Below are 72089 nucleotides of genomic sequence, written 5' to 3' on the forward strand. Positions count from 1 at the left end.
CAGTTTCTTCTGAGAGTAAGAACCAAGTACTTAATATCTGGAAGTACAAAGGAAGAGTTTCTGTGGGTAGCCTGCTCTAACATCTCCTCATAAACATCTGGTGCTTGCCACCAAGGCAGAAAGAATTACAGATCAGATGGAATATAGGGTCTGATCTATGTCTGCTCATGAATGACATGCCCTGAGCCATCAACAGAAAAGAGGTCAGACCCACATAAGTGAACACCATATTAAGAGAAGCATGTTTACATCCACTGCTTTTGAATCTATCTACATTCAACATTTTCCAACAGGATGTGTTTACCTGTGTATGACATTATGCTGATCCTTCACTTCTACTTTTTATAAAGCTATATTTCGTTACAAAAGGGGTGGCTAAATCAAGCACTGTGAATATAGATAGTGACAATCTTAATGAAGAAGCAGAGATATCTAAATTTTTTCTTCCCCCAAAAGCACATGACATGTAAAGTCATAAGACTATCAGGCTTAAGGGACATTGCCTGTCAATAGAATAGTCATACCGGAGACAGCTGGTTGGAGATCTGGGAACCTTCAGTATCAAATACTGATAAAATTAATAAAAAATATAGCACCCTATAATAATGGGTTCTGACATCAATCTCAGGACTGCCACTACAAATTTGAAAGAAATTCTTACAGTGTACACAAATTAAAGCTGTAAAGAAAAGCAAGGTTCCAAATCAAGGCCTTAGTGTTTCGTCACTGAGACCTCACAGCCAAAAGTTCAATGTCTTACTTATCAAAAACTAGAATCTGTACCGTGGCAATAAAACTTTCACATTTTTGGTGTTATCAAGAAGGTATGTACTAAAAAGGAGCTATTTTTTCTTCAGGTGACTGTAGTGGAATCTCACCTTTTTTCCTTCTCGTTTCTTTCTGAAAATCTCATTGTTTACTTTCAGAGCAATTGCCTTCCAGATACAGTACTTGCTCTGCAAATATAACAATACAGTATTACATCAATGCTTGCATGCAGCTCCCAGAGGGTACAGTCACATTTAAAGAAAAATTAACCAAAATATATTTATGTCCGATGTTGCCGCTGCAATTTTTTTCATTGATAAAAATGCACTTGCGGTATAGCATCACAATTTGCAATCAATGTGATGGCAATAGGGTCAGATAAGGAGCCAAAATATTCAAGTGGATAAATGGAATACAAACCTAAGCTTTTCATCTAAAAACTGCTAGGATTTTATCAAACACTCTGCTCTAACTGACTTGTTTAGACTGTTCTGAACACCTCTGACAAAACGTTTTCAGGTATTTCTGTATCTAGACAGAATTATATTATCAGAAGTGATTTATACAGCTAGATACAGATTTATAAAAGTATCTTCAGGCATAAAAGAAATAATGTAAACTAGAACTCAAAAAAACACTTAAAATGTCTGAAAGTTTATAAAAATGGAGATATACATCTGGACTGACAAAAACAATCTAAAGAAATTAAGTGAGGTATATACATTTCATATACAATTACTGGGGAAAATTAATGTTCCTAAGACAACTTTAAGGATCCACACTTGATATTGAATAAACTTGCATTTCTGATGAATTCTCCTGCAGCAAAACCTTAAGGATCCTTATGGTGCCTAAATTCAATTTAAAAGCTTTTTTCTGCCACCCAGATTATGTTTCTAGAAATCATACTTAACTATCATGGATTTGGATGATTAGTAGATAGGTAAAGCATTTAGGTAGTATTATTTATTTTTCATACAATTTCATGTTCTCTTTAAGGTTTATTTCTTCCTGTTGTTGTTGTTGTTTGGCCTTTTTTTTGTTAACTTTTTTGTATTATTGCATTTTATTATTCCTCCTTATTTTATTGTTTGTTTGTTTGTATCCCTATGTACAAGAGTCAGCAGGCAGAACCTGATACACAGGAAGTTCCACCTGAATTTGAGGAAGAACATCTTTATTGTGTAGGTGACTGAGCAGTGGAACAGATTGCCCAGAGAGGTTATGGAGGCTCCCTCACTGGAGATATTCAAGAACTGTCTGGATGCACTACTGAGCAATGTGCTCTAGGATGACACTTCTTGAGCAGGGAAGTTGGACCAGGTGAACCCAGTGATGGTCCCTTCCAACCCTAACCATTCTGTGATTCTGTACCTAAATTACTGAAAATCCTTCTCTATTCATGTCTTATTGTTTGCTAATGATCTAAAATCCACATATAGCACTGTGCTTAAGCATCTGATGTTACACTGGCATTATTATCCACGTACCTCTCCCCATTGTTCTAAACTCATGCATGTATACTCTACCTGTAATTCCTAGACCTGTCAGGAAGTGCAGGAGGGCAAGGAGGGAGGATTTATCTTGATCTCTGTATCAGACTATATAGATCTTATAGATATGACTAAACAGGCTTGACTCAAAACTTATTGTTGGCTTTGCACCTTTTTGTTCCTGCTTCCATTTGCAAACTCTATCCTGTACAAAGACATTTCAGGCTGACTTACTCTTGATTTCTTTTCACAAAAATATTCACGTAGTGGTCTATAAAGCAGATGCTCTCAAAAAAAAGTAACTTTTTGGAATGCATGTCTGAGGCAGAAGACTGGGACCAGATTAAAAAAATGGAATCTTACATGTGAGTACTAGTGAAGATCAAGCCAGTGGTGGATAAAGTGGCTGAGGAGCCAGAGGGGATGGGATCCTGTGTCTCTAAATGTGAGGTTATGGGGGAACTAACTAGAGATCAGGGAAGTCCTGGCCAGCTTTAGGGGTTGTGCATGTGAGTATGATCATGAGTGAGAAGTCTGTAACAGTAATTGGAGTGGGATTATGGCCTTGAGTCTTCTATGTTCATTTTGAGAGCAAAAGGGGAGTCTGGTATCCATGGCCACTGCTGGGCAGATCAGGTATCTGAGCATGGCTGCTGGAAGGATCCATGTTGTCCATGCGTGTATTTATAGCCTTACTATGCATCTCCACCTTGCTCAGCTAGATGGCGGAGCAGGATGAGGCCATTGGTTCTGCCTGTGTTCATGTGAGTACTCTGTGTGTCTTGTCTGCCTCTATCAATTTGTATGGATGGTCATGTATATTTTTGTGTATGTGTTCCTGTATGCATGTGCCTACTGGGAATTCTTGCTCAGCCTCACTGCTGACACGGAGCTCCTGGGACATGGAGCTCCATCAGTTTCACTTCACTCAGCTTGTCAGTGCTGACAGAGCATATTTTCCCCTAACAAGTACTAGGCTAGAGAATACATAAGAAAATCCATGGATGATTCACAGATGAGACCAGTGTTTTAGAGGTCTCAGATTCTGCAGACTGTAAGTACAAGGAATAAATTATACACTGCTGATTTAGTTTATTTGCCCTCACAGAAACATTTGAAACTGAGTCCCCCATCCACCAGCTTTTCTGTTTGCCATCAATATACAGAACACGGAACTTCAGCTGCAAGGCAGAACATTTATACTTGTTCTTTAAATCTTATGCTGATTTTTGAATCATGATTATGGAGAGAGAGAACATGCTGAAAAGCAGTTGCATTTGGCTGAACTTCACTGAAATACCCTGGAAAAGGATGGACTGCCAGCAAATGCTGAGTGAATTCTTTGATCATAAAACCTATCTGGTGCCAGACAATCCTTTTGATGATATATGAGCCATGAAGAAACAAAGCATTAAGAACAACACAGCACCCAACCAGGTTGCAGGGGAGGATTCTAGATTAACTTTTGTTTTCTCCTCAGGTAACACATCTCATAATGTCATCCATGGAAGCTCAGTGTAGCATGAATAGAACTCTCCTGACACTGTTTTCTGACTGTTTTAGCCTGTACGGTTTTCTTATTACTTTGAGTCTTCTTCCAGGGAGCTCTTACTGACCATGGACTGTCCCTATCTTGAATTTGAGATTCTTAAACTGAATCATCAGAGCAGAAAGCTCACACACTTTACATTGCCAAAAGTATTCACAGTCACGTTCAGTACCTGTGGGAAGAGAAAGAAAAACTTTGTGAATTTCAAAGGATGGAGTGTTTTAAGCACAGGTAAGAGGAACACTAACCTTCTTAGTGACGATTTGTCTATCAGACTGCCTTTCTTTTATGGTAGCTCAGTGCTAACAGCTGGGTTGGGCTGTCTGGAAATGGTTTAGTGTGCCCTGTCTTGTTTTTTTTTTAAAAAAGAACCTGAAACAAATTTGAATGATTCAGAGCTTGCAACTGTCTCCAAGGGTTGTTCTCATTCTTCAAAATAGTACAGAAAATGTTGGAGGCAAAAATATTCTCAATATTCTTAGAAGAACAAACAGAAGAGTCCTAATGCAAAAAGTAACAATGTTCTCTTGCCAGACAAGGACTGCTCTGTAATACCACTACGTCAAATGGGCTGAAGACAGATTGTTAAGCACAGAGAATGACAATCACTTAATTCAATAAGTTGGCTTGCTGGCAGAACTTGATCCTGACAATTTCAGGAGACAAGTTCTATCAAAAGATATCATAGAAACCTCTGTCTCAAAATTGCAGACATAATGCTGAAAAAAAATAAACCTCTTTTCAGAAGTTATGGTCAAGTGGACAAAAAACTTCAGAAATAACAGCAACTGTATTTAATGTCTGTGTTAAGTGGATGATGATGCAGAACTTGGTGTAAAGAGTTTCACCCCCCAAAAAAACCAATTTTCAAGCTTATCCACAATTTACCTCAATGTACGAGAGAGAAGGTTTCAGACAGGTACAACTCAGCATGGAGGAATTATATCAAAATTTATTACAAACACAATAAATACTATAGAAATTAAAAAGCAAATAAATACCATCTCTACTAACCCCTGGGGGCCCTCTCACATCAGTTCAGAAGAAAAACCCTCCAGGACGATAGTTAAAGACTCTCTCTCTTTGGGGTATCAGGGAAGGGGTTTTTTGCACCCCCACCAGCTCCTTGACTTCTGCTGAGGTCTCCTCCTGGGCTACAAGGGAACACTTGTTTTACCAGGTCTTCATCACAAGGTCCAGGGAGTCAGCTTTGAGTTCTTTCTCCCAGGTTCGTGAAGGTTCCTTCCAGAGAGTAAGATGTTCACTCTTTCCTCTCCAGGTTGCAGGGTTTCTGGGTCTTGCTCAGTTTTTATACCTCAAATAGTTTTCACCAAAACTCCTTACCCAGAAAAAGCCTGCTCGGTTTGGTTTCTCTCTGTTACAGCTGCTGCAGCTTCTCAGCTTCAGCATGTCACGGGGAGGCATTCCTCCCCCCTCGCATTCCTCCTTCGGTTTTCGGCCGCCCCTGCCCAAACCTCACATAGAGCCTCCTCTGAGCCCTTCGGCCCGTCTCTCCGTTGCTCAGTCTCAGCTCAAGGTTGCTACCTCTCCCCTGCCATTATAGAGGGGGAGAGGGTAGCAGCGAGACTGCTTCGGTCTCTCTCCTCTGCCTGGAGTTCTTCCAGCTCTGCATGACTGCAGCTGCTTCTCCAGCTCCAGACCACCCCTCGGCCCATCTCTGGCTCAGCTCCAAATGCTGTGCCTACCTGCAGGGAGCTAGCAACCCCCTGGCTGGCCTTTTAAATCCACACCACTGCCTCTCCTGGGCGGGAGGGGGGGAAGCCCCTTAGCCTTAGCCACACCACCCGGTTCAGTTTTAATACTGTCCTGGGTTCCTTGCAGCCCAGCTGGGGGAGGGGGGAAGAGGGTCTGGCCCCCCGCAAGGGGACCACAGGCCTGTCTCCTCTCACCTCATGGCTCCGAATCTTTCTTTCACACTGCCAACAACTTCCTTCCTAATTTCACAGCGGCGAAAAACAGCTCCAATTGGCCCCTCACCGGAAACTCACCTGGGACCAACCACTTCCAGGCCCCCCTCCCGGGAGGGCGGCTCAAACCACCACAGTATGTTATAAGCCAGAAGTATGAGACCTAGAGATTAAAAGACTAAGGTACAGATATAGCAAAATAAATGCAATAAGCTATATTACAGTTTAATATACACATTATTATATAACTAATTTAGAGATAATACTTTTTCTAAAGGGCTCTAAATCATAAAATGAAAAATTTTATTATATCCCAAGATACAAAGAGTGTAAGTAGGAAGTCAATAAGCACCAGCACGTTGTCTCTGAGAAGCTGAATTTTTTTGTTGAAGAAAACTTGTTTTATCTTCAGAAAATTATCTTGCAAAGAGGACGATAAACATTTGTTGCAACAGTGAAAGATTGAAATGGTCCCTTTAACTGATGTCATGGCACTTCAAATGGAAGAATTTAACTTTTTGAATGATTTTATATAGCAATTTTTCAAGGACAAGTTTTGTCAACAGAAGTCAAATCTTTCATGAAAATACTGCTTCATTCAATTTATCAATCAGATGAAAGCTTGCAGCTAGACTGAAAAAAATTCAGGATGCTGAAAGTTTAAGACAAAAAAAAAGTATTAGAGCTTAAAAAAAGTTAATAATGCAGATAGGGACAGGTGATAACACCAATTCAAGCCATTCAAGTTCAATAAAGGCATCTATTTTATATATCTTTTTTAAAATTATTGTTTTGCAATGCCCAATATTCAATTCAGATCTTGCAAGAAAAACTGCTGTTTGATTGAAAATATAGGGAAACATTTGTAGGCCCACCGAACATAAACAAAATACATGTCCATGACATGTTTTGGGCTATAGTTCCAATTTCAGCTACGATCAACTGATTACTTAGCTTCATCTTCTTCAAGCTAACTGTCATATTACAGAAAGATCACTGAATTCCATTCAGAAATATCTGTTTATTCACCAAAACTGAATGTTAGCTCTTTTTTTAAATCCGTGAACTTGATAGAAATTTTTTTAAAGGTACTGGCAGCCTATGCTGTAAGAGAGAGTATTTTAGTGCTCTCTGTTGTATTAAAACATAGCTTTGATCCACAGTGAAAGAATCCTGACTTCCATGGTATGTAATTTTATTTTTACAAAGTATTGTACTAGCCTGGTCAATACAGATGTTGTAGAAGGGCTCACTTTTCAGTAAAAAGAGGTGAAAATTACTGTTTGGAATTTTACTGGAGTTGTAAAAAATTTTTTGTACTTATTTTAAGAATCACAGTCTCACTACATTTTATTGTTTTGGTTTCATTTTGTTTTGTAATGTGACCACCTTTTGAAGTGAAATAAACTACTTTTCATCCCAGAATTTAGGTTTTTAATTTATTAGTGTAGCTGCTACTCTGGTGTGGGGGAACTGAAAATAATGGAAGACTGCAGGAGAAAAGTCAATGAAAAGTCTTTTTGAGATTGCAGTCATCGCTATTTGAAAATTACACTTTGTGTCTCAAAATACACTGGTCCCTGGTGGAATCTACATATTTTAATTAGCAATCTCTTTTCATCAATCCAACCTAAATCTACACTGACCTGAATTTAAGGGGTACATCTCACACAATACCTCTGGGAGAGTGGATGACAAATATCATTGCAAACTCTATTTTTCTAAGTATTTGCAATAACTGTATTAAAGACCGACTAACCAAACAAACAAATAAAAACAAACAATAAAGCTACACTAGAGAGAAAAAAATTTTGTTACTTATTTACATATTATCAAGTCTCTTAAGACCAAACAGGGTAACCTGAAAAAAATCAATATACAAGCGGTAGAAAAAAGTCATAGGGCAATCTTACCTTCAGGTAAATAGAACATGTAAATAAAAAAGAGAAGGAGAAAAAAAGATAAGGTGAAAGTAATTCCATTGCTGAGAGGGTTTCTCTACTGTTCTTTCCCCTCTCTCTCCCAAATCTTGATATTTAACATTCTGGTGCCAAAAATACCCAATTACAAATAGGGACCTGCCCAATAAACAACCCACAGTTACAGGGAATTCTATTACCAATGTCATAGTTATATAGAAGCTTTGTGATTGCAGTAAAGACTATGATGTGCTAGCTTGCTCACCTGAGGTCTGGGGAAAAGTCACCAGTTACAGTCTGTGTGGGGCAATTGAAGATCATCAGAATTGCAGACTCGCTTCTGAGAAAGACGGGACTTAAACTGTTTTGTACTCTTCAGTTTTGCAAATATAAAATAATAAATAAATAATAATAACAATAAAATAAAGAGTGAATATGATAGATGACTCTGGAATCATAAAAAGTCATGGATACAATGAATAGGAATGAATATTCCCTATTTTCCATACTGTAAAAACAATGAAATGCCAAACTTAATACTTTATCATTGAAACATAGGGTTATAGTGCTGAAAGGGGAATATAGTGGGGACAGAATTAGTTTTACATATATACGAAAAAGGGAAAAAATGTGAACAATTTTTTCTAGAGCAATATTTGGATTGTTTCTCATTTTGTATTAAGAAGATTTCAAAATGTTCTGTCATCTTCTAGATATTAAATTAAATAGAACATTACATATATAAAGTAGTTTTTCTGTAGCTATGACACATTTCTCTGTAGATGTTGACTCTGTCATGGAAGTCTTAGACAACTATGAAGAGCACACACAAAGAGAAAAATATTTATGTAATTCAGTCAATTCACCTTGATTATGGAGCATGCTGAAGGTATAGTATTTAGATTGAAATCCACAGTGTTCAACCCCCCACAATATGAGAGTATTTGGTGTTGTTTGTATCTGTTTATGTAGGTGAAAATCTGTTTATACAACAGAATTATGAACAGTGTGAGACTGTTTACATGTAAGGTTGTGTTTTGGAATGATTTCTACTCAAGAGCTGAATAAAGTAGAAGAGCAATATATTATGAATCTTTGGTAAGCAGTTAATGCAGCTGCTTATTCTATAATGAGAAAAAAAATGCCAGATAAGCTCTATTTAAAGTTTTTTACTTGAGGAGGTCAATATATTATTCCGTACTTTCATAGAGTGATGATCTGACAAAATTTCAGCAATCTTGGCATAAATTATATTATACAAAATTCACATAAATTACTATTAATATATTTGCTGAGTTACTTGCAATTTGTCAAAAGCTATTTCCACTTAGAGTTTAAATACTGTGCAAAAGAGATATGATGAAAGCAGTCATTTAGTCTCTATATGAGAGTGAGTAAATGTCAATTACCTTTTCTTTCTACAGCTGCATAATCAGAGATTTTCTGTTAAAAGAATGTTTCCTTTTCAACCTCTCCTTGTTACTCACATGAATGAAACAATTATTTTTTTATTTTTCATTGAAGCATACTTCTATACATTATTTTTATGAATTTTATTATGTTAAAAATCATACAGTAAATTCCTCTGAAAATCCTTGAATTGAATACTAAATTATGCAATAATTTTGCAAGCAGGAAAGAAAATCTACTTGTGTTATGGAGTCATGATAAGTACATGAGAGACAGAGCAAGAGCTATTAAAGGTACTAGATATGTAGAGGGGAAGAAGGTAAGAAAAGGAATATAAAAGTAGAAAAGAATAAATTATAGTAAAAGTATTTATACATATGTTATAGAAAAGACATGCTCTTTGGTAATTCTAGATATGCATTTGAGATGCTACAGAACAGAATGAATCAACATTGCTTTCATGAATACAGAATCCCTCTTACTAAAAGGTTTAGTACTACTCTTATATTGGTTTATATAAAATGCAAGAGTATTAATGTTCCCTAGCTAGATATTCTTACTATTGGACTTGGTTTGATAGTCTGAACAAAAGCAGCCAGAAATCAAATTCTGTTGAATCAGTGCCACTGGTCTCACCAGCCTTGTGGCCATATCTCAGGGCAACTGAGTTTCAGCAAATATGCCAGAGGACACTGTTAGAATGTTGGAAACAATATTCTCAGGATTTCAGGTTGTTTCATTACCTTTTGAAGCAGGGCCATAAACAAACTAACATATATGTGTGTGAGATACAAAATATTACACTTCTTACCTAAATGTAGGTATATAATAGCTGATGTACGCGTATGTTCTACCTCTATAATCATGTGCATGACCTTTTCTGAATGAAGTGATGAATAACATGCTGTGTTGAGAATTATTTCTTTTCTCCTCTATGGTGTTTTTTTTCCTTTTCAGATCTGCATAATGGAAGTGAAAAGGTGAGATGCACATGATTTTGGTCTGAAATGCACTACTGTCATGGTGGCTTATGCTATCTTCTCTTTCTTTTTCCTTGTCCAATACAAACGAGAATACTGGCTGCATTAAATGTAAGCTTTTGCTATCTCTTTTGAGTAATGTTGACCATCAAATATTACACATAAAATCTAATTAGTGGGTTGATTTCATTCACTATCTCTGGAAAAAATGTTTCATTACTATGCTAATAGAAATAGCTCCTGTTTCCACACTGTCCTGATAGACTGTAATATGAAGCCACTAAAAGTCAAATTCCTTCCTAATTTATAGCCTGTGCTATAAAGTGTTGGCTAAAGGTTAAAAGGCCTGTGTTATCCAAGTCTCTGAAGTTATACCATAGAATTTAGCTATTGATGGCTCTATAGTAGTTTAAAACTCAGTTCTCTACATTAGCATAAACCGATATATAATGTATTAAACTCAGTTTTATACGTTAGATTCCGGAAAACAAATATTAGGGGTGACTGGTAAATAAAGTAACATATATTTTTAAAATCTTAACAACTACTAGGAATTAGTGCAGATGAGCCAGCACAATTTGCATAAAATCATGCCATTGTTCTGTTTAGACTGTATCTTACATCAAGAAATTGTTTGGTGTGATGCCAGGAAAACAAGATACTATTTGTTTTTCCTATACAGAATGAGTAAAAAGGTGCAAAGAAAAACCATCAGGTTGCATATGTAGATTTCACAGTCACATATATTATAATCCCAACAGCTAAAGGCACAATCTGTATTTGATTTTGCCATCTCACTAGTGTGCCCTTCAGTAATAATCTTTCCAGTTAGCAAAACTTGTTTTTCTTCAGCTATCATCAACCAGCTCAGCTGTCAACCATAAAATATGCTGCTTTAATACCCTAGGACTAGATATTTTTTTGGGGTGCAAAGTTTTTTGAAATTTAGCCCAAATGGCCAGTAAATAGAACTGTATTATTGAGTGAAATAAAAACTTTTTTTAACCTAAAGTTCAAATATCTTTCTCATATTGATTAATTAAAAAAATTCTTTTAGACAGGTTTGAAGTATGATTATTTAGTACAGGGAAATTAGAATTGCTGTTCAAGAAACTACAATACAAACCTAGCACACTTAACTGCATTCATCCCAATCCTGTGACCGACCCATTGTTACGTTTAAGCTGAGCTGTTTCATTTCCCCTGAGGCCTTCTCCCCAGGGATCCTCCTTCCCAAGCCATTTTCTCAGAGCTATGCCTGTATTTTGAAAAGAAATCTACTGGGATAAGAGCTGAGAAAATGAAATCCAATCCACTCAGAAAGTGTGAGTATGCAGAACAGAATAAAAATGGGACCAAAAGAGGACAAATAAAATTGCTGGATGAAAGAACATCAGAAAGCACATGGCTACAGGCTAAGAGAGAAATTTCTTCACTAACTCCAAATCCTAAGGCTGATTATAGGATACAAATATAAGCAGTATTGCTCTTGGAATGGAAAAGATCATTTATTAAAATCTGAATATTCCAATATATGATTTATTTTATGTTACAGTATTTGAATTTTCATACCATGTGCAAATGGAACCAACTTTCACCTGTTACTTTCATCTAAGATGAGCAGCATTTTATTTCTTCTGAAATGAAAGATGTTATTTTTTGAAGTTATAAAAAGGAAATACTCTAAAACAAATTGTTCAATGAAACACATAAACCTACCAACCAAGAGCCTTGATGACAATGAATTATTTCTCTCATTTTACAAAACTGATATGTCATATATTCCAAACACCAAACATATTGGAAACTGCAACAGAAGTGCCAAATGATTTCTTTTTCAGTATACAAGACCAAAGATTTCAGCCAGCATTCTCTATTCTGAGCTCATAATCTAACCTAATTAGATCACACTGATCTAATCTAAAAACCTCTTGTGTATATTTTGGGTCACCAAATATAAGATTCCTTACTACTTGAGAAGGAATGAGTTGAGTTAGACTGATTTTATCCCATGCTCTGATAAAAAAACCTAAAAGTGTTACAGTGTTAGTGTGCCTGAGTTCTAATGCGCAGCTACCGTGTCAGAAGTAGTACAACTGGATGCATACACAAGCAGCTATTGTTGTTAAAGGAACTTCACCTACATAAGTTTAGGTGGAACTTATACAATCCATTAACTACCAAATAGCAAATAGTAGCAGAGTGGGTTTGTGAAGCTGAAATGTTGCACAGCCATTAAATAGTATCACCTGACAGTCTGTATCCCTACCATTTAACAACAATTAAGCTTCGTGGAATGTAACTGAAAATGACATATCCAATGAAATTGTTATCATAGAATCATACAATTATATGATCATAGAATGGTTTGACTTGGAAGGGACCTAGGGCACCATTTAGTTCCAGGCCCCCTGCCATGAGCAGGGGCACCTTCCACTATACCAGCTTAATTGTGTCTTGCCAAATCCAAGTGTTAGAGAAAATTCTTGTTTGACAAATGGATCATTAGTCCATAAAGGGTCGAGGGGATGTCCTACCTGCACTCCAGCTGCCACTGAAGAAGTGCAAGGGCCTCCAACAATCTTTGTGTCCCAGCTGCCAGTCCCCTATAGTTACCTCTGGTATCCTAGAGAGTGACAAATGGCATTAGACATCTATCTTCAGGCAACTATATCATGCCGCATTCTGTTTTGTCTATCACAAGAAGAAAGTAGGACATGAAACCCAAACATCTGATTTTGACAGAGTGAACTTTGTTTGGATTGCACTAAAGAGAAAGCTGCTACCAAAAGTTTCCTAGATGAGAGATAGACCTTCAGATTGGAGGACCTAAATTCTCCTCAAAGCTACTTTTCCATCTACTCACGACAGGTAATGGAAACAATACTTTATTTGCATCAACCCCTTGAACCCAGTGAATAGATATAATAAGAAATGGCACAAAAATGCAGGCTTGTATGGAAAATGCTGAGTGTGCAATTCTCCCTCCATCGTGAAGGGTGGAGCTGTGCATGTGGGCCCTACCCCCAGAAGCATTCCCAAGTCTCTCTCTGCATAGGTAAGGTGTATGAATTAACAACTTTGCTGATCATCTCACCTCAGATAAGTCAGTCTAGTACAGATCCAATATCTACAGTGTAGTAAACCTCTCAAAAAAATGTCATATAGTAAGAATAGCAAACTGTCATCCTCTGGAAAAGAGAAGTTCTGTAGAGCATTGTGTAAATTCAAAACAATTGGTTACATATTTTGGATTTTTTCATGGAAAATCTATTTGTTGCTGCTCTTTAATATCAAGACTAAAAGAGCAAACGTTGTCTTTCTCTTCTGTACATTTTTCACTTGCTGTTTTGACTGAGACAGAAAGTGAAAAACTTCAAAGGAATTTTTGAAATATTTATAAGTTGACCAGGACTAGAAACATCAAACATATCCAAGTGAGTACTTTCCCCAGAAGAATTTCTAAACCAATTTTCTATGTTATATCTGCCATTTCAGGAAGACAATTCCTGACAAGCAATTCCTTTTTATTTTATTGTCTGCCTAAGAGTAGCATCATAAACTTGGTATACGCTAGAGCTCCCACCCAAATACTGTTTCTTTCAGTTACAGACTTTAATAGTCTATAGATTCCAGTCCCAATCTTGAAGCACATAATGTAAAGTTTATTGAATGACTCCCCATATTGAAATTTTTTAAAAATTACAGTCTCCCATTTACATCTAGAAATGTAGTTAATACCAAAATACAACTAATAAACAAAAAAATGTGGAAGTATTTTAAGAAATCCTAACAAGATTTAAAGACAAAGGAGAGGTTACCATAGGTTTACTTGTTCTGAAAAAACAGGCAGGTAATATTTCTTTCCCCTGCATCGCTGTAAGGGGGGGTGTTCAACAGGGGAGGGTAGTTTTTGCCTAGTGTAATTGACACACACAAAGGAGCTAACCAGCAGATCCACATTTCAAGCTGATGGCCCTCTGAAGACTGTGGGGAGGGGTGATGAGTTTGTTTTTTTTCTCTTCTCGGAAACAAGAGGCACTTCACTTTTGCCCTAACTCAGTCAAGGTGTGTGTTGGAAGGGTCTGAGTTTCACTTTATTTTTCGGCCTGGTCATCTGGCTGTTTTCTGGCCTCAATTTACCTCTGTTTTCCTGTGCCCTGTTCTGCCCCAGCCTAGACCTGCTTGGACTTCATTGGAGAGGCTTGACCCATCTGTGGAGGAACCTTTTGGGGAGGAGGTTACCCTTTCTCTCCTCTGCTCTCATGTTAGCAGCAGCGTGTGTCCATTGACGAAAGTGGGGAAATCTGGCCACAACCAGCTGCAGAGAGTGTGAATTTCATAGGAAGAGCCACCTTTTTCCCCTTTTCCCCTTTCCCTTCTTGGTGGGGGGGGAAGATCTCCATTTTCGGCTTCTCCCACGCACTGAGGCCCCACACGGCAACCACCAGTGCTCAACAGCGCCCCCTGCTGACCACACCGAGCAACTGCAGGCTCTGCTCCTCCAGAGATCCAAGAGCGCCCCCTGCTGGTCATGGTTAGAATTGCGCCAAGAAAGGTAGAAAGTACTGAACTGTTTCTGTTTTGAAGGGGATTTTTGGGTATAGGATTACTGTTTGGTTGGTTTTGTGTTCTTTTGTTGTTCTGCCAATACGCATACGTCCTTTAATAAAGGGTTGTTATTTTTTTCTTTCTCCATACTTTCTCAATTGAAGCCTCTTAATTTCGGATTTGCAGTTGCTTAGAGGGAAGAGTTTGGTCTTCCTCATAACTCATCCTCCTTAGCAAAACACTTCAGTCTATTAAACTGAGACAGAGGTCCAAATAACTGTCTAAATTTTGGATGCTTATCAGAGATAATTGTCATATTTAGAGAGGTTAATACTTCTCTAATTTGCCTTTGAGATATGTTTCCCATTACAATGTGAAATTGCCCACATAACCAGGATTAGGTTTAAACTCAGATACCTCAGAGATGACAGTCGCCTTTCAAACAAGTGGAACCAAAACCAAGAGGTAGCCTTAATAAAGAGGTTATAATTTCACTGATTGTAAGACTACTGCATTAAAGATTGGTATATTGAAACATTACACCTACACAGGGCACTGCCAAAGTCAGAAATGCTAAGCTGTCATTCTGTAATATGAAATTATCACCCTTGTAAATTTGACTTTCTGAAGAAGATTTTTACTCTAAAGTATATGCGAGGTCAGTAACATCTTGCTAGTCTCTGCCAACAAAATGGTATAAAGACATTCATTTTTATTTAAAAGGGCAGAGAAATCCCTTTGAAGTAATAGATTTGATTTTTTTTATTTATTATTCAAAGAAGACATAATTTTGTGTTTTAAGCATGAGAGCAGGTTGTAGTGAGGTGGGGATTCAGTCTCCTCTGTCATGTCTCAAGGGAAAGGATGAGAGGAAATGCCCTTAAGTTGCACAAGGGAAGTTCAGATTAGATATCAGAAAAAAAAAATCACTGTAAGAGTGATGAGGCACTGGAATGAACTGCCCAAGGAGGTGGTGGAGTCAAATCTCTAGAATTGTCAAGAGGCATCTGGATATGGCACTTGGGGATATGGTTTAGGGCTGATCATGGTGATGCTAAGCTGACAATTGGACTAGATCATCTTGAAGGTATCTTCCAACCTTGACGATTCTGTGATTCAAATATTTCAGCAACCCAGCCCTTAAGGTCCATAAGAATTGGTTGAAGGTTCAAAGACAAAAGATGAAGATGGAAAGTGGTTTTCTGCAGCTTTTGTTCACAAAATTAAGCACATTCTTACTAAAAATCTTGTTTTCACTCTATATTAATCAAATGATGCTTTAACTGATACCAAAATTAGCACAGTTTCAGCTTTGTGACTGTGCAGAGTGAACACTCATAACCCATCAAAACAGACTAAGATTTTGAGAAGACTGTGTATTGCTATCTATTACAGAATACAAATGTCTTTCTCACTTGCTTTTGATTTAGCTATAAGGCATATAAGTCAAGAATGACACATTTTCTTTTCTTAAAGAAAATATAACACTAAAACTAGTATTGGAGATGTCAAATCAACATTGCAAATGTTGGAAAAATAAGATAGCTAGTCTGTGAAACTTCATTCAAAATAAATAGAGATTTTCAACTATCAATTTCCTCTTTAAAATTTTATCACTACTGTCTAAAATTCAATTCGAATTTAATTTAATTTTCAAGTTGGGGATAATTTAGTCTATTGAGAATACATCTCTGGAGCAGTACAGGTTTTCTTCAGTAATTGTGTACCTCATTTCTACTGGTTTCTAGCAAAAAGCAAAGGCAAGGAGTAAAGATAAAATACCATTGGAACTCTATCTGATGGCAGGTGATGTTATAAATACTATTAAAGATTTAACAGTAGGAGGCTGATGATGGAATACTATCAAAAGCCTTTTTCACCTGCCAGATAATATAGTGAAGCATTGCTGTTGTTGTAATCAGGACAGCAATAAGTCAATTGCTGTAGAAGCAAACAAGTCTTTAAAGCTTAGCACGTCCATAGAAACAACAGATACTTTTCCTGTTTCAGTGAATGCCAGAAAAACACCCCACCATACTATATAAAACAGTGACACACATGAACATAGTCTACCTTAAGAAAAAAAAAACAGGCACCTCAAGTGCATTCAAGTCTCTGGGAACAGAAGCCAGCAGCACTGTGAAAGCTTGCATAATGCAGTTCACAATGTAATTAATGTTTTAATTTCCTGTGGAATACACACTAGTGTCTGAAGTGGTAAAATTCAAAGAATGACTGATAAGGTCGAAGTTTTTGAAATGCTAAAATAAAGAGCAAAATTAATTTAAAAAGTCTTTCAATCCTACTCTTTCCTTCTGTGAAGAACCTCATACTCCCATGGAACACTCACAGAATCCTAGAATGTTGGAAGGGTTAGAAGAGACATTCAAGACCATCTAATCCCAACCCCTCCTGCCCTCGCAGGGACACCTCCCACTAGACCAGGTTGCTCAAGGCCTTATCCAACCTGGTCTTTACCACTACCAGGGTTGGGGCATCCACAACCTCCCTGGGCAACCATCCTTCCTTCCTTCCTTCCTTCCTTCTTTGTTTGTGTATACTTTTTCTCTATCATGTTGCTATGTGTTAACCCCAGCTGGTGACTAAACACCACAGAGCCCTTGGCTCACTCCCCCCTGGTGGGATGGGGCAGAGAATCTGAAGGGTAAAAGTACAAAAGATCTTGGGTTGAGATAAAGAATATTTAACAGGTAAAGAAAAATAGTGTGTGCAAGTAAAGCTAAACAAGGAATTAATTCACCACTTCCCATGGGCAGGCAGGTGTTCAGCCATCCTCAGTAAAGCAGGGCTCCAGTATGCCATACGATCACTTGGGAAGTCAAATACCATCACTCCAAATGTGCACCCCTTCCTCCTTCTTTCCCCAGCTTTATATGGTGTGACACCATAGGGTATAGAATATCTCTTTGGTCAGCTGTCCCAGCTCTGTCTTCTTTTGCACTCCCAGACTCCTTGTGGGCAAGGTGGTACAAAGAGCAAAAAAATCCTTGACTCTGTGTAAGCCCTACACAGCAGTAATGAAAACACCCCTATATAATCAACACTCTTTTCAGCACAAATCCAAAACATGGCCCTGCACTATCCACTGTAAAGAAAATTAACTCTATCCACTGGTACACATATGAACTCAACTATAACAAGAGCACTTGTTGATGATACTTTGATTGATGGTATTCTGGTGATCCTAATATGTCCCTTCTAACTGAGGATATGTTGTGATTCTATGATACTCTTAAGTAAGTGTAGCTTCAGAATACATCAATTTTGTTAAAACCAATGTGGTCTCCAAAGAAGAATAGAGCATACAAAACTAAAAGAAGTTGAGTAGAGTGACACAGTACTAAAATAATAAGGTAAAAGCCAAGGAAAGCTCAAAGTTCTTAGATAAGAAATGAGTGAGTCATTTAGTTCTATTCAGAACAGAGATAACATAAGAAAACTTCTATGGCAACATTTCCTCAAATGTTTCAGTACTGCTTACACAGAGAAATAATGATGAGAATAAACCAGATTTTGACCTGTGTCATTCAGTGTTGCTTTGAAAAAGTCTGATTATTTCACCAGAATCAAGACTTATTTATTTTGTTGATTTATTTTGAGTCAAAGCAGTATGTGGGACAAGAACTTTGTACTGTTATTCATGGAAAACAAATCTTTTTGTTACTTTCACAATTTTTAAAAATAATATCAAGAATCATAAATAAGAAATTCAGGCTTTATACTCAAAGGAAAACTGGAGTAAATGATTTTATATTAGAATCTGGAACAAAAGATTAAAAAAAAAAGGAAGAAACTTCTTAATTGCTGTTTCCTTAAAGACTTACATGGCCTTATTAAATCTGGAACCAGTGAAGAAGAATGAAGCAGCTGTTAGGAGTCTGAACAGAAACCAAACAACCACTTAAGAGCTTTATTGTTTTCTTTTTGTTCTTAGAGATTTATTTTATTTTATCCCATGGCAGTTTATGAAAGAACAAGAGGAAAACATTTGCTTCTGGGAACAAAAACAAGCATCAAAATTGAAACAACTGAAATGAAAACACTGTTATTGTTTCATTTCTCTAGGATACATCTTCATGCAGAACATTGAACATCTGTCAAAGAGTAAGGAGATACTGATGAGGTTCAGAGCCAGATTTTCAAATAAGTAGTTCCATGAGCCAAGGAACTAGATTTTTAACATTTCTGGTGTGCAAGAACTCTCCCTTTAGTAAAGGCATTAATAAAGTCTCTTTCCCACATCTGGCTACCTATTTTCATAAAAATCATAGGAAATTTTACAGTGTTTGAGATCAAAACTTCATTGTCAAATCAGTGGGTGGATTCAAAAGTAACTGATCTGAGAGAAGCTCCTTCTCTCACATGCAGAATTTGACCATGTATGCCTTCTTACATGTGCCAAAAAACCCCTCTATGTCCTTGCCTTAACATGAAACTAAAGGACTGCAATTTGCAACCTAAGCAGTGAGACAAAACAAAGGCTTTTTGAGGGCGATCCTGGAGATCAAGTACATTCAGAAAAGCACAGTCACAAACATAAGTTTGTCAGTCTTTCCATATTTGTTATGAGATATGCAGACTAGCTTCTGAGCCCATAGTACTGAGCCCAGCAGTGGTTTCATTAAAATATCTGTATTAGGTAAAGGAAGGTTGGTACTTCAGAAGAATTGCAGCTTGCATGATTGCATCCTATGTCACTAACCTTAGAAAAGATTAAATCCTTAGGGCTGACTGATGGGCAGCTTGTGATTTCCACAGTGCTTGTGATTTGCAGACTAACAGAGTGAGTGCTTGGAAGCCAACTGTTCTGTTTAGCTGCAATTTTTTTAACATAATTAAGAATTATATTAAAAACACAGTGTACGTAGTAAGACAATTTATTTTTAACTCATATGCTAACAAACACAGTGATGCTACTTGTGAATATGAATGGCAGAGGAAGTAAGAACAGAGGCAGAAGGTCTTGTAGTGCAAAAGAAGACATCCTGATTAAAATAACCTTCCTAATATAAATCCATCTGCAGTAAATCTATCGTGTTATCTAGAAAGGGTAACAAAATATTTACAAAATAAGCACTGGGGTCCTGAACATTATTTTTTCTGATTCTGCCATGTTTTTACTATATGTTGGGGCAGAAAAGGTCATATCAAGGAAGAGGAAAGCAATATGCTAGAGCCACAGCTAAGTCAATACTTTAAAAGAAGGCTAAGTTTTATCCGAGGAGCAGAGCCAGTTTTTGTTGCTGTAAATTATGCTTTTTCTATGCAAATAATGGTAAAAAATCTTAGTTTCTGATGGCTGTCATTGACTGCAGGCTGACTCAGCTTACATCATAAAAAAGGGGGCCAGAAAGAGATAGCAGATGTCACCTTGCATTGCAATCATTCCTAACCAACAAATGTAATCAATACTAAACCGACTAAAGGTATTTTATAAACCTATACAAATTTAGAGAAGTTAGGAAAAATATGACTAGTAATGGAGTGAGAAACTGAGAAGTGCTTCTTTTTTACTGCAGAAGAGTGTATTGGCTAAAAAACCTATTCACAGTGCAGAAATGAAAGAGATAAAAAATAAAGATTACCAACATATTCATCAGGTTGACATAGTCTTAATAGAGCAGGGTATTCTTTCTCCAGTAGAGTAGCTGATGTTGGCAGTACTATAGTAAGACTGGCAACTTATGTTAGTTCATTTTGCTTGTATTCCTTTTGGGGATATACATGCAGTATCTTGCCTAATTTGCTTTGCATTGATATGGCACAAACATACAAAACATAAAAACTAATCCAAGCAACAACCAGACACAGTATATATTAATGGGCTCAGCCTGGAGGGAGACTAGACCAGAGATGATGGTATACGGAAAATTTATATGGACAAACTGACTAAATAAGAATATCAAGCTATTTATACAGCATTGATCCATTTGCTTGAGAAGATGAATATTCCTGGGAGACCACGGTTTGTTCTAATAAGTTTTATTCCAGCTGCTGGGTTAATAAGAAGTAGAAAGTTATTAAGAGGAAATATATGCATGTGGAAATATTAGCTTCTGCCTCTGGTAATTTAAAGCTTATTCACATCCTCTTCATTCTTGTTTATAGAAAAAGAATAATCCACCTCATGAATCAACCCCAGTGTTTTGAGGACTGTTATCCTTTGGAAAAACTAAGGTATGAGGTGTATGAGACAACATTTAACACTTTCCTAAATGGATCCAAGCTCTTGTAAGTGACTTACAGACCATGGCAGGAAGAACAGTTTACACTAGATTGTGATGCTTCAGTTTAAAAGTGTCATTTTATAGATCTCTTCTGTCACTGATTTTTGATTTCTAAAGTAGAATCTTCTCTGTTGCAAACTGAAATGAGGTTGTTAGGAATATAGTTCTAGCCTTTTGAACTATATGAACAGCACTGCAAAGGATTAAAATCAAAATCTTATTATGTTCTACTTACTTGGAGAAATCAACTACTTGATCACAGAAAGGCAGTGGCAACTTTCAAATTATAAATGATTCACAGAATTTGGAATATTTTGATTGTTTTAATTATTATAAGGGAAATTGGAAAATGCATATTTGGGCACCTCATGACCATTAAGTAATTTTCATAGAAAACATGAATAATTTGAAGTCAATCCTGAAGATGAAAGAAACAGTATCAGAGTAAGAATAAAATGAAGAAGATTTTCTGAAAACTAGAACAACTCAAGAGCAATTGATATAATGATCCAAGCACTTTCAAGTATGCTCTGGAGAGACCCAAATTTGACATTTCTTTAAGAAGATGCCCTGCATATGAGAACATGTATGAAAGAGAAAAGCAAAAAGATTTTCGTTTTACTGATACAAGGTACATAAACAACCAAAACACATAAATCTTTTTCTACTCAGAATACCGGCTTGACATTTTTCTGTTTGGATTTAAAGGGTTCATCCTCCCTGTAGGATCACTTGAAATCATGGACTTATGCCACAACTGAATAAACATCTCAACTTTGGATGACACCCTTTCACTGAAAAAGCTGCAGTGGATATTCTTGGATAGAAAATATTCCAACCATCCTAAAACTGATATTTTCCTAGGCCATTCTGTCCTGCAGTAAAGCTGACCACTACCTATAAGCTGACCACTACCTATCAAACTTACATGCTCCTCAGTGGTAAAACAGGTATTAGCCTGCTTTTGTCCGAGAAGCTTTCTCTAATACAACTACTTTACCTTGATGAACTTGCTGTCCAGAAGAGATTTTCCATCCACACAAGTGACATAGCAGTCTTAAAGGTGGCTGTCTGACAGAAAGGAGAATTCCCCCAGTGTGAAAAAGAAGAAAAATTGACTTGACAGCTTTGCAATGCAAATATAAGTCACCTTAAGCTCAAACACCAATAAATTCCACAGAACACTTGTTGAAAAAAAACCAAAAACCTAGGGTTATTTTCGGTTTCAATTCATAGGCTGCTTTTTTGAATTTGTCTTCTTGTTAGAAATCACCAACACTTCATCTTGACAGACTTGGCTGAGAAGTTGGCCTGAAATTTCTTCTGGTTTCAGTCATTTGTTGTCTATTGTTGGAAAATGAATTATTTAACTTCCTTCTAAGCAAAGGGCAGAAACTCATGAATGACATGTCTCTTTTATCATTTATAGTAAAGATATCATATTTTCAGTGATAGGCACCTGTTGCACGTACAACTAGGTTTGCTGATAGATAGCATGCATGGCAGGAACAAAGCAAATTTCTTAACACTTGAATGCTAACTAGCATTTATTTATAGCATGTGTTTCATTTTCTCCTCAACAATTTAGTACCAAGTGTTGGTCTCTGAATGACTAATAAGAACTCAGGTGGGTGTCAATTGAGATACTATTCTGATTAAAGTTAATTTTAAGTGTGCTAGAATTGAGTTTAGCAAAATACTATAACTGGAGTTATAAAGCCTTTGGATTTTCTTATCCTGATGGGCATACCAGTCTTATACATGTCTGTGATACTTTTATAACCCCATTCTTACATTATTTCAATGCTGCACGCTTTGCTCTTTTCATAATAGGAAAAGGAAATTTCATGATGCTCATATTTTAGGTGTATGGAGAATTGAAGCATAGGAAGATTAAAAGTGGGATAAGTCTCACCTCACTTTCAGAATCTATCAAAACTACTTGTAGGAGAGAGAGATTATCTCTAAAGGTGATTTGTCCTATCCTAAAAAAGATGGAAGAAGTTGCCTGCTTGCATTATCCTCCAGTGGTTAGATATATCTAGATTAACCTAGGTAACTTGGTTGGTCTGTCTCCCTGGTTTTCAGACTACTATATGTAGGCAAGAAAAATTCCACTAGGTGATTTGTTCAAGGTCACAGAGAAAGTCTACAGAACATCAGGGAACTTAAAGTAGGCATCACATTTCTCAGATTAGTGCTTTAATTGCCAGACCAGACTTTAAACTTCTGTTTACTATTTAGTGTGAAATAATTTACCATCACTGCTCAAATCTTTGACAGAGAGAAAAAGATAGGTATAAAATCTCACTTCTCTTTCATTATATGCTGCATTGCAACCTGTGGTTACTTGATGTCACTTGCACAATTTTAAAACAGAGAGTTTAGGAACTCAGGAAATATAATATGGAAGAAGTTTCAAAAAGACTCTGTATTAACAAAAAAGCCCTAGAATTCCTAGGTGGATTTTCTCTCAAGGTTGGAATGGAGTTGCATAACATCTATTAAAATGATCTGACTCCCTCTCAAAGCCTTGTTCCCTTATGTCTTCTCCATTTCTGTGATCTTAAGTACCAAATTTTATTCTGTTTGCAGTCTTCAGTTTAGCATTTTTTGTCTGTCTGGGAAGCAGGTAATGGCAATTAATCTGCCAGCCACTGTCTTGACTGGACCTTCAAAACTACACGTTCAACATATTCAAGAGAAACGTATCTCAGGTTTCTTTCTGTATTATATTATTTGTTTTCTTTTTCATAGTTTTTAACTGCTGTGTAGCTTCAGTTGATGAATGCAGGAATACAATATCAGGTTACTGGAGACAGTTAAAGCTCAAAATTCTCAAGACAGTATCCACGATATCCTTTAGATATTGCTCTTGTTTCCTTTGCTTTTGAGCAGAGGAATAGCTTTTGAGCAGTTTGAATGCAATTATAACCTACATTTATATTTCTGTCTAGAATACAGATGTTTATGTTGCTTATAAATATTTCAATGAGTTATACTGTAATTCAGCTAAAATAACTTGCAAAAATCTCATGTTTGTGTTAAAGTCAAAATGATAAAATGAGAGGGTTTCTTGTAATCTAAAATTAAACACTCTAGTGAAGACAAAAGAACTTAACTCCAGTTATAGTCCTTGGAAAAAAAGGAGATTTCAGGAAAATGTTCACTGGAAATAATTTTCTTCTTTTCATTAGGATCATTCACTCCAAATGTTTATTTTTTTTCTCCAGCCTTTTTAAAAGAGGTCTGGACAGATACTCTGAGTAGGTAGTTTCATTACTGATGCCTACATTAAGAGAAAATCCAAACAAAACCAGAACAAAACTCTCCCCTTTAATAGTTTGTTTCAACTCAATCAAAATCATCAATAATTTTGTCCATAACTTCATTGGATCCACTTCTCAGAGACAATGGAATGCCTTTAAATGAAAGAAAGTAGCATAAGATGGTAAAAGAGGTCTATATGCTCAGAAATCTGAAAAAAAAAGACCTCAGTTGAGATATAATCAGAAGTACTTTGATTCACTAGAAATTAATAATTTTATTGTGGAGAACCATCCAATGGAAATCAATAACAAAAGAAAATCTAATACATTCAAGGATATGTAACATGTTTATACATTTTCTAATATATGTTAGTATTTTCTTCCCACAACTTCTGAAAAGATATATATCCCAGTTACTATTTTTAGGCAAAACTAAGCTGCAAGGAATGCTGTTAGCAGCAAGTAGAGCTAGCAATCCCTCTGAAAATTAGGTACCTTAATTGTCCAAGTTCACTGCTTTGAATATTGAACTACATGCTGTACTACTTAAAGTTTTGATCCATTCAAATCAAATTCTTAAATGGCAGGGTCAGTGCCACAGTGAGTTGTTAGGGTAAAAAAAGGAGAAACCACTAAATGATTATAGAACTCTAGTATATTATGCAGTTTTATTATGGCAAGATGCCCAGGCCTCATAAAAGATAAATAAGGTTTGAAGCAGGGGAAGAGGAGAAGAGTGTTGTTAAATTTAATAGAAGTTCTTTTATCTTTTATCTTTTTTTCTTTTTTCTTTTTTTCTTTCTTTTTTTTAAATGGCAAGGGAATGCAAAAGACATCAAAGCAGTTTTCAGTTTTCTTATAAATCTATAAGAAAATGAATTTCAGCAGCAACTTTTCTGCTTTTATTACTAAAGTTCTTTTGGAAGCTGAAAGGGAGTATAATTCAGTGCTTGTCAAATTGCTTTGGAGAAATATAATAAATCCAATATATATATGGGAAAAGTTTATCAGCTTTTTTTGTATATATAAAACATGTACAGTTACTGGATCCTTTTTCTGATTTATTAAAATGGCTTTAAAGAAATAGCCTATCAGATCTGTCTGTAAGCATTTCATTTTGAGAAGTACTCATTAATATCTGGACTAGAAGCCCAACAACATGATATAGCAAGTTAGTTAAACAACGCTGCTACTGTTTTACCTGAAACCATGGGCAGACGGATGAATCTGTGATCAAAGAATAGTGGAAAAATGCACAAATCTAGAATGTTGTCCTCGATCATGACAGCCATGACAGCCACAGGATAAACACATTATTGCCTAGCAAAACATAAGCTAATGACTTTTTTTTTTGCCTGCAGGGAGAAAAATCTATCTGCCAAAGTTCACCATGATGTATGTGTACACAATACACTTCATATTTCCACATGTTCCCTTTTAAGTCTTTTCTTGCAAAACCTTACATAAACCCTTTTTTGCTTTCATTGTGGTCTGAGTTTTGAAAGTTTTGCACATATTCCACCAGTGTGTGCAAATGCAACAAGGTAATTCATATCTACACTGGATAATAAAACATACATTTTCCTTTGAACTATTTGGTCAATATTTGGTTTCAAGAAAAAGTATAGTTATAATAGCATAGTCCTTCTAAGGACAGATTATCTTCTGCATAACTAATTATTCTAGGTCTAGCTTTGTGCTATGCTATCATTTACTTTCTTTGCCACGGCTTAATAGTTTTCTTTAGCATTATCTGTTACTTTGGGATGAAGGACAAGAATTGCTACACAGTGTAAACACAACTTATGTGGTAGGTGTTTTGTATGAGGGCTGTTCAGTGCCATTGCTTCATACATTTCTTTCTAGAAAAATTCAAATTTTCCATTTGTACGTTTTATTGGCCTACCCGGTTATAGAATCATCAAATTGTAGAATGTTAAGGGTTGGAAGTGACCTCAAAGATCATCTAGTCACAACTTTCTCAGCCTGTCTTTGTAAGGGAGGTGCTCCAGTCCTCTTATTAACTTTGTGGTCCTTCTCTGGATTTGATCCAACAGTTCTATGTCCCTCTTATTTGGGGGTACCAGAACTGTACACAGCACTCCAGATGGGATCTCTCAAGAGCAAAGGGGAAAAATCACCTCCTTGACCTGCTGGACACACTCCTTTTGATGCAGCCCAGGATTTTTTTGGCTTTCTGGGATGTGAGTACACACAGCAACAACCTAGCTCAATCTTTTACTTCGCTTGAACCCTGTTTGCTGTCGCGGACCCTTTCCAATCCCAGACTGTGGCAAAGGAGAACCTGGGAAACTACAGGCCCGTCAGCCTGACCTCAGTGCCTGGCAAGGTTATGGAGCAGGTCATCCTAAGTGCAATCACACAGCACCTACAGGATGGACAGGGGATCAGACCCAACCAACACGGGTTCAGGAAGGGCAGGTCCTGTCTGACCAACCTGATCTCCTTTTATGATCAGATGACCCGCCTGGTGGATGAGGGGAAGGCTGTGGATGTGGTCTACCTGGACTTCAGCAAAGCCTTTGACACCGTCTCCCACAGCATACTCCTGAAAAAGCTGGCAGCCCACAACTTGGACAGGGGCACTCTCTGCTGGGTTAGGAACTGGTTGAAGGGCCGGGCCCAGAGAGTGGTGGTGAACGGTGCTGCATCCAGTTGACGGCCAGTCACCAGTGGTGTCCCCCAGGGATCAGTGTTGGGCCCAGTTCTGTTTAATATCTTTATTGATGATTTAGATGAGGGGATTGAGTCCACCATCAGCAAATTTGCAGATGACACTAAGTTAGGGGGGAGTGTCAATCAGCTGGAAGGCAGGAGGGCTCTGCAGAGGGACCTGGACAGACTGGAGAGTTAGGCTGATTCCAACAGGATGAGGTTCAACAAGGCCAAGTGCCGGGTCCTGCACTTTGGCAACAACAACCTCATGCAGCGCTACAGGTTGGGGACAGAGTGGCTGGAAAGCAGCCAGGCAGAGAGGGATCTGGGAGTTTGGATTGACAGGAAGCTGAACATGAGCCAGCAGTGTGCCCAGGTGGCCAAGAAGGCCAATGGCATCCTGGCCTGTATCAGGAATGGTGTGGCCAGCAGGAGCAGGGAAGTGATTCTTCCCCTGTACTCGGTGCTGGTGAGGCCACGCCTGGAGTACTGTGTCCAGTTCTGGGCCCCTCAGTTGAGGAAGGATATTGAGGTGCTGGAGCAGGTCCAGAGAAAAGCAACAAGGCTGGTCCTATGAGGAGAGGCTGAGGGAACTGGGGTTGTTCAGCCTGGAGAAGAGGAAGCTCAGGGGAGGCCTCATCACTCTCTACAACTACCTAAAAGGAGGTTGTAGCCAGGTGGGGGTTGGTCTTTTCTCCCAGGCAGCTATCAGTAAGACAAGAGGGTCTTAAGCTGTGCCAGGGGAGGTTTAGGTTGGATATTAGGAAGAAATTCTTTACAGAAAGGGTAATCAGGCGTTGGAATGGGCTGCCCAGGGAAGTGGTGGATTCTTCATCCCTGGAGGTTTTTAAGATGAGACTGGATGTGGCACTTAGTGCCATGGTCTAGTAACCACGGTGGTAGTGGATCAAGGGTTGTACTCAATGATCTCGGAGGTCCCTTCCAACCCAGCTGATTCTATGATTCTATGATTCATGATAATCCATCAGCCCCCCTCTCAGTGTATCAGGGTCCTTCTGGATGGCATCCCTTCCCTTCATCTTGTTTACTGCACTGCAGAGTTTGGTGTCATCAGCAAACTTGCTGAAGGTGCACTCAATCCCACTGTCCATGTTACCGACAAAGATGTGGAACAGCATCAGCCCCAGTAGCAACCTCTTAGGGACACCACTTTTCACTGGTTTCCAAGTGGACAACGAGCTATTGACCACAACTCTTTGCATGCCATCTGTTCTTTGTCCACAGAGTGGTCCATTCCTCAAATACATGTCTCTCTAATTTAGAGACAAGTATGTCATGCAGTACAGTGTCAAATTCTTTACATAAGTCCAGGTGGATAACGTCAGTTTCTCCGCCCCTATCCACCAGTGCTGAAGCTCTGTCATAAAAGTCACCAAATTTGTCAGTCATGATTTAACCTTCCTAAAGCCGTGTTGTCTGTTACCAATCACTTCTTTGTTTTCCATGTGCCTCAGCATAGTTTCCAGGAGAATGTGCTCCATGATTTTGCCTGGCACAGAGGTGAGACTGACTGGTCTACAGTTTCCTGGGTCTTCATCTTTCCTCTTTTTAAAAATGGGCATTATAGTTCCCTTTTTCCAATGCATGGGAACTTCACCTGACTGCCATGATTTTTCAAAAATTATGGATAGTGGCTTAGCAACTTCATCTGCCACCTACCTCAGGACCCACAGATGAATCTCATCAGGTCCCAGGGACTTGTGCATATATGGGTTCCTTAGATGGTCTTGAACCTGATCGTCTCGTACACTGGGCTTAACGTCCTCATTTTTCCAGTACCTGCCTTTGCCATTCTTGACTTGGGTGGCGCAGGTAGAGCACTTGCCATTGAAGACTGAGTCATTAAGAAGTCATTGAAGTCATTAAGAACCTCAGCCTTCTCTTTGTCCAGGGTAGGTAGGTCTAGTGTTTTCTTCCAGAGAGGGCCCACATTATCCCTAGCTTTTCTTTTGTTTACAATATATCTATAGAAACCCCTCCTGTTGTCCTTGATATACCTGGCCAGACTCTAACTGGGCCTTAGCTTCCCCAACTTTATCCCTAGGTTCCTGTACAGTTTCCCTGTATTCTTCCCAATCTACCTGTTCTCATTTCTACCTTCTGAAAGCTTTTTTTTTGGCTCTGAGTTTTCTCATCAGCTTCTTATTCATTCATGGAAGCCTCCTGGCATTTTTGCCCAATTTCCTCCTGAGGTTAGAGGAGGTGATCCTTGAATATCAGACAGCAACCAGGGTCCCCTCTTTTCTCCAGATCTCTATCCCATGGGATTCTACCGGGACCTCCTGGTCCTTGAGGAGGCCAAAGTCTGCTCTAGTGAAGTCGAGGGCAGTGAGCTTGCTATTAGTCCTTCTCACTGCCCTGAGGATCTGGAATTCCACCTTTTTGTGGTCACAACTGCCAAGGCTGCCTTGGAGCACTACATTCCCCACCAGCTGCTCCCTGATGGTGAGTACAAGGTCCATCATGGCACCACTCCTTGTTGGTTTCTCAATCCCTTGTGTGAGGAAGTTGTTGCTGACACATTTGAGGAACCTCCAGGATTGCTTGTGCCTTGATGTTTTGTCCTTCCAACAGATGTCAGGGTGGTTGAAATCCCCCATGAGTACCAGGGCTTGTGAATGTGAAGCTGCTTCTATCTGCCTGTAGAAGGCTTCATCCACACCATTCCCCTGATTGGGCGTCCTGTAGCAGATCCCCATTATAACATCTCCTGTCCCTAAACTCCCTTGGATCTTAACCCACAAGCTCTCAGCTGGTTCCTCATCCTTCACTAGGCAGAGTTCCATACACTCCAGGCAGTCATTGGTATGGAGCGCTACACCCCCTCCTCATCTCCCTAGCCTGTCTTTCGTAAAAAGCCTAAAACCTTCCATTCCAATGCTCCAGTCACAGAAACCATCCCACCACATCTCTGTGATTCCACTGATACTATGTCTATGCAGGTGTGTGTATGTTTCTATTTCCTTTTGTTTGTTCCCTGTACTATGTGCATTTGTGTATCAGCATCTGAGTCAGGCCCTGGATAAAGCTGACTTGCTGGCTGGAGTATCTGAAATACCTTTGCACTGTTCCAGGCATCCATTACAGGTATTGGCATCTGACTGGCAGGATTGGCTTGGATAGGTGCCGTCCTCTCTCGACAAATCTAGTTTGAAGCCCCCTTTACCAGTCTGACAAGTCCCTGACCAAAGATATTTTTTCCCCCCTTTGTCAGATGAACCCCATCAGCCCTCAGTAGATCAGGTATGGCAAAATGAGTCCAACAGTCTGTGTAACCAAAACCTTGACTATGGCACCATTGGTCGAACTAGTCGTTAACCTGCCAGATTTGTTTGGCCATTTTGAATGCCTTTCATTTGACCCAAAGGATTGACAAAAAAATACTTGAGCTGCAGAGCCCTTTACCACCTCTCCTAGGACTCTGTAGGCCCTCTTAATCATTCCCAGACTGCCACTGTCTATACCACCAGCTCCCACATGTCTCAGTCAGTAAAGATTTAACTTTGTTGCATGCAAACTCTGTTAAAGTATATATATAATATATTAATTATTGTGTTAGCATACTGGTAGTTTTAACCTGGAGATCATGAAGAAGCTAACAGTGACAGAACTGCCTTCTTCCCCATCTCCTTTCTCCTGCACGGATTGTTCATATTGCAGTAGATCTATTCATAGCTTAAACTTTAGATTAAGGCAAAAAGGGCAAGATTCAAGATGCCCTCTCCGATATATATTTTCTTGCAAAAAAACACCCACCCTAATTCTTCCGCTGTTGGAAGAATTATGGCACAATTCTATGAAGGATATGCAACATATCTGACGTAAAAGGAAACATAAAAAAGAAATTTACCCCAGTTACCTATTTCTTCCTGTTCAGTGATTATCTCAATGCAATCTAATGCTCAGAATTTGTACCTTGAAATAAAACATCTCCAAAGAATCACAGTTTGGGGATTTTTTTACAAAATATAAGGTAAATTACTTGATTCTTAGGATTATAACATAGAGTTCACACAAACTGAGAAACTGCTCTTACAAGTTTCTTGTGGCAATTTCAGACAAATTGAAATTCTAATTCATAGATCAAACATCAGTTTGACATCTTTCCCTTGCATATCTGGTAATTTCTTTTTGGAAAAAGAGGATCTTTCTCTCGTCATATACAAATCTCCTTTCCTATATGGCTTTCCTTTCCATATTCCATATCTTTAACATTATTGTGTCATCAAAGGATTGAATTCTTTACTTTGTACTACTTTAATTAATTCTGTATTTCTAATACTACATAAATTCAACATGTACACAAGTGAAATACATCAGTCCTTTTTCATACACGAGGCAGTTACATCTAATTGTCATGACTTAGATGTTATGTTCATGTTACCCTATTATTGATACAATAAATTTGGACTATAATTTGGTTTTTTTACCTTAAACATACTTTATATCTTTTTATTTTGGATATTGTCAGTAAAATATTAATAAATATACTAATTATATTCAAATGCATTGTAAATAAACAAGGCACTTAATATTAATAGAATGTTAGCAATATTCCATTTCAATATTCTCTTAGATCTTCCTATTTGTGTTTTTCAAATTAACTGTAATTACTGAAAATTTAGAACAACAAATAAACTCCTTTATCATGACTGGTAGTTTTGTTTTATAAAATACGAAATATGTTTTTCTGATTTGAGCAAAGATTACTATTGCTAGTTATATGAAAAATTGCATGAAAGGTAATTTTGAATTCTTCAGAAGACAGCCTGCTCAAATATTTTTGTGGCTAACTTTGTCCAACTTAGAGTGCCTTAAGTATTATGAAATTCTAGGAGTGCTAAGAAGTAAATTTTTCAATTTTAAAATTAATAGGTCGCCAACTTTTCTTTGAACACCTAAGCTATTCTATTCCAGTAAGGGGGAGAGCTTATCTATAATTCAGTTTTCATCAAGCGTGGGTTAGATCAGTGTGCAACCCTAAGGGCCTAAATCAATATTTTAAGAATCAACTAATTTAGCACTATGAGGAAAAAAAAACAAACCAAACAAAAAAAAAACCAATACATCTAAATAACTACTGCAGGACTGTGGAACACTTATGACTAAATGGGCATTCTAGAAAATTGTAAGGTGGTTTTGTCAACAGTTCCAATGCATACACAGATAGCATTATAATTGCAAAGGAGATTTGTAACAGTGCAATGGCTATTGCTGCATCACTTCAGGGACTTTGCAAACTGCACATCTGAAAGGTCATTGGAAGATTTTGCAGTAACCCAGCTTTCAAAAGAAATAATTTAAAATGTAGAGCACCTATTAAAATATGCTTATAAAAGAATGTTGCTAAACCTTTCAAATATATCTTGATTACAAGAATGTGTTCGTCTTTAACTCACAGCACGCTTGGTAACATTGCCATTGTAATACAGATTTAAACCAAAGGGCTGGAATTCTGCATGTAAAGAAAAAGGTAAACATTAAATTGTATTTCACGTAAGTTTTACAAATAGATTCAGATAATGTTTACTGCTAATATGTGAATTTATTGAATTAGAATAAAAGTAATTTTAGAGACTGACAGACAGGCATATTTTAAACAGAGAAGAATTCTTGCACTATTTTAATAATCAGTTATGTCCAGCTTCAAGAGTAAGTGTATTCTTTTTATGACAAACCTTTCTATTAAGACTTCACAGCCTTGTTTTATTTGCTCCATTAATAGAAGATGGTGAGATGATAAGACACAAGGTAAAATTTATAGAACTAGCAAACTCTGACCCCAAATAAAAATCATTTGACTTAAAACTTCTGGGCTGGGCTCTAAAGAAGTAAAATAAAGTAATAAAGTGACAGTGATTTATTCTATTTGAGCAAATTATGGATACTAATATTTTCAAATAGGAGGAAGAGGCTGACGTGTCTTCCAAAGAGCAACATAAATAACAGTATAAAATATATTAAAAAATGGAGATATTAATGCAGTGTGGCATACTTAAAAGGATGCATCAACACTAAACTGTAACAGAAAGACCTCTGAGAAACAGCAGTGTCAGGGACCTGTCTAATGCAAGTCTGCTGTAATTTGTAATCCTAGGCAGCTGGTTGTCCCTCTGCAGTAACTTTCTTTACAGATGAGAAATACCCATAAGAGTAAAGGGCACTGCTGGATTTTTTAAGGAGAAACTCTATGAAAGAAGGAATGATTTCTTCAAAGAAAGGCAGACCCTGTTCTGAATCAACAACTCTCACTCTTTCCCTGATAAGCAGTTATTTTCTAAGGCCTCTTGAGACTTGGATCATTTTTATCTGTAAACCTAGTCACTAGTCTTCCATAGATAATCCAAGTCACACCATGGCCAGCATCCTCATCCTTGTCCTTTTCCTTCTGCAGCAAGAAGAAATTTATCTTCAATGAGAAAATTAATTAATGAAATTATGAGGATATGGACTTAACAGTACCCTGCATTAGACAAGTTCAGGAAGTGTAGGCTGGATGAGCAGACTGTGAGGTGGATTGAGAACTGGCTGAATGGCAGACCCCAGAGGGCTGTGACTGATGGCACAGACTCTAACTAGAGGCTGGTAACTAGTGGAGTCCCACAAGAGTCAATACTGAGGCCAGTACTACTCAAAGTGTTCACAAAAGACTTGGATGAAGGGGTAGAGTGCCTCCTCAGCAAGTTTGGTTATGATACAAAAGTGGGAGAAGAGGTTGATGCTCCAGAGTGCTGTGCAGTCCTTTGGAAGGAATTCAGTATTAAGACTGCAAGATTTCTTTTTTTTCCCCCTAATTATTTTATTTTATTATCATGGAAAGAGTAATCAAAAAGAGTGTCAATAACATTAAATAGTAAGATATAAGGAGAAAATATATAGCTGATATACATTTTCAGAGAAGACAAGATGCTTTACTATGTGACCTAAAGGGAGTTCAAGAAGATGCATGAGCCTTCAGGAAAAGATAAAAGCATAAAATAGGTGAGGTGATTTACAACTTTTCTGAGCTAGCATTTGGTCTCTCACAAACCAAATGGAAATAAGTAGTCTTAGTAAATTTAGATTAATACAGCTAAGTTTATGTATCCTTGTTATCCTTTTAATAAAATACATAAATTACACAGCACAAGTTCACTTTACTTTTCAACATGCATCAAAAAAGTATGAGGTCACAGATCACCTCAAGATCCCCCCCAGGATTTGAAACTGTTCTGTTCAGTGCACACCTCCTGCAAGATAAAGGCCATCGACTACATTACTAAAATAATCTTGTGCCAGAATAAGAAGCTGTAGATTACACAGATAGATTACCTGTAGGTAATCTATGTGTGTAATCCCTTAAAGATACCTCTAGAGTTAATTACCTTTAGACGTATGTAATGAGATATAAAACATAAATCACTGAAGGAGTAGTAATACTAGCATGTCAGTGAGACAAGAGAGTTTACTGATTTTGTGTTGCTCTTCACCTTATCTCCAAGCAAGGAAGCTATTTTCCACTCAGTAAACAAGAGTATTGTGACAGTTTATGACAACTGGACATTCACACACAGAAAAACTTAATTCATAAAGACAGTAATCTATGAGAGCAATAAAAGCGGTATTACTAACCTAATTCTGCAAAAGTAATTCAGGCCGAGTTCTGTAAAAGTTGACCTAATATTTTAAAAGGATAGAATCATAGGATGGTTTGGGTTGGAAGGCACCTTAAAGATCATTTAAGGTCTTTAAATGATCCAATCCCGCTGCCACGGGCAGGGATACCTTCTACCAGAACAAATTGCTCAAAGCTCCACCCAACCTGGCATGTCAAGATTTTAGAAATTAGTCCCAAATGAGCTAGTATTGCACCTGACACTAAACAAATTAAAATGTCAACTCTATTCACTGATACACAAGTTGTTTGAACATATTTACAGAATGGACTGCATGGGAATTTATTCTTAGCAGTCAATTTACATACACGAAGAAATTAATGGTCTCTCTTTCTCACCACTTTGGAAGTCTTAAAGCTACCATTTCTGATGTTTTAAAAGACTGGGGAGCAAATTTGTATAGATTTTTAAAAAATTATATTTTTCTGCAACTTGCTAATAATGAAATTTCTGCTTTAAAAAGCTACACTGCTTCTCTGAATAAAAGGAACAGATACATATGAAGTCACTTGATCAGCTTGTGGTATTATTTCTTCTTTCACAAGTTTTCTAAATTTTTCTGGTTTGAGGAGGACTGATGTCTTCCATCTTTGAGAAGGTAAGGTAAATACCTAAGGATTAGCTGATGTAGATTGCAGGGATTAAGACAAAAATGAAATTAGATGTTGTATAAGGCAAAGCTAAACTTTATGAACTCAGAAATACTAAGATTTTACTGTCCATATAATTCACACACCTCCTTTCAATAGATATACAGGGACAAACTGGAGATATCTGTCAAATAATGCCCAAATCTTCTGAAAAGTCCTCCTTGCTATGCAGGCTTTTGAACCTCATTGTTTAAAATGTAGTCACGCTACAAAATCCAAGTGGTTAATGTACTCCAGAAACCAGACTTTGAAAGAGATCATAGGACTGTGATAAACATTAAACCTTATACTGCTTTTTGAAGAAGGCAAACAGAAAAACACTAACATTTCTTACAGGATATGGAGATGAACTTGAGGATTTAGCCATGCATTTCAGAAAATAAATGTTCTGACACTCATAACACATTTCCAAAATGCCATTCTGTTTCAAGAACTTTGAACATGTCACCAGTCAGCTAAGTGCTACTTTGGTGTCAGGAGGCTTAGTTTAGGTACCATTACTGCTGGATGAATATATTTCTTGTGAAGATTGAAGCCCATGGCAGAGAAGATTCAAGTCAGCTTACTAGAATGTGTTGTACCCCACTTTTGTGTCAGAGGAGCCAAGGAGACTATCCTAACATAGATGCAAGGGCTGTCAGATAAAGATATTTCAGGAAAACTGTTCTAAAGATTAAGGAACATGCGAAACTCCTTTTAAGGTAAAAATAAAATAGCCTCAGTCCAAACAGCAGCACTAAAACTTCTAGCAAAAGTACTACTGCTGATATTCTTCGGTTTGAAATAGGGTTTATGCTTTGAAATTTATTTTTCTAAATAAGAAGAAAGGAGATTTTCTACGTTTAAGAGTAAAATAAAGTATATTAGATTAATTAAAAAGGGGGAAATTTTTATAATTTCTTGCATTTTTAACAAACTCAAATTTATAAAATTCTCTAATAATTATGCTTATGCAAAAAGACTCTATTTTTCAGAGAGTTTCTAGGGCAAAAAAAGAGAGACATTTGTAACATGTTTTCAATTTATTTTCCATTAAAAAAGAAAAAAACTATCTTAGATATTTCAGAATTATTTTTATTGTTATCTTACTTTTCCATTTAGTCCTCTCATCATCAAATGCTGAAAAAAGGTTTTAATCATCAAGTATTCTACCAGCCATATTTATTCTAGGTATTGAGTATTTGTTTATTCAAACTGTAAAGGTCAAAATATTGCCCAAGAAAGCCAAGATTTTCAATTAATATTTTCATTTTATTATTTAGGTTATAGGATTTTAATCTCAGTTTTAGCTTTATTGGGTAATTAAGTGACAGACCTGTGAAGTTAGAGTATCCTTATCCTGGGTTCTGAAAGCATAAGATTTGCCATAATATTAAGGGCTTTTTTAAATGTGGTAATTAGTCCTTATTTTCTTATTACACTGTTTTAATTTTGTGCTTTTCAATTAAAATTTAGTTCTTTTTTTACAGCTGCTAAGAGTAATTAAAGAGAATTTCAACATACTATATAGCTTGCTCATCCTGCAAAGTCAAGAAGAAAGTATGATTTACCTGACACAATGACAATTCCAGATTTCACTCTGCTAATTTGCAGGTGATAAGTGTCTTTGTGGAATTCACCTTTTTGCCTCATTACTTGCCGCAGCTCTTGAAAGCTCACCCTGCTCCAGGTAGTCCAGAGTTGAAATTTAAGAGATGACATCATAAATTGTTCCCTCTGGCTGTACTGGAGGTTGTTCCCTCATCATATCCAGACCTGCACCAAGAGGCAGAGTTCCTGACTGCCATAAGCACTTACTGACAGCACTGAGATCCTAGAGGAAACCAGGAGCACTTTTCTTCCCTGAAAACTTAAATGGGAAAATGTGAAGTGACATATGAATAACAAAATGTGAAGTGGTCAGAGCAAAAGATAATGATTAAACTAAAGGTAAATGGGAAAACAAGATTCAGGATGTTTATAAAGTACTAGAGGCATTAAATGGGTTTAGTTCTGGATACCATTGACAACTGTGTATACAACTAATGTTTCCAGTAAAGAATGAGTGGAATTTTCTTCCAAAAGTAGCACTGTTTGCCATAGGTTGTAGCCACTTGCCTAAGAAAGATACTACTTTTATACGACTGTGACTAAGAATTGAAAAAGGGCAAAGTTAAGAAAATTTTTTTCCATTGATATATTTTTAAGATTTCCTGAAGGAATTGGTAGATACTTGTTCAAGGTCTTTTGAAAGTTACATCTCTGTTTTACTCTCTGCTGGCACTGTGTATGTTCCTGTCCTCTGCAATTTCTCTCAAGTGAGCAGCCATACCAGCACTATTTTTTCTCTTATTTAAAGAATGTTCTGGAAAAATACATCTGTCTGTGCAAATATTTGACATGTGTAATACAGAACATTGAGATTCAACAACATTTTAATTTTTCACTTTATTTCCTTTTTTAGCCCCAAATCAAGCATGCAGGCTCAAAGTAAAAACATACATATAAAGAATTTGTGCTCTTGGACATGCCCTGATTTCAACATTTCTTAAAATTAAATTTCTTAAATATCTTCTAGAGAGGATGAGTGTATGACATACAAAAGAAACAAACAGAAAATGCAAATGTTTGATATGTTTATTTAGGTAATTACTTGAAAGGTTGACAAATACTTGAAAAATGCTGAGATATGTTTTAAACTACATTAAAAAAAAATTATTTTAAAAAGTATAGGACTTGTTTGTATGCTGTTTTAGCTTTTATCTTTTTAGACCTGCCTACAACAGGAAAAACTGTTTACATACTGGAAAAACTTGATGCTCATGTATGAGAGAAGGTAGTCACCTCACTTCAGAATTCACTTTTATTTCCCTTTCCTAATTATTTCAAATGCTTTTTATACAAAGAAATGTTGACCTTAGCCAAATCAAAAATTTTAGTAACTTTAGCTTGTTGAATATCTACGTTAAAAAGTGAAGTTGATACAAATTGTTCTGTAGACTTCAAAATTCTGGAATTTCACCCTTCTTGTTTTACTTATTTCAATAGGATATAGGAAGACCACTTAATTATCTGAGCCCCTGGAAGACAGCAGACTTCCCTGTGAGTTGTCTGGTCTGCATATTGGGCACTTCATTCCCTTTAAAAGGGAGTCACCTATTACAACTACCCTTCTATTCCTCTTAACAGAGGAGGTACAGGTTGTGTTGTTTTAGAAGACCCCACTATCCCAGATAGATGAGACCTTATCCCATCTCATCAGTTGTCTGGCCTTCTAGTTCCACAGCCTCATAACTTTTGCGGAAGGCACCAGTCCTACCTGTCAAATTTTGAGGAGGAGGAACCTTCCTCCTGGTACATGCAGTGATCCGCTTCCAGCTTTCATCTTTAACAAACCCTTGACTAACATTCCATTGATTAATTACACTGTAGGGTTCACCTGCTTCTCCGCTACAATGGAGAGTCAAGACCCCCAAGAGTCTTGAGGCTGTAGTGTCTCTGAAAATAACCAGTCAAAATCTCGCTCATTTGCTGGAATACTACCCAGCCTGTTCACTTCTTCCCGAAGCTCCTTCACGCGGCAACACAGCTCTTCAACCACAGCACACCCTCTGCAAAATAAGTGTTTGCCCCAGTCTTGCAAGAGGCATCAGACACTCCTGGCAACCTGTGACCTGAAGAGTTGCATCTGCCATCAACAGGTCTGTCTACCTGGAGGCCTCTGACATGGTTGATTCAATGACTCCACCAGCTACAGGGGATCAAGCTGTATGACATGTCAACATCATAAATGAGGAAGCTTAAACTAATACGTTAAAAAGACTGAGGCTGAAAGGATCTCGTTGCTCTACCTTACCTGCTTTCTGAGTCTGTTTGTTGCCTCTGTTGGCTGCTCCCAGATGGTCAGAGAGGAGCCCTTCCTCCTCCCAGATGTCCTCACTGACGTGCCACACCTCTGTTCCACACGCTCTCTGGAGCCCTTTAAATCTGCCCTGATTGCTCTTGGTACCATTCTCTGCTCACCTGTTTGCCTGCCGAGGGCTTCTGACTCCTCAAAAGGCAGCGTTTAGGTGTTCATGGCCACAGGAACCCCCGAACAGCCGAATCTCACCTTAAAACCCTCTTTCAAGTCACCTCTGGTGCTGCCTTACTAATAGAGAGATACAACAAAATATATAGTACTTTTCTTTGTAAGGGGCTCCAATAATCCTCTGCTGGACAGGAAGAAGACTGACAGCCTCCTCATCATCCTGTGATATGATATTCAGATGATGATGCAATTTAAAAATCACAAAATCTCACACTTTCATACCCTCTTTCTTATATCTTTTAAAAAGGACAAATCTTTTGCTTACCACCTAAAATTTCTACTCTTTAGCTTTTATTTGATGCTCTACCGCAGCTGGAAATCAATTTCCACTAAAACTTCCTTGGATCACGAGCCACCACAGCAGCGAGTATTTCTAAGCATATTGGCACCTTTGTTAAAAGGTCGTCATTCTCTCTATGGCAGTCTTTAGACATTAGCTTTTGTTGTCAGAGATAATTATTTTTGTACACATTAACGGCACTCTGTGTTTCACTATTATGTATAGGTGGAATTTGATCTACACACTAACCTGTGAACAGGTGAAGAATGCATAGATCAAGCAAGATGGGGTTATTTAGTGAAAAGTATTATTATTTTAGGATTGTTTAGTGCTCTGTTATGTTTATCATGACACTCATGACTTGTTTCGTAAGTAATTTCTTTTTCTCTACAACAGTTGCAAAAAAGTAAGTAAATTACTGTTTAATTTTTATCCAATCTTACTAAAAGATGTGAAGAAAACCTGACAAAAATTCATGGAAGAAGGAAGCACATAGTAATTTTGTTAAAGAGTAATTTATGGACAAATCTCTGCAATGAAACCTTGTATTATAAAGTGGAATGCTTAATATTCTGCATATTTATCTTTAAGATGTTGAATTCTCAGAAGTAAAATCAGAATATTTTGATTAATCACTTGTTGTAGCAAGAAGAAAGTGCCAAATCCTACCTCAACATTTTCATGAGGCAGAATGCACAAAACACACTGAATAAATTCTCCAAATATAGGATTCTCAAAGTTTTTGGTCTGAGCTCTGAATGAACATTTTGTTTTCTTTGTCAGTGATTCAGAATATCTGCAGCTACTCTTCAGTGTCTAGGAAAATGTCATGCCAACTGGGATCAAGTTTTATTTTAAAGTTGAAAGCATGAAATAAACACTAAGAAGACAATTGTACATCTGTTTTCCAAAGTAAAAAAGCATCTTTGATCTACTTTGTTTTTGAAAATTTGGCTAAGGAGCATATTCCAGAGGCCCAATACCTCATAACATATTCCATGTTCTACTCTGTATGACTAATTAGACTGCTGCATATTTGCATAAGCATGATGCTTCATGATTAATGTGTAAATCTCAGCATGGAGCCCTGAATTCATCCACAGATCCTTCTCGCCATCTCTACTGCAAATAACCAGTGTGTCTGAACTGCAGTCTATCATACCTGTAGATATGGCAATGTATAATATACAAAACTTTTAAACTTCATTATGAAGTTGTACTGAGCTGTAAACTTTTTTTATCTAGAAATGTTAGTAACAATAAAATGTTTGCTCCCATAAAGCCACTGGCATTTGTACTTCCTGTGATTTATGATGGGTTTGTTGGTGGTTTTTTCCCATGGTAAAATTAAGTATGAAGTCTATAGCTTTAGTCTTAAAATTGAACTAGATCACAAAGACTTTGTTAAATTAATAACCTAATAATTACTTTTGCACTATTATTCCTGGGGTAATGTTAACCTAGAACAAACAAGAACTTGTTCTTCTAAAAAGAGCAACATGTTAATAATTCAATAACACATCCATTCACTTGCAAATTAAATAGGAAAACTCCTGAAAATGTTAACAGAGGTCTGATGAATAAAAGCCAGAGAATGCCACAGTAAGGGTGCTGGGAAAACATTAGTCTAACCTTTTGTGGTTAAGCAGTGCAGACATCTGGAGAGACTACAAGCTGATACATGTTCTTTTTACTGCAGTTCATTGCACTAACATGATGACTGAGATCTTAAGAGATCTTCCACTCAAGCTTAATTTGTTTCCAAAAGAAAGCAAAAAAATCCACTATTGTTATTTAAAGACTTTTTCCTAATGGCACAAAGAACATACACTGATTGTGATTTATTTTCATTATTAACATTACAATTACCTTGGCCTAGCACAGAAGGCTATCAAATGTGGTACTATTGGCAGTATCTCAAAGCCAGGCATAGACTCAATCATATTTTGTGTAACTGGGAAAAGACAGAAACAAAATCATTTGAAGTGCCAGGGAGTGAAAGCTCCATGAGCTACATCCATTTTCACTGAAATTCAAAATTTTAGAAGACAAAATATTCAAATGCTTGAGGATTGGTTTGGGTTCGTTTTGGTTTTTTAATTTTTTGTTTTTGCATAGCATCTAACATCTAAGTCACCATCTCACTGCTGAGCAGCCATTGGTGTCAATGATTCAAATCAGTGGGATTCAAAATAGTTTTGAACATTATTTGCCTGCATTTTCATACCAAGAATAAAACCATGGACATTTTAAATATTCTACTTAAAGAGAATTAATGTTAAAATACACTAAACATTATGTTCACATTATTCTGAATTTAATATAAATATACAGCATTGTATATACGTATAATCTTTTCTACAAAAATAAGCTTATGCTGTGAACTAAACGTAGTGCACCATGAGCAAGGAACTTACACCTTAATCAGACGAGTGCTGGTCAAAACAATCTATTTTTGGAAGACATATATGTGAATAAGCACAAAACAAGCAGAGGCCAAATTGTTTAGCCCTAGAGGAAACTATTCCCCACCCTAAGTAATAAAGCCAACACAAAACAATTCTATTTCTTAAGCAACCTAAAGGATCACCCACAGTGTGGGACTCCAGTATGTCAGAACTGTCCAAGGGTAGATTTCATCCTTTCTAACTTTGCAGCGTAAACTGTTTATGGAGATTTCTTCAGTGACAAAGTGCTGTCTCCAAATGGAAAGTCATCACATTCACACTACTTTTTCTGACAGATCCTCTCTCTAGACAGATACTTAAATCTTAGTCCACCAAAGAAAGCTGAAATTACAGTAAACCTGTATGCACTATCCTGCTGGCAGTTCCTGAAAAATCCATTCTTCCTCCTATCAAACTTCCTGTTCTCTATATGTAATAAAAAACTCAAAATGGTAGAAACATTTTTCCAAAAGCTAGTATATTTGTATTTGCAAGTGAGAGAATTTTCCTTTCTGACAATTTTCTCTTTTCCCTTTGAAATTGGTATCTTTATATGGGTCCAGTGCATTCATTGAAATAATCAAAGTAAAGCAGTCTGGAGAAATTAAATTGAAGTACATGATGCTTTAGGGCTTAAAAATGTTCAAAGTAGGTCTGTAGTAGCTCCTATGAGATCATTCCCTCACTCCTGTCTCTCTCTTTATACCAGCTTTATGGGGTTAAATCCACTTCACCAATGGCACAGAGGCTTTCTGCATTGTCCTCTTAAGAGGAATTGTTTTTGTAGTAAACATTATCTGAAGAGTCTATAGATAACATATGAAAAGTTTATTTTTTTTAATATTTTTATAAAAAAAAGACATAAAATCACATGACAAGGGTTACATTATAACACATTTTTGGATTACAATAAAATAGATTTTTCTTTGAGAATATTGACATCGTGAAAGCATTGATTGAATGTATTTATTTTCTTAATTTAAGAAAATGGCTTTTATAACAGCAACAGAAGAGGCAGTCCACATTCCTCTGGTCTGAATTTTCCAACCAAATTTCCCAGAACGAAAATCTGACATAAATGGCAAAACTGGTAGGGTTGTGTCATCATGCAAATGGAAGAAATTAACGTGAAATTACCTATGTATTATGTTTTAGATATTATGTGTTATATTTTAGATATCATGTATCTACTGAAAGTTCTTTGCTTCAATATCTACATGAAATTAATATTAAAATTATACTATTTTAAGGGTGATTTGAGAGATTTCATATTTTTAACAAATTTCTAAGAAAGTAGTCAAGAAGTTCAATCCTAACAGCATGCTCAAAAGCCATACTTTTGTAAGATCTTTTTTCTCAAAACCACATATAGGATGCACAGTCAAAAATATACGGTACAAAGGAATTATTACTATTATTATAATTATTAAGAATTAAATAAAATATTATATAATTTAAAAATATTTTTATACATCTCAACTAATATAAATATATTCAGTACCTATTTGAGGTTTTAATATGGAAAACATAAACATTTGATAAATGTTCCAGGTTGTATTTGTGTAGAAAGGCATGATTTGTTCACAGTATACCCAAAATTGTTTCAGAAGCAAAAAGTCTTACCATTTTCATGTTATTACATACAAAAAAACCCACAAAATAAAACACCAAAAGAACCAAACAACAACAAAACCCCCTAATCAATCAAACAAAAAACCTCTTCTCCCAAAACATTGAATAGAAGTTGAATTGTGAGTTGTTTATCTGTGCACTTATTCTTCTAATTTCACTAATATTCTAGGCAAAAATGCTTAGAACGGCTAGTATCTTTTCAGAATTTTGTGCACTTGTGACCCTATATGTAAGAAAAAGGAGCAAAGAAACTGAAGGCCCCTGTATTAGATATGTGTTCCAACATGATTTTTAAATTATTCTCTCAGTAAAAAAATTCTCTTTGTACCCTAGATGTCAGGATAATAGAAGATTCAATTATTTTGACTTTGAAAGCTTAGGTAATTTGTAGTTTTTCATGTCACAAGGGTGTGCTGCTGGCTTACCTCTGGTTCTCGGTCCCTTCTCTCACTGCCACAATTAGAAGTTTTCTATTACTGCTTGGCCAGCTGTGCAGCCAAAGTCTACAAATCTCTTACATATATTAGTTTCATCAGTTTAGCATGGCGTTGGGAGTATCATCCATACATCAGCCACTCTGCTGCATGCCATGAAATATGATATGCTGTAATATGATATGGGTAAATAAAATGTTTTTCTGTGGACAAAGGAGGTGAGGACTGTTCAAAAGTCTGACTCTTGGGAATCAGTCAGGCTCATAGAGTCACTGAGTTCAGCCAAATGCTCACAGTTCACCACCACGATGTGTAAGATATAGCTTCCTTAACCTCATCGTTTCTCTAAATAAATGAGGGCATTCAGTACTTCTTAGTTAAAAACCTGTCAGGGAATCACTTTAGTTAATAAGTTCCTAAAAAAAACAAACAACCAAAACTAAAAAATCACCAGTGTTTGAAATACCCCATTTATTTCCCAAGTAATTTAATTCAGGCATTGACATCTAGTTAGAGAGTTTTTCCTAATGTTTCCCATACTTCTCCCACATGAGGTAATTGGTGCTAAAGTCTGCAACTGTTTCTCACAGTGGTTAAAGGAAATAAGTCAAAGAAAGAGTTGATTTCACCTACAACAAATAGACATTCTGTACAGAACTATTATTTGGCACTAGCTGGGGACCGCTATGTCTTAAAATTACACCTGGACAATGCTATAGAGTCACAGTTACTCTAGTTCTCTATTGTTTGAAGCCAAATGCCCTCACTCAAATGAAATTCAAGTAGGTATTTTCTTCATGTATCCTTCTTTTCTTCTTGGATTGTATCATATACTGGGTCAGCATGGTTGCAGTCCCCTGGACATGGTCATGAGTCATTAGAGATGTCAAACAACTGCAATCCACCTATTTTAATGGCAAAATGTTGCCATAAATGAGAAGGTTTAGGTCATGATTTTTACTATTTTTCAATTTTTTTACTCTCTCAAATAAACAAACCTAAAATGAAACTATTATATATAAACTATTATATATAATCCACAAATAGTTCAACTCTGTTCTCTATGATTCTATTTAATGTAATATCACTGCACTCATTCACACATGCACATTTTATGTTTCTGAGACAGAAATGTCAAGCTCTTCCAAGGAAAAAAAAAAATAATTGGTGATCTGCATTGTCTTATGCACATGTCTGATACTCCAGAATAAAATTTTTCCTTAAAAGCAGAAATATTCTGGTGATCTTTTGGCCTTCTGTCTTCTTTTCAGAACAGTGTGTAAGCCAGTGAGAAACAAAATGCTCTCCTAGAATATGAAGGAAACAGAAATATCAGTAAAGAAAGATAACACAAGAAAGGGTTTTTTAGAGGATTGCTATATTTTATGAAAGTGAAGTTCCTATGAACTCTTGGTGATCCCTTTCTTTCTCTCATCTCAATGAAGAACCACCTGTCCTCCACCATGAAACCTCACAAAACTGAGTGGGGTTGGGGGGGTAGATTGTGCAAACTGCTTTAAGTAAAGGTTTAAGTAAAGGCTGTCTACAATTCTTTCCTATAATATCTTTTGAGTCTAACATGAGTCGAGAGCGACCCAAGGCTTGTTTCTCACAATTTCCCACAATTCCTTTGTTTTTCCAGATGTTTCCAAAAGACATAGATATATGTTATATCTAAGTCTCACTATAAAATTAACAATGTATATGTCAGTTTTCTTTGTGGGAAAGATTCTGATTACATGTGTCTAAATCACGCCAAACAACTATTTTTCTGTTATTTCATTATATATTGAATATTCAATGTCAATATTTTCAGAACAGAGCATCATGTTAATTTAGTGATGTATGAATTCTTTCCTATGTGACTTTCTGATTGACAGACTCAGAGAAAGGTGTCTTTTGAATACATATGGGATTTATTCCAGAGGCAAATGAAATTTCTTTTCCATTTGAATGTACCTGTTGTCAGCAGTCAGGATTTCACAAGAAGAGATAATCCCAAAGACAGCTTAAACCAGGCCGCAGAGAGGTCTGAAAGTGCAGTTCTAATACCTGAAAAATCTCCCAATAAGACTTCAAAATGAGAAGAAATATGACCACAGATTCTGATTGCTAAGGCACACTACTTAGCAATGGAACAAATTGTATTACTTTACAAACACTGCTTTTATGCCTACACAGATTCAACTACAGCAAGCTGCCTAATAACTAAATAATGAGCAATATAATACCAAAATACCTAAACTCAGACTCAAGGAAAGGGGTGCATCCTTCTCACCTACTGATAGCAGAGAAGATTTCCATGTACGGCCATATCTCATGGTATCCAGAACAACAAGGGCTGTGAGGCAGCTTGATGCTGAGATTTTTGAGGCCAAAACTCTCAAGGAAAGTGTCCAGTTATGAAGAAAAAATATGCTTCAACATCCTTCCCAAAAGGTTCAAATTTTTAAAAGGACTACACAGGAATAAAAATAATAAATAAAACTATGTTCTTATTTGTATTCCTTTATACCCTTAAATTCAAATTAACCTATGAGTACCACAGAGTCAGCTGAAGAGTATTAAGGAGCAAAATTACTAAAAAAAAGCATTTGGTGGGAATATGATCATCCTCTGCCTTATACAATTAAATTATTAGAGGTCTAAGAAGTCTCTGCTTGTTTCTATTGACATGTGACTGACAGTTTTCAGTGATAAAAGATGGACACAATTACCTTTTTCTTTTTTTGTAAAAGCAAAGTCTGAGGAGTTTTTAATATGGTAGCAAACCTTTTTAAAACCTCTGAGTTCTTGGTCACATCTTACCTTTTCATGTTGCCTTAGCACTAGAATGGATTCTTCTTTGTGCCCTATACTTAAACTTAACAAACTTTTCATGGGAAAGGAATACAAAAACAGGTTAATAACAGTTTAAAACAGAAGAGATTTATGGGAGAAGATAAAACTCCTAAGGAAGCTTCCCTGTCTGACCATCCAGGAGCCACTCTGGAAGTCACACTTGCACCACCTGAGATAGGACCAAGGCCCCATTTCAGCTACATACTCCACACTCACAATCAGACTAGGTTTCCTTACCTGCTCGACCCCAGGTTTTCCACAGCAGTCTCAGATGTCCTGATCCTTAAAATAGTTTCATCTTGGTGCAATAACTAAATAACAAAATAACAGCTCGAGCTGGTGCCTCTGAGGAGGAACCCCCAAAAAAAGCAAACCCTGGGCTTTTATACCCTCACAGTCTAAGCACAAAAGTCTGGTGTTGATCAGCTCCTGATGTGTCTCTGAGTGTCCCATCACCTGCCTGGCATCACAGGTCCCTGGCTCCTTTGCTGTGTACAGGGGTGGAAGTTCACAGCCTCTGGCCTCAGGCTCTTGTCACCTTCAGCTTGTATTGCAGCTTGCAAACCCAGCTATCTGACCTATATGTATTAATGAACAAAACATGATAAAAATGTTCACTAGGTCAAATAATGATGTCTCAGCAACACCAGTAAAAATGAAGCATTAGTCCTGTCTGATTACTGTGAAGGTAGCTGGGTTTTTATAAGTAAGGATATATGGTACAATGAATGTTGCCTTGTAACACTGACTCTCACGTACACTAATGCTTGCAACATGAGGCATGAACATAAATTGGAGATCTGTGTGGAGTTCCAGGGCTATGATCTTGTTGGGGTCACAAAGACAGTGCCATGGATCCCTTGACTGAAACGTCCAATGGAAAGACACAGGCTTTTTAGGAAAGACAGGCTGGGAAACAAGGAAGTGGAGTAGATCCTAATGTGAGGGACAGAATATATGGAGCTCTGTCTGGGGATGGTAATGAGCCAGCTAAGAGCTGATGGGTAAAGATTAAAGGTTGAAGACTAGTGGGTGTCTGATATAGGCTGTCTGACCAGAAGGATAAAGTGGATATATATACACTACACATAGCAGATAGGAGCACTCTCACATTTGCAGACTCTTGTCATCATGGAGGACTTCAAGCAACCTGTGATTTTCTAAAGGGACAGCACAGCAGGGCACAAACAAACCAGGAAGCTCATAGAGTGCATCAGTGACAACTTCCGCACCAGGGTGATACAGGAGCGAACAAGGAGAGGTGCTCTGCTGGGCCTCAAACTCAGCAGCAACGAAGGGGTCATTTAGGATGTGAAGGACAAAGATATCCTTGATTGAAATAAGCATGAGACAGTGGAATTCAGGATCATGAAGGGAGGGTAATCAGAGACACAGTTTACCTCAGGGGTCAATATTGAGTTAAATATTTTTAGTATTTTCATTAACAATCTAAATAATAGGGCAGCATGTACCTTCAGTAAGTTTGCCAATGACACAAAGCTAGGAGTAATGGCTGAGATCTCAGAGGGTCATCCTGCTTTTTTTTTTAAGAGCATATACATATTAGTGATAGACCTGACATAAGAATGCGCCATTTAATTAAAATGAAAGAATTGCATCAGGTTTCCTTGGGTATGAATCACCAAAGAATTAAAATATGTACATTCTGCTTCTGAAAACTAAAGTTTCTTTGAGTCGAACAGAGCACTATACAAGTGAAAAAACTTGTACTACCTTATGTATTTGAATGAATGTTAAGATTTAATGATGCAAATGTTAAGTGTAAAATTATGCGTGGTAAAAGAATGTTGTGTCAGTGTATTGAAATGATCATTTTTTTATAGGACATCAACAATTAGTGCTTTCAAGCCTTTAAAGTCCTATAATATTCTTGTTATACTTAAAGGGGTCATCTGAAACTGATAGACTGCTGGCCCTTCAAAAGGCGAAGTGTTCCATATGAAAAATAACTGCCCCTGAAACTTTAGTAGAATGCATATTTTAAAATTATGAGTAAATGAGGTGATAGTGCAACCTGAAAATGCTAGTATTACTTGTATATTTTATAAACTGCACCAAAACCCATTCTGTTTGGCACGATCATCAAGAGACCATACGTATTAGAAAGTGGAAGAATTTATTTTGCACACCAGTTTGTGAGCATGGAACATGTTATAGGAATGACCATGTTGATGTAAAAAAATGCAGTTGGTCCTCTCTCCTGACTCCAAAATGGCCAGTAGTAGATATTTAGTGGAGGAAGTTTATCAAGGGCAAGTTTTTTTCTGTAGAATTCCCAGGACTTTATGTAAAACAGCTTCTACTGGAACATCTTATCACTATTGAATCCTTATGAAACGTTATCATTCACAACAGTCTGCACTAATGATTTCTGCAGTTTAGTTAAGCATTATGTCAAATGTACCATTTGTCCTGGGCTGGTGTCTGATAATTTTATCCAATTTCTTGCTTGTTTCAGCAAGAAACATTGAGCAGCTCCAATCTGATCTAAGAGGCATTCTCACAGAGTAACGCAGGAGTGAACTAAATGCTTCTTCCTTACTTATTTTGTTGAGAAATTTATAAAAGTCTTGAAGGACATTTAGTCTATAAGTTAGAAATCAAAAAACCACAATACCCTGCAGTTCAACTTTGTTGATCTTGGTTTTAATGGCTTGGGAAGGAAAGCTAAGGAGAGAGATATCTATACCTGTCTGCGTGCATGTGTTTTAAATTTGTCATATAGCTAAGCTCTTTCTTATGAGCAAAGAGGAAAAAAAATTTCAAGAACTAAAGAACTCTGACTTTAGTTGTTGAGCCCCTGACTTAAAACACTTAAAACCCAGAAAATATAACTGAATACTTGGGTTCAGCCTCCTACCAAATTTTCCTCATGCATTTTTAGAAAGAGGGCTTTAAAGCCTTTCAAACTGTTTTCCACTGAGACCACTTCTGTAAAAGCTTGCTACACCTGTTAAAACTGAGAAACAAAGCACTTTCTTTTTAGGAGCAATTAAGCTATAGTGTGGAGGCCACTGAAAGGAAATAGTGAGTATAACTATTCTTGAAAACAACTCTCTCTGTCGCAAAAGAATGAGCTAAAATACAACTACTATTTGCAAATAGACAGTGATACTACAAGATCATTGTTGTAAAGATCAAGAAGTTATCTGGAAATAGAACTCTAGGGCAGATGGTAAAATGTACAAGAGTTTTAAAGTATTCTGTATGGAAAATCTGTAGCGTGTACCTCAAACTGCCAAAGACTCATAGAAAGTAGTTCATTATCCTGCTGACTCTAGGTCCTAATCTATATGTTTCTCTTAGAGCTCTCTAGCCGTCTTTGGGGTAAAAAAAAAAAAAACACATTATATTTTCATAAATCAAGTCAGCCTCTTATCATAATCCTGACACAATGATAGCTTATGTATTGTGCAACAAACAGTAGAGTCTGTTGGTTTTCTAAAGGATAAAAGTGCCTTGTTATTTAGAATATGAGTAGCAACATGAAAGGAATTGAAAGCAGATATAGGATTTAAAAAATCAGGAAGGCAGTAAAGTTTGGAACATTAAATATTCTTGAATTGTTAGGAATTCTGTCCTCTACAGGCATCTCCTCTTCCTTAAACAATTCTTCCTCAATGCCTCACGTACTGCTTACTTTCTTATTCTACAGGTCTCACCTATTTCATCTGTCATACCTCCTTCTTTTCTCCTTTACTTTCTAACTCAATTCCCTTCTTCCTCCTGTATTGCCCAATCTGAATGTTTGGAGTCACTGCTGGGACAAATTTATATGTTGTTGCAAATGCATAGATTCCACTTTCACTCTCTCCATTAAGTGTTAATTGTCTGTACCATCATTTTCATTTGTAGTCTCTTTCCATTGATTCTCTTGAACCAGTCTGTCTTAAATTTTGAGCTCAATTAATTTACTCTTCAGCAATTTTTATTTTTACACTCCAATATGGCAGTTGTGGTATGGCAACTTTAATAGAGACTGTATGGATATAATTTCAGAGAAATAATAGGAATACCATGACATACTCTGAGTAAGAAACCATTGCTTACTCACAGTATTCACATGCAAATAGCTTACCATAATATAATACAATGAAATTCTAAAGACAAAGGATTTCATGATGTTCATATCAACTTTGACTAATTTGTACCCAAAGATTTGGGTATTTACAAGCATCATGGTTAAGTCATGCTGCTATGTCTTCTACTAGTTTACATCACCAACTAGATACAATATGAGAAATGTCTTACTTTTTCTGAGCTGAGACAATTTGAGGAACAATGTTAATTGTAAAGACTAGAGAAAATCATTAAGAATACTTCATTAATTTCAGGATGAGTAAAGAATGTTAAAGGGAACAGAATGAAACCTAAGAGTAATTTATCTGTTAATATTATCTTTTTAATATTGATACTAATAGAGGAGTTCAATAAAGGTGTTGATAGCTTGCAATGACTTGAAATGTCAAAATAAACTTGTTGAATTTTTGGACAATTTCTGCTCAACATTTTTTGTGATGAAAATTGTCTCTGTTAAAATTTCGATTTTACCAGAACATTCAAGTTTGTTTTAGGTAATTTTAAATATAGTATTTTATCCTGGGGCAAGTAAATCTGATTCTTGATGTTTTCATTTGCAAAAATGAAATCAAAAAGTGTTTAAATATGTGTTAGTCCCTACAGAAGCATATAATAGCATTTTTTAGGATCACTCATAGAGTTTTTCTACAGAGAGAAATAACTGATTTAATTATATCTGCCATAAAGTAATTCAGTTTCCCTTCTGAATGGGTGACTAAAGCTCCTAGGACAGATTACAATATGAGAGATTTAGCTTACCCCACATTTGGAGTCCATAGTTCATATGGAATTATAATAAATCCCTGTGGTATTCAGGTTTGTATAACAGTGAGAAGAAAGCAAGCATCCAACAGTAGCTTGGTGAAAAAAAAAACCCCATTGTAATAGCAGTATTCATATCCATGAATCCTCCTGCCCACCCTGCCACCCTTAGTCACATCCCTGATGGAAATGTGACAGTAACTAAGACTGAGCTGCTGGACAGTTGGATATCCCAGACAAACAGCTGTTACTCCTGTGCACCTCAGTATACATACATGCACCATCCTTCTGTCTGGGATATCCCAGGCAGTTGACCCACAGTTACTTAATTGCAATATGTTAGCAGGTATGACTACAAAAACTAAAATTAGCATGTTGCTTAAAGGAAACTTTTTTTTAAAGATTACAGTGCAGGAAGAAATTTTATGCTTTACCATGTCGTTCCAATTCAGGACGAAAATAAGAGTTGAAATAATTAATTTCCTTTGGGAATTTTGCCCCCCATTACCTGTATTATACTTACTTTATTTAAGGGTTGTGAAAAAAATTCATAGATCAAACATCTTTAATTATGAAAAATCCTTTAAAGCCTCTGTTTCTAGGAAGGTGGAATTTTTGCAGATCTAGCAGAATTGAGTAAGCAATTAGGGAGTTGGGAGAAAACCTCTAGTTTTGTATGACATTAGATAATACTGAAAATAAGAAAGGGAGAAGATGAAGGAAAATTGTCCAGTTGAATCACTTAAAGGATTTAAAATCAGATTTCTAACATCACTAAGAATAAAACTGACAGGCTATAGTGAGAAGAACACAATAGTTTCCCCTCTGCCATATATTTGGCCCTTATCTGTGAGTGCTCCTTTAAGGACAGGATCAGGTTGTTCTGGTGTAGCAGCTCCAAGAACTCCACTTCTGAGGATGCTTCTTTGCCAACCAGCAAGTCTCACATCCAGTCTGAAGGTTTGAACCCTGAGACCCAGGTAAGCTTGCACAGCCAGCAGATTCAGGCATCAATTGACTGTGTTTAAAGATGCCAGGACCATCTTAGTAATGGGGGTGCCAAGATAAGGTTATTTAACAAGTATATGATGAAGAGTTAATGGAATCTGGCTTTTAAAAATCCCAAATTAACATATTGCCATGAGGTTCTTTACTTGCTTTGCATTATATATAATTTTTTAACTGTTATATAAGAAATATTTTGACAATAGCCTGAGAGAACAATAAACAGACCAATGTGAAATAATACATGTTCAATCAAAAAGAAAGCAGAAGACTACAAATCACACAGATATAGAAAACAATAACTAGAGTAGAAAGAAGGAATGATAGAATAAAGAGCATGAATATATTGTGTAAAATGCTGTCAAGACACATCTCTGAAAAAGTAGATCACTTGAATTACCCCTAAAGACCAAAATCTGAAAAATTAACAGAAGAGTGTTTAAGAGTTGAACAGAGAAATGTTTACCAGGGAAGATATAGTTATGAAGCCCACAATATATTTGTGCAAGTTCATGCTGCCAGAAAAAAAAAAGTAGCTATGGTAACATTACAGTAAATAACCTAGTTAGAACTTTCTTACTCTTCACTCAGGCTCAGCAAGTACCTCTCCTAATAAAGGAGAGAGGTATCTGAAAATAGAAAACATGTAAAGTAAGCATAACTTTGTAATGTGCTTCCTAGAGCCAGCAGGAAGAGACAGAAAGGATAAAGATTTTTTACAAGCTTAGCTAGTTTTGAACCATTTTTTTTCCAGTATCAGTGCTTAGAAAACAGTCAGTCACCATCAGCTGTGAAGATTTCACTGAGTCTGACAATTGGATATTTCCATACATTTTGAATGCCATTCCAAGGCCTGCTTTGCAATCTTCATTCAGTTAATTGTCACGTACAGTCCAGGTCCCGTTCTTGTGCACCATATGTGTCTTTATTGTGCCTGGTGCCCTTATCTGCAAGGTGCCTCAGAAGCATCCATGTGGTCATTTGGCAGCTGGATCATGAAGTCTATTGTGACCAGCTATTTTCAATGTTTGTATCAACTGCAAAGCAGAAATAAATATTGATTACCAAAAGCAAATGATACTTGTTTTATTGCCCAGTGAAGGCAAAGTTGGGACAATGGCAGAGCAGCTGTTTGACATACTTTCTGATTTAGAATCTCTGACAGAGACCTATGCACTTGTGTGTCCATTTGCGAAAATCAGTTTGGCTGTTTGTGCCACAGCCCTGTGGCTGCCAGCATTTCTATGCTCTTTATGTTGGGAAAAGTGTCACCTTGCCTATACATAAGGCAAAGGCCATGAGCACATTTAGTGAAATGACCAGGGAAAAGGCATTTTCATTTACTCACTGTTAGCACTGAAAAGTAATAAGGAGTGAAACATAACCACTGCCACAAGCATGAGAGGGATGGCACCCTGGGAATGGTATTAGGCAGCCAGCAAAAAAACTAGCTTCCAGTCAGATGCCTCTTACATTATCGACATGATCGACAGGAGGCTGAACATGAGCCAGCAGTGTGCTCAGGTAGCCAAGAAGGCCAATGGCATCCTGGCCTGCATCAGGAACAGTGTGGCCAGCAGGAGCAGGGAAGTGATCCTTCCCCTGTACTCTGCATTGGTGAGGCCACACCTTGAGTATTGTGTTCAGCTCTGGGCCCCTCAGTTCAGGAAGGACATTGAGGTGCTGGAGCGGGTCCAGAAAAGAGCAACGAGGCTGGTGAAGGGACTTGAGCACAAGTCCTATGAGGAGAGGCTGAGGGAGCTGGGGTTGTTTAGTCTGGAGAAGAGAAGGCTTAGAGGCGACCTCATCACTCTCTTCAACTACCTGAAGGGAGGTTATAGCCAGGCGGGGGTTGGTCTCTTCTCCCGGGCAACCAACAATAGGACAAGGGGACATGGGCTCAAGCTCTGCCAGGGGAGGTTTAGGTTAGATGTTAGGAAAAAATTCTTTACAGAGAGGGTTATCAGACATTGGAACGGCCTACCCAGAGAGGTGGTGGATTCACCATCCCTGGAGGTTTTTAAAAAGAGATTGGACGTGGCCCTTAGTGCCATGATATAGTAATTGGAGTTGGATCAGGGGTTGGACTTGATGATCTTGGAGGTCTCTTCCAACCCTACCTATTCTATGATTCTATGATTCTATGATTCTATGATTATTAGTTACTTTTTTAAGAAAACCCATAAAAAAATTATATATCATTCTTTAGGTATCTGTAATCAGCTCTTAATACTAAAATTTCTCCCTCCAACAAAAGAAAATTAATGGATTCACTAAAGAAGTAAAATGTATAAGATAGATACTAGCTGTAAACCTAATCTCACAACTCCTTTCAAAAGGACATTAAATCTGATTTTGGATGCGTTGAAGTTTATGTTAAGATACACGTGAATCATCCATGATTTGGAAGATTTTGGAAGGGAAGGAAAGGTTTTGGATGGTTTGGGAAGGGAAGGTTTTGGAACCATGGAAAACAGTGGATATATTATTAAATTCAAAAATAATGTATTGTGCCACAAGTTTGGGAGAAACAAATGTAACTTTTAAATGTAAAAATATTAATTAATAAATATTTTAAATTGGTAAAAGAGGTACTCTGTGAGTGGAGGGATTTAAGACTATTTCAGACAAGAATGCCGACGTATATTAAGAGCAGTTTCTGGCAATCTGATGCAGTTTACCATCCAAAAGTAGGTGGTATGGGATACCATCTAAAAGTAACAGTCACTATATGACCGAGGAAGTGAAAACTGTCATTAGTGGCTGAATGATAAGTGGACTAATTGCAGAAAAAATTAAGTAGTATTTACTCTATTGTGTGTTTTTTAAGTGGTGAATAGCTCTAAATTCTAAACTTATGTCAGCAAGAGAGCTACAATTTTGTCATGAATTAATTATGATCTGCCTGATCTCCATGAGAGAGAAATGTCTGACCTAATGAAAGGAAGAGCCTATAGCATACTTTGAGTCTCTCTCTCTTTCTCACTTTATCTCTTTACATCCCTTTCTCTCTCTGCTCCTGACAGACCTTTCATTCCTTTCTAGTTAATTACCTTATTTGCCTCCTACCTAGAATCCTAGCTCCACCAAAAACCTGGAAAAACATTTGCTGACAGCATACATTTCAGTTGATTGTCTCTATTCTTACTCATCTGTTTATAGTGCATGTTCTTTGACATAGCACTGCTCCACATTTGGCCTGGCAAATCTGTAGTTTCCTCTTACTTATTTCCTAGTCATAGCAATAATCAACATAATTAATAATAACAGATATCATATATATTTAAGCAGACTTCATTACCGTTTCTTGACTTCTCATTAAGTTTTTGTTAGTCATGTATGAAAACTTTTTTTTCTAGTTGAAATAACTTGAATGTACATTAAATGAATTTGCCAATTATACTAAGTTAGAAGGAGCTGTGTACACCCTTGCGAGTAGAGGAGCCTTAAAGAGAGAGATGGATATCATCAACCGTATGAAATTTAGCAAGAAAAAGCACCATGGGATGGAGTAATCATGGTTTTATATGTAAATAGGGGGATAAAAGGCTGGAAAGCAGCCCTGTGGAAATTGATGGGTTTGAATTGATGAGAGATTGAATAAGAGTAAGCGGCGTGCCCTGGCAGCCAGGAGGGCCTACAGTGTGCATCAAACACAGCATAGCCAGTTGATGGAGGGGATTGTCCCTCTCTGCTCTGCAGAGGTGAAGCGAGGCACCACCTCAAGTACTGTGTGCAATTTTGGGTGCCCTAATATAAGAAGAAAATCAAACTATTAGACTGTCCAGAGGAGGACAACCAAGATGGTGAAAGCCTCTCAGGCAAGACTCTCAAGGGGCAGCTGAGGTAACTTGGTCTGTTCAGCCTGGAGATGATCCATACGGGTCCCTTCCAACAAGAGGTATTCCGTGATTCTATGAATTAAAGAAAGGGAACTCATAAAAAGAGCTGGCCACATTGAGAAATGAAGAGGCAGTAATTTTTTCATAAGGTATTTGCTTATTAAATTAAAAAAATGATGTTTATTTGAGACCAAAAACCTTCATAGAACATTTATTTGGATGATTAATGATTTCACTGGTCATAGAATTCGAAGTGTTTTAATATCACTAACTGATTAAACCATTGATTAAAATCTGTTTTCAAACTACAGAAAAATAAATGAGTGAAGAATTCTTAAATATTGGAGATTTTCTCAGCTATTTTTTGTTTTATTTCACTGCATGTTTTTAGAAACTTTGTAAACATCTTTAGAACCCAGATGTCTTTTAAAAGTAAGATTAGATATGTATTTCAACAGTTAGGGGTATGCTTAAGATCACCCTCAACAACAGGCATACCAACCACTTGCCTTAAAAACTCTTTTGTCAGTTCCTGGAAACCATTCAAACCAAAGTTAGAAGCTATGCTCAGCATGTGGGTTAGATGTTGACCCTATCCTGTGTGTTCTTTAGAAGTACCTTTAGAAGTCATTCTATCCTGTGCCTTTACAAGTCATTCAACCACTGTTTTTAGTCTTCCAGTTGACCATTTCCACCATATATTCCTGTTTTGATTTCCAGCACTCTCATGGCCTATTTCTTCTCTCTACTGTATATAAGTGAAAACAAAGCAGATTCCCTGAAGGCTGCACTGGATGTTAAGGAAACACAATATGAACAAAGTAATAAGGATTCAGGAGTTATGGCATAAGCACTAAGTGGCTTACGGCCTAGTTCTCATCCCTATCTTAGAGGTCCCTGCCCTATTATCAGATCTGAAGGGCAATCGTGATGCATTCTCTAATGTGCTGTTTTAAAGAGAAATGCAGTCATACATTCCTTCTCATGATATAAGGATCTAAACTTCCTGGATAGATGGAAACTACTGCACGGTCTAGGCAGGTGGCTGCTATGGATTGGGATCCTAGACTATGTGGTCAATGTGAGCTAATGACCACAGGACTCATTCTGTTGACTTTCATTAAAGTTGCATTGGGTTACATGAAAAATCCAACATGAGAACCCACTATTAAATGAAATGATACTAAACATCTTAGTCCTATCCATACCAAAGTTTGGAAGTGTAGCAAAGAAATTAGTCAGAGAGTCACCTATGAAATTAATGACGCCACTATTTATTACTCTTGAACAAGCACTCACAAAACTAAATCTTCTAGGGATCTAGCCCAGAGTTTATTTTTATTGACATGAAGTGTCAGGTGCGAAGATGTTTTGATTAAAGCTGAACATAGACAAACAACTGTTAGCTTGTGTAGTAATAGAGTAAGATATTGACTACTTTCAGAAATCTCTGGCTATTTTTTAAATACAACATAGTAATTAAGAGACAGAGAGAGCTGAATGCTGATTTCAATCACTTCACACTGCAGCTTAGTGCCTGTCCCTAATGGTTTCCAAGTATGTATGAGTATATCTATCTATTTATCTATCTACTTCATGTATACATATTTTTAAAAAAGGTCAGATGATAAAGCAGAAAGAAAGAAATATGTGAGAAACAAAATTAATATCATGCAAGATTTATTACCAGATCTTTCTTCATTCTACTTTCCATAACAAATTTGCATACATGAGGGAAACAAGTTAAGGAAGAAAGAAAAAGTATGAGTAAGCAAGAAGGGGAAGAATATAGGTCAAAAAAATGACAAAGATTCCAATTACTGTTATTAGTAGTGTCACTAATAACCCACTGCAGCCATGGAATCTTAGAATGTTCCCACATCCCATGACAAGTAACTGTGTCCACTCAGAAAAGCTGTTCCTGTTTTCTAAATTATGTAACCAAAACCTGTCTTCTGTTGTATTCTTTGTATGAAGATATATAGCCAATCTGTAAAACAACTTACACTTTAAAAATTGTTTTATATTACCTCAGATTCAATATGGGGTTTCTTATATACTGTGTTATTTTAAGGAGCTTCAAAGAACATGATTAAAGGATAGGCTATACTATAACACTTGGTAGCAATTCAGCATTTATTCTGATGGGTAATTTCAGGGGTTCTTTTCACTCAATGATCAGTTATACAGGACCATGGAGAGTTTCCACTAGAGTAGCAAAATTAAAGGAACATAAAATCAAATATACCTATGAGGAATTATTTAGATGCAAAAAATTACATCTTTTAATTTTAAAAAGCTTTATAAGCTAAACAAGCTTTGGAATATTTTGCGGGTTTTTTTTCATGTTACAATAAAAGTAGGGGCAGAACTGAGACTTTTGAATGTAGTTTTAGATTTAAGTAAGAAAGTGAACACCTATACTAGCATATGCATCAGCTACCCCTTTCAATAACTACAGGCATTCTGCTTAAAAGAAACCAAAACAACAAAACCCACTGTAGCATTCAAAAAAATAAATAATCAAGAGCAGAGGTGAAAATTTGCACCGTATTCTCTCACTGAGTTGTTATATGATCTTTGGAGAGGAACGTTCCTAACTTTCTTGATCCTCTACTTCCTTTCCATTACACTGAAAAATATAACAAATTCCGGTTATATTAAAATCTCTGCAACAACTGTACTTAATCCCATGAAATTAATTCAATTAAATTATTCTGCCTGAAGATAAACACGCACTAAAAGCATATAAGGATTGAGGCATATGATGGTTGTAGGATCATACCATAAAGAAATGCAGAACATTCCATAGAAAATTTTTACAGATAGGTGGCATTAGTAATGACTCTGGTGTAGAAACAAATGCATCATCCAATGTAAGTTAATGTTTCAGAGGGAACAGCTCTGAATGGTTTCAGCTCAATTTTGGGAAACAAAGCACCTTGAGCAGTTAGGCACCACTAAACTTTCATATGCAATATACACAACACTAAGCTTCCCTTGAAATAATTACCTAAATATATATCCTCGAATATTTTAAAATATAAAATGTTCACGTAGCTGCCTATGTTTAGCTACGTCACTTAGTTGCAATTTATCACTGGCGTTATTTTCAAGTTCTGAAATCAAGGGAGTGTACATATCTCCAAGTAGAGAAAAAAGGCTAATCACATTTTGTCAAAGCAAATTGACTATTCAAAAGTTTTTGAAAGTCACTAACACTTCTTTTCTAGATACTGTGCCAAAATAACCATGCCAAATTATGAAACTTTGATGTTTCAATTTAAAGCTTTTTGCTTAATCAGGTTACAAATAAGAGATTTTTGTTTGCATTCCTCACAACACTGAATTTCTAATGCTTCTGAGATTTTTAAGCCCTTGCTGTCTCAGAACAAAAAAAAGTTAATATTTTCAAAATCTTTTTCATACGTGGACCCTCACCTTTCTTTAGAACAGCTGCTAGGAGCTGGACTCAGTCAACTAAGCTCCTAGAAGAGGGAATGTGCTTACTGCTATGGCAATCATTGTTCACCTTTACTTTGTATTTTTTGCACTAATCTAGAATACTACATCTGTATTTGGGCCCCTTCCAATATAAGAAAGAGATTAATAAACTGCTATTTGTTCAGTAGGTGACTACAAAGGTGGTCAGGGAGTTGGAGTTCTTGATCTGTGAGAAGAGTCTGAGGGAATTTGCTTGTTCAGCTCAAAGAGACTGGCAGGCAGCTAATAGCAGCCTATCATCAAGACAGAACCAGTTAAAACAAGAGAGGTTCAAAGTGAGTCGAACAGAAATTTTTTTTTTCCACCATGAAGCAGATAAACAGGTTACTGAGTGAGGTTGTGATGTCTTTATTCTCATAAGTTTTCAAGACCATATTGGCCAAAGATCTCGGCAACCTGAAGGTACCTTACATCTGATCCAGCTTTGAGAGACCTTCATGGCACTTGGTGCCATGGTCTAGTAACCACAGCAATGTTGGATCAAGGATTGGACTTGATGATCTTGGAGGTCTTTTCCAATCCAGTTCATTCTATGATTCTATGATTCTATGATTCTAAGTCTCTTCCAGCCTGAAGGGCCTTACAGTGATAGGGTTCTACAGTGCCTCATTACTTCATTGCTTTAACTCTTTCTTATTTATTTCACTTCATAGATTTCATTTTTTGTTAGTATTGCATTTATCAATATTAAATTTGAGAGGGCAAAAAGGGAAAGACTAATGGAAAAACAAATTTATTTCAAGATCAAAAAGGAGACAATGATGTCTAATAAAGATATAAGGTAGGTCTTCAGAAGTTAATCAAAATTTACTTATCGTGGTCACTGGTAAGTAAAAGTAGGGGTTTGCTACTAAAAAATACTTTTTTCAAAGGACAACTTTAAATCAAATCCAATTCTACTATGTAAAACCACCAGGATTTTAGGTAGTTTTTCTTGTTTATCTATCATAAACTCAATATATGTAGTTGCTTGCAAACATGGAAATGTAGAGACCGAGCAATAACAGGGTACTGTGATTATTACTAATAAACTTTTTGTTCTGATCTTGTAAGTTTCCTGCCATGATATTCAAATGTATCTAACAAAGTACAGCCAGCTCTAGTAACAGGTTTATCATACTGCAATTATTTTCCCTCCAAATAATCAGCTTGGTCCTTTTCCTTCTTTCTTTTCTTTCTTTCTTTTTCTTTTCTTTTTCTTTCTTTTTTTCTTTCTTTTTCTTTCTTTTTCTTTCTTTCTTTCTTTTTCTTTCTTTTTCTTTCTTTCTTTCTTTCTTTCTTTCTTTCTTTGTATCTTTCTTTCTTTCTTTCTTTTTCTGGCTGGACCACAATTCTGATTTTGGGCTATTTTGTTGTTTTGGAAGTGGAGCACACAAGTAAAAAATCAAGCCTTTATTTATTTGGTTGAACAGACTTAGACAAACATTAATAAATTAGGATAATTTACTGACATGATAAGGTAATTTAACTAAATTAAGTTATCTAACTTTATTACTGACTTAATGTCTCCTTTCGTAAATCAGAACCTTTTTCTACTTGGCAAGGAGAGCACATAGTTAAAATACAGTTCCAAAGCAGGGAGTTGAACCACATTTTAATAAAGGGATTATTCACTGCTACTTGCCAACATAAGTAAGATTTTCAAAAACTGATCCCATGCAAGGAAAATGTAGTTGGGAATTAGGTCGAAAAAAGTGTTCACAGACAATCTCATCAACCATATGCACACTCATGGAAATAATATAGTGGTAAAAAACAAGGGGTTTTTTTAAACACTTTTTTTTTTTTGAGTATGCAATGATTCACTAGATAAAAAAAGCCACTAGGTGGCATTTGTGATTTATTAGGCTGGAATCGCTGTTTAAATATTACATCTAATCCTAGGTTTCAAGACATTTAACATTCCAAGACGTTAAATTCAAGAACCTCCTCCTGTAATTAGATAAATGCACGGAATTTTCACTTCTGCTCTATCATTTGGTAACCCGTTTTCTGAAGTTTCCATTCAAACTGTAGACTTCTCAGGCATGTATTCCGTGACCCCACAGCACCAGCTTACATAAGTAATTACTTGTCTACAATTAAGCTGTAAATAATGCAATCACTCCATTCTTGTCCTGTCACTCTAGTCCCAACCACAACAAATAGGGCTAATCACATACTTACTCAAGTGTGTAATTATTTACAGTTAAACTTCTGTCACTTTCACCCTGTTTGGAAACAGTAGAACACAACCTGTAATTAGCAAATGTTGCTGCAGGCACTTTTGCTTGGAAATATGCCATGGATTCAGCACCTATGTGAGCAAAGAGGTAAAGCCTTTGATCCAAGATTCTGGCATGGATTCTTCCCCTCAGACTATTCTATTATCAGCCCTCAATAAGGAAGGGAGATCAATGAATTATTATTATGTCAAATAATCCTCTTGAAAATCACTAGTGCCCTCCTTGTCAGAGACTTTATATGTACTTTTATCATGCTTATATGCATGAATATACTTATGTATAAGTATATATACCAATGTATATGTATTAACGTGTGTCTGAAGATGCAAGACTCAATCAGATATACACCTGATTTGGATTTTCACTGAAATGACAGTAAAAATCTTGGTATTCACAAATCAGATTGATGAATATAGGCCTCAAGCTGTCATTTCTTTCACATGATGTTTTCCGGGTTAGAACCTGACACTGTGAAAAAAAAAATCATTCTTTCTTGAAATACAACCTTTTTCAAAGCATTATATTCAACAAAACACAATTATACTAACAGGTACAGAAACAACTGTATGTAGACATGCCACTAAAAAGTCTAGTCATAAAGCAAATGCTTTTAAGTCATGCTCTGGTTTATTGTGCTGAAATCTTCCAACTAAAATTATTGTCTCATAATAAATCGAGTGCGTCAGACTTGTAACATTAAACCCTATGTGCCCTCATTTCATACCGAGTCAGGTTCTGTCACAGGTACTCAGCTGGAGCTAATCCTTACTCTATTCCAAGACTGGTAAAGAACTACTCAGCCTGAACAAGGAGGCAGAATTTGTCCCATGGAGAAGATTGGACAATTAGAAAGAACTCATTTGCCACCTGCCCTTAGCAGTAATTCCAGATGCAGATGGAATATGAGATTAAAAACAGGACCTGTTTTTTTACTGGCACATAAACAGATTATTTAGAAGAAAGACTGGGTAAGAACAGGCACAGAAAACAAGTGTCATAACACTTGTTTTCAGTTTACCAAAGATATCAGACAGTTCATTTTTTCTTTCCCTTGTCCCGTTCCCTGTTTCATCCTCAATATGGCTATAGCTCATTCTGTAAGTGTTCTCATGGACTAAAGTTGTTTTACACCCAGAAATCAGAGTGAGTTGACAAAAGATAGCAGATTTTAAATAAGCCTCCTTAGTGGGAAGACACTAGATTAAATCCTTCAATAGATGCATTGACCACTATCAGTGGAGAAATAACTCCCTGTGTAAAATCCTGCATGTTTTGAGTCAAACAAGTATTTTTACTGGAGTATGTTAGTGTAAGAAGATGGGAGGTTTAACTTAAAACGTTTCATTAGACATTGAATGAAGGGAAAGGAAGTCAGAACACAAGTTATCAACCTGCTTTTGGGATGTGAATAGTCAGAGTCAGACACTATGAATCTGGAAATCGTGAAAGTTAATTATTCAGTGTGCCTACCAATCAAACATAGAAAGGAAAAGTCTGAGGATTTACTGCCTAGTCCTTAGCAATGTCTGACAAACAGGTTTCAGTAAAATGCCTGGGTATCCAATTACCATGGAAACAGTCATACTGGATGGAGTGTGTGGCACTTAGCTAGTTTGTTAGATAGTTGCTGTTGAATTACAGTGATATGAAATAGCTGTAGTCTCAAGATACTTTTTGAAATGGCAGTAGCTGCCTCCCAGTATAATGACTCACTTGAAAAGTCTATATCAGGCAGAACAAAATGCTCAGCAAATGTTTCCAAGTTGACAGATATTCTGTTAGGGACCTATGATTTGCTGTCAATATGATGCAGGGAGAATGCAGGCATGCCGGCCTTTCTTTACTCTTTTAACTGCCTGCTAAGACCATGACCTTTTGCTGCTGATGGTATACATATGCTGAACATTTGTTTGAACTGTCTTCCCACCACTGATAAACACAACCCACCAGATTACATTATGCAAATGAGTTGCAAGGGAAATAAAATCGAATTTCATATTTTCCTACCTAGCAATGCTTCCCACAGCTTTGTATTTATGACACTTTAAGAAACATGTAATCCTTGGAGGAAAGTGAGTGATCCATATGGTTATTACATATAATTCTTCCACAACACCTGAAAATCTGTCAAACTGTCATTGCAAGCTGCCATGTGAGAAACTGCCCTTCAGAGTCTTAATTTGCCTTTCTTTCCCCCTCACACCCCATGAAGATTATTTACAAGACTGCTAACCACATCTGAAATCAGCCCTTGTCAGATTATTCAAGATTTGTAAATTGCATGAGAGGTGTAAACCGCAAGATGTGCTGATAAGGACTTGGGTATATTGGTAATGAACATAGCCAGTTTCTAGTTATCATTTGAGGGCAGTATATGCTTCATCTCTTCTCTTTGATTGGGCAATCGAGGATTTGCTTGCACACTAAGCTCTTTTCCCAGGTAAGACAGCTGCTGATTCTATTCTCTTTCCACAGTGTATTAAACACATCCTTGTGACACCAGCAAGAACAGGAAATATAGTGTATTAGAAATTTTTTCTTTATTATTCTGTATTCTAAATATAGAAAAACAATGTGTTTGAGCTGCAAAAAGTCATCAGCACTGCAAGATATATTAATAAAAAATACATTGTATTAACTAGCTTTTCTCTCTCCATAGCTTAGTGTTTCAGGAGAAGATGATATCAAGCCTTTGTTGACATTTCATTAACAAAAATTTCTCACTATTTCCTCACTGAAATGTGAGGGTTTGATTCCTGATGCTCAAAGTGATATTTAACTTTCTTACAAATCAACATGATTTTTATGTCTAAAAGCATGTGAAACTGAACTAATGACATTGTTATGGCTGCAATCCATCACACTGGAAACCAAGTCTAAGAAATTGCTACATGCAATATGCAGAAGGGCTCAACAGTGTAAATGTTACACTTCCAAATCTGCAGAGATTTGGAGTGAGTTGTTAGAAGCTGTCATGAATTACAGAACTTCTTTCTAAACCCAAAATGCTGTCACAATATTTGAGGTTTTTCAAACTTTTCTATCTTGAAAACTACAGAAACACAGATATATGTCAAAAGATAAGCCTTAATCTGACTGCTGTTTTCTTAGCCCTGACTTTATTGAAAGAATTTACATGCTACAGAATATGGATGATATGGATGGTCCTCCACAGCTGAAGCCAAAAATATTGGATACAGTTTAAGTATCAAGAAAATAAATAATACAATGTGATTAAGACGAAAATTTGGAAATCCCTAGCACTAATGCATTTGTTGAATAACATTTCAAAGTGAAGTTAAAAAGTTAACTCACATGAAAGCTTTTGACCTTTTTGTCAGTAGAGGAAAGAACATATGTGCATCTTATCTGGTGCTCATCCTTTCTAGGACGGTTGAGGTCATTAGTCACTTGCAGCTGGGGTAAGGTAAATCCACCCAATTTATATTTTTATTCAATATAATAAATTCCATAGCAAAATACATTTTATTCCTTGCTATTATTTTAGGAACTAGACTCCTAATCCTTTATTTACATTGCAGATGTGAGCCTACTTCTGCACAATTAAGTTCACCTCATAGATAAATCCATAAATTAAGAACTCAGCACTTGGTAACATCTGGTCTGATTTCTTGGCTTTTGGCATAAAGTTTTGGAGCTGTAGTTTGAAACTTTTGGAAGCTAACTAATCTGTGACTGAGTCAACGAACTCCAGGTAATACTAAACATCCACATCAGGGATGTGGTTTACAAGGCTTTGAGTCTCATAACTTTTCAATTCCAGCTAACAGTTTGAAAAGTCATCCAAATTACTTCAGTGAGTCTATTTAAAAAATAAGATTCTTTTCTTGGAAGTAATGATTTCAGATACTGCTTCAGAACCTTAAACGTTGGCCAGCCTGAGGTGGTCTCTAGAGAACAGAATCTGGGAGGAAAAAACACGAGCAAAGGGAAGAAGGCAGCAATTCCAAGTGATTGGATAGGTAGAAAAACATTCTCTGAAGAACTGTATCATGGTAGACTTTGAAGTACTGAGATTTTCTTATGTAACAGTTGCTGCCTGAGTCTGGAAAAAGGAAGAGTGACAAATCCTCAATTTTAAACAAAAAATGGCAGATCTGCTAGTATTTTTATGATACTTCTTTGAAGTTGTTATTGAATGTCACTACTGAAATAATGTAACAACATGTGTCAAGACATAAATCAACCTCATGTTGTATGTTTCCCATGGCACAGGACTATACATTTCCTATACTGTATTTGCATGGAGTGAATATGCCACTTATTAAAGTTGAACAAATAAAGTACTCCTGGATTTATGTTATTTTATTGTACAACTTATAGCTGGCATGCAAACTTTCAATTCCTTTCTTTCTGCTATTCGTTTTTGTACAATTATTCATTCAAATAGGTTCTCCTGAAATGCAGAAGAAATTAAATGTTCTATCCACATTCATGCTAAATGAATTAATTCTAATTAATGTTACTCAAATGAATACAAAATTAATTAATCACCATTAGAAAGAAACTGAAATGCTTTACCCTGACTTTTTAAGCTTTAATATGCTGCTGAGTCTCATGACATTAGATACAAACCCACAGTTAAGCCCCTAGATGCAAGGATTTGGGAAGTATTGGGAGATGTCTACATCTGTAACTAGGCTTGGGAATTTTGCTCCCATCTCTCTTTGAAAGTGATACTTACTATGCATGCTCTTTTGAGTTCTTAATTTTTTAAACTGGTATGTTGTCTAGTAGATTTTAGCCCCTTTCTTGAGTCAGAGGGCAGAAAGGAATTATATGTCTTCTTAAGCTTACATACAATCTGGTACGAATAAAGTAATACAGTGGGCAAGATAAGAGGATGAAGAGAGATGTGAATAACATGTGCTTCTTCCATAAATAACATCAAGAAACTGTTCAGTATTATTCATAAAGTGTCTCCACAAGTCTTCTTTCCAATGATCAATTCAAGTTAATGATGTTTCCTAAATTCTTAGTCAAGGTATCTTTGCCTATTATGGGATAGTAAAAGGTAATTTTCTAACAATTTAAATGTCTGGAGAATGACTTCCATAATAAATTGCACTTAACTCTCCATTTATTTCCCTCTAATTTTTTATCACTGCCACCCCCTTGCTATTCTCTGACATCTCAGTACGAGATAATGTTGCACTGAAAATACAGAATCATAGTATCACAACATAAGACAGCCAGGGAGGGACCTTAAGTATGTCCTGCCAAAGTTGAAACAATCATGAGGTCAGACCAAATTCCTCAGCACTTTATACAGTCAGGTCTTGAAAACCCTTCAAGACTGGACACTTTACAACTGCTATGGGCATTCTGCTACACTGTTTGACAGTCCTGATGAAGAAAAATATTTCCCTTATATCCACTCGTTCCCCTGCCACAAACCAATGTGAAGAGACTGACTCAGGCTTCATGACTTCTCATAACTATCGCCAGGCTCCTGTTATGTGCTACATTCCCTTTTCTGGGTTGAACAAACCTAGTTCCTCCTCCTATATTTTGATCAATTTACCCTTCCTCAGTTGCTACTGTTGGCCATTCTTCAGGAAAACTGGGTGAATGTCTCCAAGCATGGATTCCATTTTGGAGAACAAAGACAGTGTGTGGCTGAGTATGAATCCGTGCAATAGTTTTCCTAGTCCTGTTCTGATGATGTTCTCATCAGCATTCTGCTGATGATCTAGATTGAGTTACCTCTAAACCCCAAAGTACAGGTATTTACAAGTGAGCAATAGGGAAGTCAGTACCTATGCATTGCCATATTTTTGAACACAAAAGGACAGTTCCTTCCTTCAGAAGTCCTTGAAAGAAAATATAATAGCTATTGGTAGATGTGTGGGCAGCAGCTGCACTGAATTTTGCAACAGATGCATGAGAGGGAAAGGCCATGTCTGATGGAGGTTTTACTGGACCCTTTAATGGACTGTTTGGCTACCTGTCTTCTATTGGTAATCTTTCCATCTCTTCTTATCCAAGTGTTTTGGAAGGAAATGTGTGAATCTGTCCTACCAGAAAAGATCAGTCTTTGAATTCCAAGCTACAATGAAGTAGCTAATGCCTTGATTCCAGATTCAAGTGTTCTCAACTTAATATTTCAGTCTGTGAATCAGAATTTTATTGCAAAGTGCTTCATAGAACTACAGAATTAAAGTGTAATGTAAACTTATAGAGTGAGGTAAAATTGTCACTTCAGGATGTGAAAGATGAATAACTGAAAAAAAAAGCTGTATTATGATCATAAGAAAATTGAGAAAGATTCTCCATCATTTTCAGTAGACTATTGCTTATTTTGAAAGCAAGATGAAGAGGAGAGCATTAATACCAGAAAAACTGAAATTTCCATGATCTGATCTGTGATAATATCACAATAGTGACATCACACTAAGTTTGTCCTTTGCGTACATAGTTTAAATAAGGATGTCTGGTCTGCTAGGCCTTGCTTACCAAAAAATAACTGAGCTAAACTGTTGAAGGTCAGTTCTAGTATCTACTTAAACATTTTGGCATCTAAGAATGTCCCAAAAGAACAGAAGTTTTCAACATGTTAACTGCTCTGTATAACATCGTCATCATGAGAAACAGTTGAACACCAATTTATCTGCAGCTTTCCTGAAAGGTTTATAGCACAGTGAGTGGTAATCAGATTAGCTGCCTTTATCACTTGGACTTTACATTACATTAACATAATACAATTTTATAGCTTTAAGAAATATTAAACTGAAATGAAGGCAAGCAGCGTTTCACTAATGGATTTACAACATCTCTTATCCCTGCTCGGCTACAATGTCTATAATCAAAGAGAATATTATTTGCACTTCTTTAGAAAGAGTTGTTCATTTCAAACATTGTATTAGTCTGCTAAAGAGTTTCCATCTAATTGGTTTGTTGAGAGATGCAGAAACTTCTTTTGTCCTTAATCCTGATTTTAATTTGTTATAATTTTTTACTGTCATATATATCCATAACAGAAAGACGCATGCATGCACACATACTTGTGTAAGAGATTTAGAAACAGAAAAATCTCTTCACTACAAGCATACCATTGAAATTTGGTTAAGATAAATAAATAATTTGCCTTGGATCTTTTAAAAGTCTCTGATTTCCCTCTAGGTATCTCAAGTAGTTTTGGTTTGTCTGGCAGGGAACATCAATAATTGAAATAAACAACAAAAGGAATCTAATTAATCTTCTCACCCAAATCATCTCCGTGAATTAAGGGAAAAGAGCACAGCACACAAAAACAACTGTTCCTGTTCTAAAGAGAGTTTGAATGAGTAATAACAGAAGCGTATTTTCCTTGTTTCTACACTATGACAGAAGCATGAAACTTTAAAACGAGAACCAAAAGCATTACTGAAATAATCTTCATATACTTAATCCCTTATCAATATAATTTTTTGCCAATCACAGGAGAAATAATTACTAGTAATTGCTGTACAAATAGCTCACAAGAATGTTTATATCTTTTGTCATCATTCCTCAATAGTCCACTATTTGTTTCAGCACTATCAGTGTTCCCAAGCCTTCATTTACAGTTGTATTCATCCTCCTCATTTGCTAAAGATCTGATCCAGAGCTCATTAGCTCTGGTTAAAATAGACAAGAAATATAGAGTCTGTTCTAAGTCTCTTGCCTCCTTTTATCATTTTCAGCATTTTGTGCTGTTCTTTTGGAACATAGGAGTCAATTGCAATCACAAGTCCTGATTATTCAGGCCAAGCATTTCCATATTGACTTAGGACTTGGGACAAGAGTCTGACACTTAAAGAGTTTTTAAATATTACCTATTTTATTTTTTCCTATGTAATTCACTTTTCTTTTATAAATTATTTGTATTTATAACTGATTTGCATTTTCTCAAGTTAAAAAAGATATACAGTGGAATTATGCTAAGAAAGGAAGAAAGGAGACAAAATTTTCTGGTTTTTTCACCTATTCATGACCTGTTTAAGTTGTTCATGACAACGGTATTGCTCCTTCATGCAATTTAACTTGTTCTGGAGAATTGGCAAATGGGAATCAACCACACAAGGGTTTATTTATTGAGAGGTTGATAATCCTGCTAACCTTGTGGTTGTTCTAAAGGCTCCACCTCAATTTCCAAAAAGTTAGAGTCACACAAAAATTTAGAGGTGAGTTGGCAACCCCACTGGAATTAACAAGTTTAGTTTCTTGTTCAGAGTTTAATATTTCCTCTCTTTTAACAGAAATATAGAACTTTCCTGTCTCTTCACCACAGGATTAGTGGCTTCCTTGCTTGTATCCTTGACTGATGGCATTCAAAGGTGTCAAATTATTTAAGGTCTTGTGTTGAACCTTTTCCTACTGAAGTACAAATTATTCAACATCTGTCAAGCATGCACCTGTGTTTATTATTGTTTCCCATCTGTGGTTGGCTGGGATTTTACACTCAGCTACTGTATCTTACCAATATCCTTCCAGTGTTAGAGTTTATTTATTACAGTGAGAGAAAAATAACTGTTTTGAAAAAGCCTTTTAAGAGTGGTGCATGGTTATATAAAATTCTCCTCATCTTCCTTGTAGATGAACCTGTGAAGCACATATACTTAGTTGAATTTCAAGTCTTTATATATATATATACACTTATATATACAGAATTTCCTGTATGTATTCAACGTTATTATGTGCTTCTTTTCTTTTTGTGCATAAAGAAAACACATGGTCTTGAGGTTAAAATTTAACCTAAAAATCAGCATCAATTTATTGCTAGTTCCAGTTCAAATATTGACTCCAGCGAGTGTGTTGCAGTATTCCTGTACCTCAGATTACCTAAGCAGGAAATAGAGTCGAAAGGTTGTTAAACTTGCCTCTTGGGACTTGTTATCTTCAGCATATAGGCAAGAGTTGCATGCATTATTATCAACACTAGAATAAATCCACCAACTTCTTAGATGAAAAGTATATTGGGATATCTCTAACTCAGTGACTGGTGAAAAAGGGGCACATTTCTTGAAGAATCTCTGCCTGGACTTTTTCGTGAAAATGTGTGTTTAAATGTTGCAACATCTATAACTTCCTACTTCCTAATGCCAGAAGTCAGCAGTTGGAAGCTGTGATTCACAGAAGACAAAGCCTCTGACCTGCTGCAATGGACTGCCTGCTCCCCTTTGATCTCTAGAAGGGAGACCTGTGGTGTAACACTGAATAGTTTGATAGTTAATATATTTGCTCTTTAAAAACCAATTTAGATATTAAAAGAATTCTTCATGTAACAAATTTTATTCATCTGCCTAACACAGTAAGCTTTGATTTAGGCAATCAAGATTTTCTTTATATTTAATTGTGTATACTGTTTTTCATTCAGTCAATGAATCGTCAGCTTTTCATGTATTTTTAAAGCTTCACAAATAGATGGTCTGAAGTGCTGTTAATTATCAATTAAATTTTCTGATTGTAAAAAGTTCAGATGAACCCAATTAGAAAGAATGCAGCTTCCCTCTGCACCTCTAGGCTCAATTATTTTTAAGTATATGATAGCACAGAAAAATAACCAAACTTTTCCTATCGATCATAAATGTGCTTCTTAAATCAGATGCTAAAAAGTCAAAAACGCATAATTCAAAAGTGAAATTAATATAAATACATTATTCTTTGGGTTTTTTTTTTTACTCTCTGTGTGGTCAAATGCTATTTTACAAAAGTGATCACCTTGTATATTTGCATACCTTTTTTATCTGGGATATTTTTGGTTTAGAAATTCTTCTACTATGATGCTTACTATAAATGCTGCACGTCTAATAGCCAGTTATATTCATGATAGTATAAATTCACGTTTA

At 36.6% G+C, this 72089-nt stretch overlaps 1 long non-coding RNA gene across 5 annotated transcripts; it reads right to left on the reverse strand.

Annotated features, from left to right (window-relative positions):
• Positions 1-5749: 5749 nt before the first annotated feature.
• LOC113981702 lies at positions 5750-39038 on the reverse strand. Of its 5 annotated transcripts, none has more exons than XR_003538505.1 (4): positions 14293-14492; positions 12585-12741; positions 7923-11684; positions 5750-7816 (listed from the first exon to the last, which is right to left on the reverse strand). It is a non-coding gene; the product is annotated as an uncharacterized LOC113981702 (long non-coding RNA). The 5 variants fall into 5 exon arrangements; XR_003538504.1 differs by having other exon boundaries at positions 5750-6390; positions 7652-11684; XR_003538507.1 differs by lacking the exon at positions 14293-14492 and adding an exon at positions 38953-39038 and having other exon boundaries at positions 5750-11684.
• Between the last annotated feature and the right edge of the window lie 33051 nt (positions 39039-72089).

The sequence above is a fragment of the Neopelma chrysocephalum genome, unplaced genomic scaffold (genome assembly GCF_003984885.1).
Source record: "Neopelma chrysocephalum unplaced genomic scaffold, ASM398488v2 Primary Assembly neopelma1_24, whole genome shotgun sequence".
Lineage (NCBI taxonomy): Eukaryota > Metazoa > Chordata > Aves > Passeriformes > Pipridae > Neopelma > Neopelma chrysocephalum.